The 72,089-nt window shown below is 36.5% G+C and overlaps 1 protein-coding gene across 2 annotated transcripts; it reads right to left on the reverse strand.

Moving 5' to 3' along the window:
- Nucleotides 1–18,227: 18,227 nt before the first annotated feature.
- DCUN1D5 (defective in cullin neddylation 1 domain containing 5) lies at nucleotides 18,228–39,320 on the reverse strand. 2 transcript variants are annotated; one of them, XM_027849563.1, is made up of 8 exons: nucleotides 38,952–39,320; nucleotides 36,317–36,408; nucleotides 29,354–29,424; nucleotides 28,790–28,881; nucleotides 23,530–23,638; nucleotides 23,328–23,432; nucleotides 21,985–22,087; nucleotides 18,228–18,568 (listed from the first exon to the last, which is right to left on the reverse strand). In XM_027849563.1, exons 1-8 carry the CDS (start codon nucleotides 39,035–39,037, stop codon nucleotides 18,513–18,515), a joined length of 714 nt encoding a protein of 237 aa, XP_027705364.1. In that variant the 5' UTR covers nucleotides 39,038–39,320; the 3' UTR covers nucleotides 18,228–18,512. The 2 variants fall into 2 exon arrangements, with proteins under 2 accessions (XP_027705364.1, XP_027705365.1); XM_027849564.1 differs by lacking the exon at nucleotides 38,952–39,320 and adding an exon at nucleotides 38,283–38,365.
- Nucleotides 39,321–72,089: the final 32,769 nt, after the last annotated feature.

Genomic DNA, 72,089 nt, shown 5'->3' on the forward strand with positions numbered 1-72,089 from the left:
TTAAATGCATTTTGAATTTTTTTATCCTGAATAAAAAATAAGATGTATAAGCAATCAACAAAGAAATGCAGGAAAATGTGAAGACAAGCAATTTGATATGAAGGCATCATTCTTGGTAACATGTCTGTAAAAGACAGATTCTGGTGGTTATGTAAATAAGTTCAAACAGAATAAACTATCTAATTAATGGGAAAATGTGTGTCAACTGCAATCCTTCCCTTACAGGAATAACCACAGCCAAAAAAATTAAAACTTCAAAGAAAAGGCAGATTACTACATTCTCTGTTTTAATAATCTCATCATCAACCCTGGGTTCACAACTATCTCTTAGCATATGACTTCTAAATCTCCAGATCCATCTCTTGCTTGTCATGCTTCACCAATTACCTGCTGTACATCTTCCATTTAAATGTTTCTCTGGCACCTTAAACTCAGTAGGTTTAAAACAGGACACATTATCATCTTCCAAAACTCTGCCCTCTTCCTAACTTCCTTATTTCCATCCAGGGCAGCACCACCCTTCCAGGCACCAAAGTTCATAATATTGAACTTAATTTTAACTTTTTATTCCTCCTTAGCTCTTGTATCTAACCAGTTGCGAAATTCTATCAATTCTGCCTCTACATCTTGTCTCACATCTTTGTGTCTTTTTCCCCACTTACATAGCCATTCCTCTGGTTTGGGTCTTCATTACCCCTGACCTGGAAAGGCAGAATCATGTAGAGGATAGAAGACAAGCCTTGAAACCCAGACTAAACTGGGTTCTCACCTTACCCCTGGTACATATTGGCTGGATGACTGGTCAAGTCACATAACTTCTTCAGTGCTCTCAGCAACTCTCCAAGACTGTAATTTGCAGCAAACTGCAGAAGGATTTTTCTTACCTGGGAGTATACCACACCAATGAAATCACAGGTCCAATGCCCATCTCTGCTCTTAATTGGTCTTCTTACTTTCAACCTTTCCCCTCTCCAATTCTTCACTGATAGAGTTGTCAAATCAACCTTCCTAGAGCACAGTTGTGACCATGTCATTCTCTTGCTCAAGAAGCTCATTTTTACCTCTAAAATAAAATAAAATAAAATAAAATACACATTTAATGCCTTTCACAAAGTGCGTCCAACCTATCTTTCCAGGCTGACTTCACTTTACTATCCCCTCACAACCCCACATTCAGCCCAAATGGCCTACTTTCTATAACCTATAACCACATTCCATCTCCCACCTTCACTTAGGTTATCCCTATGTTTGCATTGCTCCCTTGTCTCATTTCCAACTCTTGGATTCCCTAGCTAGGGGAACTCAGTTCTTAGCTCAAATGACAATTCCTACATAAGGAATTCTTTTCTGCCCATTATCACAGTTTTTAGTGCTTTCTACTCTTCCTCTAAAAAATTATTTTGCATTCACTGCGTAGATATTTTGATTTTTATTTTCTGCTTACATGTTAACCACCACCCCCACCCTCACCCCAGTAGAATGTCAACTCCTTGAGTAAAAGAACTGTTCTGTTTTTTCTTTGTATCTCTAGCACTCAGCACCACAGAAATAGCAGGTACTGAGTAAATGCTTATTGATTGAATTTCTACCATCTGAACTCCCTAGCTTCTCAGAAGCATTCAACTGATTCTTAATATTTTTAAGGAGATTGAAGTGCATGAACCCAAACATCTTTATTGGAGGGAACAACCAGATCAGTGAAATCACACATCCACTTCAGTTTTAGAGAACATGCATATGACACTTAGAATTTACAAAGTGCTGTCATAATCATTATTAGCTTCATTTTATAGGAAAGAAAATAGGTTCAGAAACTGACCCAAGACTATATGGCTATAGTAAGTGGCTCTACAACCTTGGCCTTTTGACTTCTGGTTCACTGTTCTCTCTGTTACTATACAGTACCACCATATGCATGGCTGGTTCATGAATGAGAAGAAATGATAACTCACATATAAAAACAACTATTCACATCTATAGAGTGCTTTATAAGCGCTCTCCTCACAACAACCTTATGAGGTAAATATCGTCAATATAGGTTTCTACTGGAACTTTCTGGCAAATAAAAAGTATAATGCAAACCCAATTGTCAAAGGACCAATAATCCAAGAATAAATTATTCAGGCCTTGTGTTCCTCCAACTTTTGGCAGGAGCAGAATTCTTCCACAAAATAAGCTAGGCAAATTTTCAACTTATCACAAAAATGTGAGACAAATCCTTTTCTCAGAAACATATAAGCTTTACATTCACAACAACAAAGACAATGTTCCCAACTTGGATATTTGAGTCAAAGATTTTTGTTTGTTCGTTTTTTGGCTAGGCAATGGGGTTAAGTGACTTGTTCAGGGTCACACAGCTAGTAAGTGTCAAGTGTCTGAGGGCGGATTTGAACTCAGGTCCTCTTGACTCCAGGGCCAGTGCTCTATCCATTGCGCCACTCAGCTGCCCCTAAGGTTTTTTTTTTTTAGGATTTTATCTGCATTCAGAAACAATTGCAAATTATGGATTTTTCTTGACCAATACAGAGCTCATTTTGGTTTGTTTTTTTTTTAACATAAATGATTTTTCAAATGTGTATATAAGTATAGTTTAAAGGTAAAGGTAAGCTATGTCCGCATTTTTATGAGAAGACTTTTCTATTTTTTCATCTTATTTTTTTCCAATGTAATTAATTTTTAAGACCTGAAAAATGCCAATCAACTCAGGTGCCTTATAAAACATCTTTTCTTAATGGATTTTCTACTTTATTTCCCGCCCCGCCCATTTTGTTCCATTATACATCTAAAGAGGTCCAAACAGAGTTCTTGTTTCTCCTTAATTCTGTGCATCTCCTTTCTGGGTAGTTTTCTCAGCCAAAGAACAAGCACAGCACAGAACCAATTGTCGGCATCGCTTTTCCTCTTTCCTTCATTTCCTAATTGCTTTCTTTTCTCTCTTAGTAACAAGCCTGCCAGTGACCCCCAGTGGCATACTTTGGCATTGCTGAAATTTATTAGTAGCACTGAAGGCTAAAAAGTGTTTGACACATATTTAAAATTATATATTATGGAACATTTAATGATAATTCAACAGTAAAGGGAATTTCCTCCAACATGCAGATCAGCAACTCCCCTGGAACTTAGTCTTAGAGAGTTGACTCAAGCACTGGGGAGTTAGTTATAGAACTTACCCATTATCCCAGAGCTAGCATGAAACAGAAGCAGAATTTGAACCTTTCCCACAGCCAAAGTTGGTCCTCAGTCCACTTCACCACCTTGCATTTCACAAAGCTAACAGAGTTTACATTAAACAAATATAAATTATAAATCCACTCTATACAGAATCATAGGATCTAGTTCAATGCCCTCATTTTAGAAATGAGGAAATGCAGACCCAGAAAGGTTAGACGATTTGCCCACAATCTCGCAAGCTGCAAAGTTTAAGAGCAGGGATTTAAAACCAAGTTATCTTACTCTAATCCAACTGGCAGGGAAGAAGAAAGGCCTCCTGCAGAAAGGATTTGAGCTGAGTTTTGAAGGAAATCAGGGAATTCAGGATATAGAGGTAAGAAGGGAAAATATTCTAAGCACGGAAAACAGCCAATGAAAAGAGACACAGAATGCTGATGGAGTATCACGTATGAAGAACAATAAAAAAAGTAAGTGAAAGAAGATTGTAAAGGGAGGAAGGGCTAGGTTGTGAAAAGCTTTAAAAGCCAGAAGATTCTATATTTGATCCTAGAGGCAATAAGGAGCTTCTGGATTTTACTGGGGGCTGGGTGAGATCCCTGGGGGAAAGAGAACTGACATGGTCAGACCTGGCTTTAATGAGATCACTTTGGCAGAGATTTCATTTTAAAATACATTTTAGTTCATTTTAAAATATAATGAAAAATTTATAAATTATGATCTTAAGGAAAATTAATATTTATATCTTTGAAATGCATTACAGAACAATGTTTTCTTAATTAAAAATACATTTATTTGGAACTAAATGGGAACTAATTAGGAACATTTTTAATAATTTTGTAGGGATCACACTCTAACAAATAGGTCATTATAAGGTGGGTTTAGAAGGATTCCCCATCTCACTAACTAATGAGATTCATAATTACTTTGATAGGGCAGATTATGCTTAGTTGTGAGGGAGAAATCAGGTGAGACAATGTCTGGTCTGTGTTAGGATAGTTAGCTGTGTACTATTGCTATTAAATTTATCACCCGTGATCTTGATGTGGAGATTTCTGAGGCACCAATATCTATTTTTCCCACCACTAGTCATATGGTCAGAGTGGTCTAAACATTCTTTAAATTGACAATGAAACAAGTTGGGCAGGGGTATGGGGAAGGGTGAGGTGGAATGGTCTACTGAATTAGATCCAGTTGAAGGTTGATGGAATATAGTTCCTTCTTCTCTGCAAAGAACTAGTACAATTTAGAGAGAAGAGTATTAATAACTATGACTTAGTTTTTCTCTTTTTAATAGTTCAACACTGACACTAACACCAGTTGGGACAATGGAAAAATAAAAAAGAGACTCACTTTATATAAATAGATACTATGAGATTGTTTTTTTTTTAAATAATCAAACCCAAAATTCAGAAATGGAATTTAGCAAACAGAAATAGAAGTCCATGTCAGGCATCTGGTCTATTAATAGAGAATGAAAGGAGGTGTGGAAAAAATATTGATGGAGATTAACACATAGAAAAAAATACTATGTAAGCCAATCACAAATGACTAAGTTAAAGACTTAGCTTGCTATTTTATTCATCCCAAAGTCAAGAGGAATACGATATTCCTTTAATCATACAATGACTAGTTATCTTTTTTCCAACTTCTTCATTGTAATAAAAACTAATTAAGTCTTGTGACCAAACTTTAAATAATTTTACAACCATGATTCACTAAGATTTAAGGCTTCAGGAAGCACATCATCAGATTTATATGAGCTTTCCTTCAAAGTTTACCTTGTGGTTTCCTCTTTTCCAAAAGACAGCAATCCCAAGAACAGAGTAAGAAGAAGAAAAAAACCCATGATGACTTAATTCACTTTTGGCAAAATTTGAGTTCCATTGGATTTTTTAGCTTGTCCTTCCTAGAAATGATTTTTAAGATCACAAGATTCACGTTTCATAAATTTCCTTTTCTTCTGTTTTAATAAAAAAAAGTCATCAGGTTTGTTGATAGATGCTAGAATTGGAATTTCAGGGTCTTGATTCATTTTGTTAATTAACAACATTAGTTCATTTGATAAGTGCTTGGTCATTCTACCTTTCCCTTTGTCTCACTCATTGCAACCCTGTTCTTCATCCTCATTGTGACCTCTTATGCCTATACCCTTCAATTCTTTCTCCAGACATGACTCCTACATTAGCTACTCTCTCCTCTCTTGCCCATCTTGACTCCTTAGTGAAGTAGTTCAACTCCATGTTATCCTTTTCTCTCAAGTCCTTTGATCCTTTATCCTATTCCCAGTCTTGCCCTGCCAAGTCCCAACCTTGGATTACTCCCTCCAACCATTGCTTTCATTCCTATTCATGTGCTGTTGAACAAAGGTGGAGAAAAATCACAAAACTTTGCTGATTCCACTATAAATTTGTGTTACACACTCTCAATTAAGTCCTCCTTATACCAAGGAAATCCTTTTACAACTCCCTAATTGATTCACTATCCCACTGACCACAGCAGGTTTTTCAAATGTACTCATCCCTCCTCAACATCCTATAGCTTCCTATACCCTACCTTCTTAAATGAGAACCTTAGTGTTGGTGCCTTCCCTCTAAGATTGTTTGTAATTTATCCAGTATATATCAATCATGCTTGTACATGTCTCCCTCATTAGATTGTGAGCTCCTTGACAGCAGGGACTATTTTTTTGCCTTTCTTTGTATCCCCAGCATTTAGCAGAGTGCCTGGCAAATATTAGATGCTTAATAAACAGTGGTTGACTTAACTTACTACACACCTTTCTTTGATTCTGAAGGCACTTAAATACTTCGTGCTTTTAGGTCTTCATTTTGAAAATCAGTTAAAATTGTCTTGCCTAAAGGCAAACTAATGGTGAGCTTTAGCTAATAGTATGCCAAATAAACTACATTTCAATATAAACATTAGAGAAGGAACTCAAGTTCTCATTTTTGACCTATCAGACTGTTACCATCACTGAGCATCCAGATGTGTCATGGTTGAGTAATCATCAACTACTTAAGAGGCAATATTCCTCAGTGGGATACAGCCTAGTAGAGCAAAAAAGCCACCTTCCATCAATGTATCATTCACTCCAAGTCCATCCCTGGAGCCTTTCTCTACCGATTACTGAGAATTCACTATATCTAGCAGGCCCCAGACCCACCTTGCTGCATTTCACCTATCTTTCTGCCAAGCTACCTTTGCACTGGTATCCCAAGACCCTTTCTTCCTCTTGCTCTAGGAACATTTAACAAAACAACACTATCATTCTTGGAAAGGACTCATCAATCAATTACCCTACTCTGGCGATTTCCCTGTATGTGTTGTCTTCCCATTTAAAAATATAAGCTGACTGGGGCAGCTAGGTGTGGCAGTGGACAGAACACTAGCCCTAGAGTCAGGAGGACCTGGGTTCAAATCTGGTCTCAGATCAGAAATGTAATACTTACTAGCTGTGTGACCCTGGGGAAGTCACTTAACCCTAACTGCCTCACTCCCCCCCCCCCCAAAATACATACAGATATATATAGATATATATATCTATATCTATATATAGATATAAATATATAGTTTTTTGGGTTTTGTTTTTTTTTTAATTTATATCACCAACACTTAGCACAGCCCTTAATACTTTTTTCATTCATTCCTTCATTCACTCATGCAAAGCATGAAACATATGATTGGGAATTAGGAAGACCACGGTTTGAAATCTGCCTCTGCTATTTATCAACTTGATCTTGAGTCTCTTAACCTTATCTGGGTCTCAGTTTCTTCATCTGTAAAATGAGGGAATTGGACTAAATGATGAATTTTTATCAAAAATTTAATTTTATTGCTTTTATTACCAAACATTTCTATTTTCTCCCCCTCTCTTCACTGAACCATAGAAAAACAAAAAGAAAACCCTCAAAACAAATATACACAAACAAAACAAATTCCCACATTAGCCACATCCAAAAATATCTCATTTTTTTTTTTAGCATTTTGTATTGGACTGTATTTTGTGTTAGTCTAGATGATTTCAAAGGTCCTTTCTTAGTTGTAAAATATAGTCTTATTAACTAATCTTGCTACCCCCATCCCCTTGCTCTTTTAAAATCTTACTAGCAAATCACTACTAGATTTTTCTCTTTTTCTGTAAATTGCAGTTGAGGCAGTGACAGAGGAAAAGTGATTTTGAAATAGTATGCTTAAAAGTGACATGAAGATTAAGAACAGCAAAATCCTGTCTTTTTCTGTCCCTATTTCCCCTCCTCCTTATCACCCAGAAGACTACTTTGCATGGCACACACTATAAAGGCACATACTACACAAGGCACTTAATAATTGTTGATTGATTCCTTCACTTCATCTTTTTCCTGTGTTTAGGAATTGACTTCAAATTCTCTTGTTTTCATATGTAGTGTTCAATATAATTTGGGGTTTAGTAAAATTCATAAAGTCATATACAATTATATAATTTGAGTTAAAAAGTAAAATTTATAATGAAAGCATCCTGTTGGCTTTTTTTCCTCTCAGCAAAAGAGAAGATACTTATTTACTATAATCATATCACTTAAAGTATAATTTGATACCTGGGAATAAATTCAGCAAAAATGCTTCCCAAAATGAGTTTATATATTTTATTATCTTTAGAACCTACATTTAAGATTGCCCTCTAGTGTTCAAAAAAAAAGTTACAGCTATCAACTAGACAGCAAATTTTCCTTTTTTCTACAGAATCCTACCAAAAATGATAATAACCAATACTTTAAGTTAGATCTAATTTATATATGCTATAAAAATATATGTATACCCTACAAACTGACAAATTTTATTTCAGGTCTTTTTTTAAGCAGACCTCTGCTTTCACTGATTTAAGGAACTCCCATTGAGGAAACTTTCTCTAATTCAGGTTGGCATCTGCACTGCAATTTAGTATTGGAAAGTTGCCTGGGACGATGAAAGTTGAATGATTGCTCCCAGGGTGCCTAGAGTCATACTGCCAGTATGTGTCACAGGCCAACTGATTCCGAGGTCTATTCTATACATCATACCATGCCGCTTCTCTTTTTTGAGAAGTGATGGAATATGCTTTCCTCCTCCTTTCTTTATTTAGATTTAGTTTACTATTGGCTTGTAAATGTGGCAACCAGTAACACATCTTACCATAAATTTCAGTATTCTCCTAAGTAACATTTAAACTTTCTTTGTATGTATAAGATATAAATGAATAAATACTTTTCATTGGAGTACTAGAAAAATCAGAAAATAGCATTGAATTTCAGTAAATATATATGCCCTTAATTTCTTTAATAGAAGAGTGAATATAATTACTATTCCCTTGTATCTTCAAAAAAAGAAAATTCAATGGAGCAGAATATTAAATAACTACTGATGTTTCTGGATCATTCACAACTACCTATTCACTATAGGTGTACCCCTGAACTCTGGCATGGCTCTGATCTTATGTCTAATCTCATTGGCTCTCATGGGTTTAATTATTCTCTCCATACTGATGCCTTACAACTCTATCTGACCTTAATCTCTCTCATGAGCTCCAGTCTTGCATTGCCAAATGACTGCTAGACATCTCCAACTAGTCATTCCATAAGTATCTTCAACTCAACAATTGACAAAACAGAATCCTCTCTCCCACTCCTCTCTCCCTCCACCCCCAATTTAAGAAGTTTTCTAAACTTCACTATTTCTGCTAAGGCCACTACAGTCTTCAAGTCATCCAGTTTTGTGAGTTATGTTAAAATTTACCTTAACCCCCTATAGCTAATTGCTACGTCTTTTCAATTCCACCTCCACATCTGTCCCATCTGTCCCCTCTTTGAAATTCACAGGACCACCATCCCAGCTGAAGACCTAATCACAACTCAGCAGGCCTATTACAATAGACTCCTAACTGGTCGTCTTATTACCTGTCTCTTCATTTTCCAAACCATTTTCCACCCGGCTGCCAAAATGATCTTCCTAAAACATAAGTCTCGTAATTAGTCCTCTACTTAGTAATCTTCACCGGCTCCCTCTTGCCTTTAGGATAAAATACATATCTTTATCTGGCCATTTAAAGCTTTTCACAATCTGGCTCCGTCTGGCCTACCTCTCCAAACCTATTTCATATTACCTCTCCTACTCTGTTACAACCAAATTGGCCTACTTGTGGGTCCATGAACGAGGCATTCCAGCTCTCTCCAAGTGTTTAGACTATTCCCATGCCTATAATTCACCACCTTCATCACTGCCTCTTAGAAGTCTTAGTGAGTTCATTCTAAAGTTGTACTCAGGTGCCACTTCATACAACAAGCCTTTCTGATTGTCCTAGTTGTTAGTGCTTTTTCTCTCCTCTTGGCTTTCCTACAATTTCTAGGTGTCTTATCTCTTTCACACACTCACCCATAGTTGATGCAAAATTCAGCTTTGATAGAGTTTAGCTTCTTGGTTAAGAAATGGTATTGTATATAAAAACTGGTCAAAGTACATAAGAATCTCTAACTTCTCACCAGATTTTGTGAATTAAGTGTACGGCATCCAAATACCTTATGTTATTTGGAATTTTATTACTGAAAATTAATCTGTGAGTCAGGTAGAACATTATTTATCCAAAACTTAAAGCTACAGAAATTTAAAAAAAAAAAACCAAGGATAAAAGAATTTACATAATGTAATAGCATTTCAGGAAGCCAGAACTAGAAAAAATTGTTTTGTTGCAAATTAAGAAAACCCATTAGTGATAAATAATGTAAACAACACTGGAGAATGGGACAAATAATCATGACACAGGCTAACTATAATCAAGATATTAGTGAATATTTCTAAATCTGGTTGGGGGCGAAATATTACTTTCTCTATCACTTAGGTCCCATGGAACAATAAACCATAGAACAAAGAGATTCTTCCTATGTTAAAGTATTTATAAAACAGCAACATACAGGTGAAACCAAAGAATCATAGAATCCTAGAATTAGAAAGGACTTCAAAAATTATCTAAGTCGCCCTCTACTGGAAGTATGAATCCTATAATATCCCTAGTAAGTGCGCATCTAGTCTTTACTTCAAGATTTCTAGTAATAAGGAATTCACTACCTCATAAATCAGTTCATTTTGTTCATGAAGAGCTCTAATTACTAGGAAACCTTTCCTTATGTTAACCCCAAATCTACCTTCCTATAATTTACTGCTCTTTGGGGACAAGGAAAAGAAGGTTAATGCCTTTAGTACGTAACAGCCCTTCAAACATTTTTGCCAATTTTTGTACTGAATATGACTGAGTACAGTAAAACTATCACCTCCCTTGTTCTAGACACTACTTTTATTCATGAAATTCAATAGTTTTGGTTGTCACCTCACTACACCAGTCATTCACATTAAGCCTGTAAGCCACCAAAAACCACAGGTGTTTTGGGTTTTGTGTTTTTTTTTTCCATGCTACTTGATTTTATTCTTTCTGTAATTCACCCATACTCCATTATAATGCAAGCTCTAAAGGCCAGGGAGTTATTTTTATCTTTGTACTCACAGAGGCTAGTGCAGTATCTTGTGCATAGTTGATGTTGATTAATATTTATTGGCCTTTGCAGTTGAATTCTGAATCTATGTGCAGGATTTTATATTTTCCTTTTTTAAATTTCATCAAAATAGGAACTGTGAGAGAGCCCTCTAGCACACCACTGGAGATTTCCATCCAGCTGATATCAATCTACTAATCACCACTCTTTGGGTAGGCCAACAAGTTTCAAACCTATTTAAATGAACTATTAATTAGGCTGTGAAATAGACCATATTCCAAAAGGCATTGTGGGGAAGAAGTAAAGTGAAAGGACTCTATCACATTACATTTACAAGTATAGATAAATTGTGAGAGAACAGACACATTGTATTAATCACCACTCAAACCAAGTTTGAGTACAATATGCACAAATAAATTCACAGCATAACATTCATGTATAGCAATAACTAATTAACTTCAAGATTTATGATAAGTCTGAAACAAAATTTATTTTTATGCTATCAATTATGAAGAAAATGTTAACTATAGTTACAGTATACTATATAAATAAGATTGCAGGGCTCAAGTTTCATTTGACAAAATGCATTTTAGGATTTTAGAATGCTATTTGTAGGTAATACATCCTGCTAACCACATATAGGTGTTATTTATCAACTACCTATTACAGAGGAAGTACTATAAGTTAATGAAAATAGAAAAATAAAAAGGATAAGTCCCTACTCTCAAGCTTATGTTCTAGTACAGACACATAAATACAAAATATATACCAAAATATATAAAATAATTTCAAAAGGACGAGAGATTTAAGGGTGAGGGACAAAGAGTTCCTGTGTAGGAAACACTACCTAAGCTGTGCTTTGAAGGCAAGGTAAAAAGTGAGTGAATACATTCCAGGCATAGGGGGACAGCCCTTGCAAAGGCACTGGGGCAGGAGTGGTTATCATCTATAGCTAGCAGGTCAGTCAGATTAAAACTAGTACATGAAGGAGGGCAATATAAAACAAGACTATGGGGGCCACCTTGTGAAGGGCTTTATTTTTCCCTTGAGGAAGCCACCAATTGTTTTTGAGTAGGGGAGTGATATTTCATATCTTTATTTGTAGGAATGTCAATTTGGCTGCTTTGTAGAGTGTTTATTAGAGAGGGGAGAATCAGATTACTCTGATAGCTTGGGCAATAGGTGGTAAGGCCCTGAACTAAAGTAGTAGCTGGGCAAAGGAAGAAAAAGAGATAGGACATTGAGATTTTGAGAAAGTACAGTAAACAAAAGTTAGCAATTGACAAGAAGGGTAACCAAGAGGTGGTTGCTAACAATAATAAAAACTACAGACATGAAGCAGAATGAAGAATGAGAAAAACTCACTAGATTAAACAGTTAAGAGTGCAGTTCTGGTGAGTAGTGAATATGCAAGAGTTCACTAGCAATAGGTCAAGAAATTAGATGAGAAAATGAAGGCAGTGAGTATAGAGAATTCTTTCTAGAAATTTGGCTATAAAAGAAACAGGTGAAATAAAGGTTTTTAAAGGTTGAGTGACACCTGGGTATGCTTGTAATCAACAAGGAACCAGTTAGTAAGAAGCTGAAGTTAAGAGGAAATGATAGAGAAACTCCTGGAAGAGACAGAAGAAATCAAAAGCAGAGAGGGTTTAGCGTTAGCAAAGATTAACCTTTTCATCTGGGCCTCGAGGAAAGGATAATAGAATGGGCAGAAGGGAATAGGGTGATGAGTGTAATGGATAGAATATGAACTTCAGTCAAAAAGAGCTGAATTCAAATCCTACCTAAACCACTTACTAGCTGTGTAACTCTAAGTAAGTTACTTAAACTTTGGTCTTTACAAAATAAGATTAGACTTAATGACCTCTTTGAGGTGTGAAATATGGAAGATAGGACTGGACACAGATAACCTATATTTTCTGAGTAAATAGGTAGGTTCCCCGATGACAGGAAGTACCTAAACAGATAACCTAGGAAGCTCTAAAGGAGGAGGATTTGTTAGAGTTACTAGAGCACATAAGAAACAGAATGTAAGTTTTGCTGTATTCATGGCATTTTTTATAGTAGCAAAGAACTCAAACAAAGAGGGCTTTAAGAAATAATGGACATTTAGAATTCTGAAGTATGGTAATTCTTGTATGACCTGATTGTGAAGTAAACAGAACTAGGAATACACACACATACAATAAAGTGGAAATTTTTTTAGAAGTTGAATGTTGTATAATTATAATGGTCAAGATAAAATTAACCTCTCTTCATTACACAAATGACAATGGGTGTGCAATACTGTATATATAAGCTGTCAGATATGGCTGATATGTTGGCTAGTTTTGTTGTATTTTTTCTTCTTTTAAAATCTTTATCACAAGAAAGAGCTCTAGAGGTGGTCAGGATATACTTGAAAATGGATTCAATGGAAAAACAAAAGGCACCAAATTTTTAAAGGTAGAAAAAAAGTAACAAATCCTTGGAGTAGGATATAAGAATTAATAAAAGAAGCAAGGTAACAGTGTGGAATTAGCAATGTACTGTGAATGAATTCAGGATATTTAAGAGACTAACCTATCTTCAAGAATGCTAGTAACAAAAAAATTTTGCTATACTGCATAGAAAACCCACTTAAGATTAGTTAACAAATTTAGGGAATATGACTTTCTCCTAGAACGTCTGGCAGCATATAACCACTGAGTACACAGATGGTACAAGTAAACCAGGGTAAGATGTTAGTAGTGTTACCAGCAATAGGGCAAAGGAGCAAGAGATTCTTAAGTAGAAAATAGCATACAATTATACTAGTCAGCCATGGGGTTTAAGACTGAAGGCCAAGAATGAGGACAAAGTAGACATAGGATAGACTAGAACGGTGAAGAGTGGAAATGTGGAATTCATAGAAAGGAAAAAAACAAGTTTAGGAGTGAGGCAAGGGGGAAAAAATAAAAGCACAGGAGGTCGCGATGACCAGAGATGACAATTTGAAAGATCAGAGTCACAGAGAGAAGTAATGGGTGATAATTCAAAGATAGGACCATCTATCCATGTGGACGAAGAGAAGTAATCTGTCTTGAGTTGAGGAGATTCATGGACTTTTGAGTCGACTGTTGAAGAGGTCACTGACATGTTATATTGAGGTCCCTGAGTATAAAGGGAGGAGTTGGAAGTGAAGAGGGAAGAGCATAAACCAGATACTCAACTTGAAAAAAAAGAGGTAGAATGGTGCATATTGCAGATCACTCCAACAAAAATTGGTTCTGGATGGTAAATACGGGTGAAATGAACCTCAAGGAGAAGAGGTTACTAAAAGTTGCTAAATGATGATGGCAAAAGGATACTCTAGACATGGGAGGAGGAAAAGATAGATTTACTCCACTTTCTGGCCTGGTGCTACAGAAAGCATAAGATAAATTGGGACTTCATGTCAGGCCTTTTCAAGAAGAGTTGTTTAATTGTTGTCATTATTTTAAAGGGAAAAGGTAGAGAGACATTATTTTAGTTTTACTTGTTTTAAGCCACAGAGTGAACTTCAATATGCATTGACTTTTTTCCCCCTATGTTCCTTAAGGTTTTCCCATTCAGACAGCATTGAAGGTATATACCTTTTCAGCTGATGGGAGTATAGTAAAATAACAACAAAAACGTGCCTACATATTTGTACCACAAAATTGAAGTTACAGGAGTCTTGCAAATAAACACCAGTCCATAAATTGTTATTGTACTGTTTTTAAAATGTCTTAGGAAATACACACACAGTAATACAAATTTAGCTAGCATTCTTACATCTTCCTCATATACTAGACACAGCAAATACTTTATTACATCTTATTTCTTAACATTAACAGTCAACGGGAAAAAATCAACTTATATGCACTTTTATAAGCATACTTCCTGAAGAAATATTATGTTCATAATGAACATAGTTCATAAAGTTTTACATGTAAGCCATTTCCCATAACACACCTTCTGTGTGTTTGTATTCTATATATATTTCTCTTAAAGTAAGTTTTTAGAAACTCATAAACTTGGTATTTGTCAAAGTTCAGAGGGTTCCATCTCTAAGCAATTAAAGAACCATCCACTAAGCACTAGGAATACAAATACAAAGATAAAATAGTTCCTGTCCTTGAGGTCTCATTTTGGCAATTAACTGACAAGTTAACTTTCTTTAGGAACTGCTAGTCTATGTTGATGCTTGTCCTTTTATCCATTTTTTTGTCATCTTGTTTAAATAGATCAAATTGGCGTTGCCCCAACCAATTTTCTACTTGCTTTTACTACTATGTAATACTGATTTTGATCTTTGCTGTAACAAGTCAGTTATCTGACTGTACAGAAAATTCAGAAACGACTCAAACATCACTAACCAGTCATGTCCTGTCAAAATAGAATCAATTTCTCTTGTGATGTCATTTCATGCTCATCCTGTCCACTGCTTACACACTTTTGCCTTGAATAGACACGAGGGTTCTGCAGTATTTGGTTTCTTTTGGGCTTACCTGTTAATTCTGTTTTCCAACTTTTTTTGCTTTAACTTTATTGTGGCCACCTTTCCATTTAAGTCACTGAGCATTAAATTTAATTTGGAAGGTCCTCCTGAGTTCTTTGTAGTATACTCTTTATCCAGTGCAAGAGATGTTAGCAAATATGCTGTGTATTTCGCATATGCTCATCATGAGAACTGCAATATGAGATGACCAAATGGTCCACAAATTGATGTTCTTGACTTGGACAGATAACAATGCCAATTCTGCCAATTTCTTTATTTCTCTAAGGAGAATATGTGAATCATCTTTCTATCTAGCTGTGATTTCCCTTTTTTTTCCATTGATAGAAAAAATGTTAAGATTTAGAGGATTTAGTTTCACCACTGGTACTTCTATTTATTAGTCAGTGAAAAAAGATCATATTTCAAGTACTAACAGCTAATTCAATGTTTCCAGAGCATGTGAAAAATGTCTTTCTTAAAACCTTTTGACCTATTTTCCAACTTTGGTACCATCACAGAAGAAACAAGATCAGATTTTACATTTTTCTTTTTCCCATGACTGTTAAAAACAGTTAAGAAAAACTCCATATTCAACTAGGTTGTTCCTCTGAAATTGACAGCCTGATATCAATTCCATATTGTCTTTGCATCATGGCAGAACCTTCCAGAACTTGTACTCCACTGGCACAGTCTCCAAAAACCCAGGGTCAACAAGACACAATGAGACATCAAAGATGACTTACTTTACATAAAAATATTGTTGTATTCCCCCCACCCAACACACATACAATGTAGCACTTACAATAAAATATCTTCTATCAAACTTTGTCAGCATCCCTGACAATTTCCTTTTGAATTTTTAGATTCTATAAAACTCAAGAATGAACTACTGACTTAGTAGAAAAAGAAAACTGTGTGAGCCTACTGAGATAATCTATAAAATGGAATCACCCTACAGGCATCTCCAATTTAAAATATGTGCAAAGGGCAGGCTCATGCCTTCTCCATTTTCTAGCATTTCATCCCATGCATTAAACATACTCAATAAAAATTAGCTATTATGAATGATTATGAATGAGGCACTTGAAACCACTAGCTCAATATATGTTAGGTGATTCACAGGTGCAAAGAGTGACAGGTATCTTCTTTCTTAGATGTACAAGCACTGCAATGCTTTCTAACAATTACACCCTATATTTTGCCACCTGACCTCTTGATTTAAACTGCTCAACAAGTACTGATTACCACCAAACTGAGGAGGGGAAGGATAAGAGAAAACACAGCCTATATTGTGCCAATAAGATGAACACATGAGGCAAGACTCATAAGAACATCTATTTCTCTTGACTACAAAGTGAAGGAGTATATGTGAATCTAATGACAAAGAAGAAATGGACAGAGGAGCTAGAAGAGAAGAATAAACAAGTTTGTTGTTTTTTAATTGCTGAATTTTCTATTTTAGTATATTCTGTTGACTTCCAACTTTCAAAACTCTTACAGACTTCTTTTGCAAATTAAATATTTTCACATTTCTCAATTTCAAAAGGGATATTTCAAAAATTTTTCTGTCAAACATCTATGGTGTGAAACCCAACCAACAGTTTTCCTTTTTTAAAGATACATTGTAAATACACAAATGTGAACAAGTCCTAAATTATCTTTTAAACAAAATACCTTTAGAATGTTCATTTTAAAATATTTAAATGTTTCTCTTAAAGTGGGGATTTTTGTCTCATTCAAACAAATAACCAATTATGTATAAAACTCTCGAAAGGTCATATAAATAAAAATCTAAACTTTTTCAGACTATTAGGTTTTTGATATCAAAAGAAGTGTATATTTTAAGCTCTAGTCTAGCTCTTACTATAAAATCTGATAGTAATCAAACCTTAATTTCATTATTTAGCTGGGTTATCCTAGAATAAATACTAGATTTAAGTGAAAAATCTTTTATGGGAGTCTGTAATCTACCATTTATGTGATCTTTGGAAGTCACATAACCTCTTTGAACCCCCATTATCTAACCTTTAAAAATTATAATTCCTATAACATTTAACTTACAGAGAAGTATTATAAAGATCAAAAATAATATCTGTAAAGTGCTTTGTAAATCTTGAAATGTCAGCTACTAGAAATGAGACTATTAAAAAATTTAACATTTTCATAAATTATCCCTTTACTCATTACCTCTAAGACACTTAGAATAAAAATTCACTTTCCCAGCCCTGAAGTGATCATTGAAACAAAGTTCTTGGCAGTCAATTACTCCACTTCTATTAGCAGTGGAAATTTCAAAATAGTTCTATTCCTACAACAAAATATCTTCAGTAATGAGAACTCTCCATCCTTCAAATTGCTTGTCAAAAGGATGATTTCTGAGGGGTATTCTGGAGAGAACAGAAGTGTGAGCAGCATAGAGATATCCAAGTTTAGCTAGCCATCAATCTGAATCCTCAATAAAGCAATCCAATTTGTCAAGGAACTGAATATATCCAATCTTGGTTTTTTCAGATGCTAATGGGTCTTTAACTTACAAAAATACTAAGGGTCTTAATATAATGCTCATAGGGAGATGTGTCTTTGTGTAGGTGTGTGTATAGATACACATATGTATGTATATATACATATATATTTGCAATGTTGAGTGCTAATTAGGATGCAAATCAGTGCTCAGAAAACAACTTATCACAGGCTTTTCCAATTCTAAAACTCGAGGTGTGTGAGATTAAGCAGACCTGGACAGGTTTTATAGCCACTCAGACCTAAAAAGTTGTAGGATTCTCCATATGTAGAATAATTTAATAGTTGCAACAGAAAAACAAGCATCAAAGATTCAAAGTCAACAATTATTCATCCTAATTGTGCACAGGGAGGTATAATTAGCCTTATTATTAGAAAACCTTAGTTTTCTAATTATTCTAATACAATTAGAATAATTATAAAATATTGAAATTACTTCTGTTAAGGGGTTGAAAAAAGCTGCAAATTCAAAAATTCATAACAAAGTAGATTTTAGATAATTAGAATGTCAAATTTTTGATTTTTCAAAATAAATACTACGCTTACACTCAAGGGACATCTTCACTTAAAAGCCTTTGTCACAAATCTGAATCTTTATTGTTCTGAAATAAAAGTTATAAACATAACTCAAAACATAAACTTCAATTTTCAGTCTCAGAAGAGGTGTGGTTCAATGCCCATATCACATGTAACAAGAAAACTTCCTTAAAAAAAAGGAAAAAAAAGTACTATAAGAAGTCTTTCATAAGAATGAAAATGCGCCCCTTGGTTTTTTTCCTCATCTCATTTTAGTTTGTATACTTGTGGGCATCAAAAGGTCTGCATTTTCCTCAGTATAGTTCTTGCTATGACACTTGACGGACTTTTTGCCACTCAACAAATTCATCAAGAAGAACAGGCCCTAAAAATATGAGGGGGGAAAAAAACTTTTATTAGTGAAAATTAAATAGTTTTAATATCCTATTTAATTACCCAAATCCTTCCAGGGCCATTCCAAAACCACCCTCATCCATTTTTTCAATAAAACTTTCCACTCCCCTTCCTAAAAACTCACATTATCTGTTGTCTATACTCCATACTTCAGCATTATGAGACTAATAAGACAATCATTAAAAAGAGGCAGAATGTTAGAATCACAGGACATTTGATTTTTTTGTTTTTTGTTTTTGGTTAGGCAATGGGGTTAAGTGACCTGCCCAAGGTCACACAGCTAGTAAGTGCTATGTGTCTGAGGCTGGATTTGAACTCAGGTCCTCCTGAATCCTGGGCCGGTGCTCTGTCCACTGTACCACCTAGCTGCCGCAGGACATTTGATTTTAAAGCAAGTTAAGAATTCTACTATTACAACTTTCTAAACGTAGAAATGCCCTCTATAAAATCCTCAGTAAATGGCTATCCTCTGTGTGAGTACTTCCATTGACAAGGAACTACCTCAAAATGCAGTCTATTCTCATTGTTAGAAAATTATATTTACATAAAAGTCAAAAGAGCCTCTTTATACCTTCCACCCATTGATCTTAATTCTGCTCACTGCAGCTAACCACAGTCTACTAGCTCTTGCAGGTAACAGATCAGAAAGAAGCTGAAAATAACTATCACATTCCCCTTAAGATTTCTCTTCTTCAGACTAAAAATCTTTCAGCTATTCCCCATGAAACCTAGTTCCAAGTTCTAACATGTGACCCCCAGGACTCAACAACACACTAGACCATGGTCTGACCAGAGAAAAAGAAACTAAAACTACTACTTCGCTTGATGTAGACTTGTTTCCATTAATGCAATCTCAGACTGCCCAAGGTTTTTTGGAAGCCATATCCTACAGTCAACTAAAACCCTTTTAAGTTCCCATGTTCCTTCATCTGGTACTTGTGCAGCTGATTTCTTTCTGGTTTAAGTGCAGAAGTTCTATCTCTATTAAATGTTATCTTAAGATGCTCACCCCATCACTCTAGTCCACTTATTTTTTAATTAAATTTTATCACTTCTTGAAGTATATCAAATGAATTTGTGCGCCTTGCCCATTAATCCAAGTCATTTTTTAAAATGGTTAGCATGACCAAGACAAGGACAGAATATTTGAATAACTGGATCTAGCCTTTCTTTCTCAACTTCACCCATAGAGATGACATCCAAGTTGCCAACTGTCTTGCTCAAATACATATATGCTCTTTGAGGCATATACCTGTAGCATTCCTCTGATGTACCAGTATGGACTAAAAAGAGCAATGTAATTATAACTAGAAGAATTAGATTTTAACCCAAGTTCTGAACCTACTGTGACCATGGGCAAGTTACTGAACCTCTCTGAGCTCCAGCTGGCTTATCTATAAAAGGAGAATGACAATACTCTTGCTAAGTACCTAAAAAGGCTATTAAAAGGAAAGCTACAATAAACCTTAAAGTACTATTGAATGTGAAGTATTAAATTGTTAGCAATATATTAATTGAGTTTGGCATAGCTTGTTCTTTGTGAAACCATGTTATCTCCTAGTGAATTGTTTTCCTTTCTTAAAAGTGTATTTAATAATCCATTCTAGAATTTTGCCAAAGTTGAATATAAAGGTCAAAAGCCTATACTTTTCTGAAATGTGCCATACTCCTCTTTTTTAAAAATCAGGATATTTGCCTATCTCTACTTGCGTGGAATCTTTCCAAACGTCCAGAATTATTTTAAAAATCAACAACAATGCTTCTGTCATCACATAATCAAGGTGATGGCATCACCTTGGGATGGCATCAAAGTGTAGTGGAAAAACCACTAGTCAAAAGGTCTGGCTCAAGTCCTGGCTATGCCAATTAACAGCTCAGAGGCCTGAGTTCAATTTCTTTATCTTCATCCTAAAAATGTGACTGATAATATGAATATTGTCTATAATACCAGATTACACAAGGTAGTTTGAGGAAATGTGCTTTATAAACCTTAAAATTCTACGGAAATGAGCTACTGCTCCTGCAGCCCTGGGAAATAACTCAATTTAGACAGATGATCTTGAATAATTTAAAATGTGAGTTCTTCTTTTTACTATCTCTTCGCCTTGTCTTCAATGCTGACTTGGACAATATTTTTTCTACTCTTTTTTAGTCTAAAGATCATATGCTTTAATATGAAAACAGTCTACATATATAATTATTCTAAGGGATGTCATTAAAGTAATTTGTATAGCCTATAGTACCTAAAATACAGGCAAGTTAGGTAACATAGTAGGTACAGCACTAGACCTAGAAATCAGGAAGACCAGAATTCAAATCCTGATTCAGACACTTAACAGTTACCTGTATGACACTGGGCAAGTCACTTAACTGCTATCTGCCTCAGTTTCTTCATTTGTAAAATGGAGGATAATAATAGCACCTGCATCCCCAGACTATTGATAGGATCAAATGAGATAATATTTTTTAAAGCTCATTGCAAACCTTAAAGTACTATGTAAGTATTAGGTAATGTTGTTGTCATCATAGTGTCTAGCACATAGTAGGCCCTACATAAATGTTAATTATCATCATTTTTATTATTATTAAAGTCCTATTTTGATGCATCACTTTACGGGACGTGATTTGTGGCTAAAAGCTCTTCTAGTTAAATGCAAGTTCTGGGAAGGGCTACCAAGCTAATACAAGCCTGACAACAAAAATCATTCAAGAGGCCAGATTACTTTGGAGAAAAAGTTGACCACTAGGTAATGAATTTTTCTGGCCAAAGAAACTCAGTATTTGTAATTGTAAAGGAGTTCCATGAACTGTGCTGGACAGTGTGCCCACAATACTAAAAGACAGCTAAATGAACTAATGTATCTTCCCTAATATAAAGTTGAGCACTCATCAGTTAGTGCAATAAAATCCTTTCACAAAATGTTCTCAATGTAAGCTTCTGTAAGGCTTAAAAAAAAAAAAAGTAAAGTTGTTCATATTCAGCCATTGCTTTTGGGTAGAGGGAATAATGCTCATTAGATGAAAAAAAGTTTTACCTTTCTGATATTTTATTTCCTTCAGTAAGACAGAAAATAGGGCTATCATTTCAGATTATCTTTATAAGAATATTTCCTTTATGCAGAAGCTTTCTGAAAAATAATTAAGTGACTACTCTCTAAAGGAAGGTAAGCACTGAAAATGTAGAATGTAGAAAATAATTGTACATCCAAGGATTTTAAATGAATCACCACAACATCATTCTTTTTAAGTACTGTTAAATTATTTTAAGGGAAAAAAATTACCATTAAACTTAAGTTAGAATTATGTAAATAATAAATTACTATATAGATCACCTTACAATATCAATTCTAAGAACAATCTATTTTCAGATCAAAATTTTATACTTACATGCACCATCTTCATCATAGTTACTAAGATCTGCATGGACAGTTCTGCTGAATTCTAATACATTGTACCACTGATCTTTGTTCATAACTCGGTATTTCGATTGCTAGGAAAAATGGAATATAGATACTTGGAATACTAATGCATTTTTCTTAGGGTCCGCCTAAGCATTTTGTCCTTCCCCCTCCAAATAAATGTCCCTCCCCTCCCCCCAAGAACACTGATACAGATATAGATATGAGTATTTATTTATATTAAGAAATCTGCTTTTAATTGTATTTTAAAGATAAAACATCTGATTAAACATCTTTTAAATTCATTAAAATTTCTTCTTTTCCAAACTAATAATGAGAAGAAGGCAGCTGACTTCCCTACAGGGAAGTTTGTTTCTAGTTCTTAAAAGTTCTGGATCTACAAACCCATACAACATATGAACTTTACATCACTACGTCTCACTACAGCATAATTTAAAGAAAACTATTTTTTTTTAACAAGCTATAATGAATATGTTTTCTGTGCAAAAAAAACAAAAAAAAAATACAGTACATTTTTTGGAAGAAAGCAAGAGAATCAGGAAAAAAGAGCCAACAGAATCACAGGATGGGAGTCAAATGGAGAAAAGACTACAAGCAATTTTTAAAAGGTAGTACCCTACAGATAAAACATGGTAACTGTTAAACTACTATCCAAAGGGCAGCAGATTTATACAGCAACTATAATCCAAACAGGTTTCTGGATATGCCATTCATGGTCAATCCCGAAATATATAAGCATATAATTTTAGAAGGACTGTGTTCTGATTGAGACTAAGTAGCAACTGAAAAACTACATTATCATACAAGTATTTTGTGTATATTCCAACTTTGGACTTCTTAGATGAGAATAAAAGTCTAGTGGTACTTGTCCCTATAGATCATAATTAATAATTTTTAAAAATATAAATGCAAGTCTATGGATACTTTGGAATACCTTAGAAACTACAATAAACCCTAATATTAAGAAGGGTACCAGGAATGAGTGAAAAAAAAACATTCTTACATTTCAAAAATCCCAAGGATTTGTTTTGCCGCAGTAAACACACACAGTTTTTGGCATGGCAAGATATCATATGTAACAATTCAGCAAAGAAGCACAAGCCTGGTTTTAGAAATTAACTGCTGTTCTGTATATTATTAATCAATGATACCTACATGTACTACAAATCAATATACTGTCTATTATATTTAAGTAGACTGGAAGAAAAATGTAAAGCTTGAAATCTCTCCTTAAGTCTTAAAATGGGGCTGGATTCATGAAGTGTTGCGCTAATGGAAAACTGGACATTTTCAAAATAATAAACAAGATACCTCCAAGTACTGGTAGAATACTGAAAACAGTGGCCATGTCCTTCCAAGCAAAAGAGCTAACATAGATTTAGCAGTATCAATATCAAGGCTTCTCTGGTCCTTATCCTAAAATGTGGGGGGAAAAAAATAATTTGAAAAAAAAAATACGGCCTTAGTATATAGGATTTTCTTTAAAACCACTAAACATGAAAATTGCACCTACCCTTGCAAAATCAAAGGCATATCTGTAGATATTCTTAAAAGATGAAATATCATTCAACTGTGAGCGCAAAAAATCAAATTTGCTCTGTAATTTTTCTGTGCAGTCACACCTTAAATAAAAATCAAATTTTATAATCAAGAAAGATAAACAAAACCATAGTCAGGGTACAAGCAGATATGTAATATAGAAGTATTTAAATAATTAAAATGAGGTTGAAAATGCCAGTGTTTACAAATATATAGTAACAAAATATATGTGGTATGCTTTATGCTAAATACTGTGCATGGCATTTTAAAAAATAAGAATCTACTTAATAGATTCTTAAATCAAAGTCCATTCTTTTGATAATTTTCCAGTGGGGAAAAAAAACTATTCTGATACGAGACACCCTTTCTCTACCTCCCTCCGTTCCTCCTTCCCACCAAAAAAAAAAAAGTGGCAAAAAGGGTTCTGTGTTAGCATAGGAAATTCAAAGAGGGAGATGCCTCCACCTAGGCAGAGGGAGATGCCCATGACTAGTTCTGTAAGTCCATGGAGTTGCCTGAGACACACACAGGTGAACTGACTTGCCCAGGGTCACACAGGTGGTAGTGGTAAAAGTGAAATTTAAACACAGGCTTTCCTGACTTTAAGCACAGGACACTAACTACTCCACTACACTGTGCTATCTCACAAATACTTTAAAACATGAACTAATAAAACAGAATTCTGACTGTAACACCACCATTTGAATAGTTACAATTAATGCCAATACAAGGGAACTTAACTAATCTGGTCTCTATGTGCCTATTACTCTGAAAACCCCTTCAGGCAAATAAATATCTGCCATAAGAGATAATCCATAAACTGTTTAAAAAACAAACCAGGAGGTTTAAGATGCTGAGAGGAGAGAAATCATATTAGTTTTCCGCTCTTAACTTCAAACATCTACTTCTGATGAACAAAAGTCAAAGCAAATGATATTACTAATAAAATGATATAAAGTGATCTGCAAACCATAAAACAAGCTATAAATACCCACTGTCATCATTATCCCCCAATACAATGTTGAGCCCTTTGACGGCAAAAACTATTTTCATTCATCTCTCTCCAGAAGTCACATTAATCAATCACTTAATAACCACATGCTATGTGCCAAGCACTAAGGCTAGGGACTAGGGAGACAAGTACAAAGAATGTAACAACACCTACTCACAATGAGCTTATATTCTAATGGGGGAGACAAGTACATATAAAAATATATACAGCATAAATATATAAAGTTAGTAAATACATACACACACACAAAGTAGTGAAACACAAAACAGTGTGGGAAGGACACTAGCACTTGGGAAAAATCAGGAAAGGTTTCATGCAGAAGGCACATTTTTCAGAGCTGAGACTTAAACTCTGGTCCCCTGACTCCGAGTCCAGTGTGAAAAACTGGAAAAAAAAAAACCAAATGACCAAGAGTTGGCAAATGACTGGGCAGACTGATACATTAACACAATACAGTACTAGACCTTCAAGAGAGACAAATGTAAAAACAATACATAAAAATGGAACATTCTGTAGGCAAAGTAAAAAATGCCAGAGAGTAATATTCGGGCCATTACAATCATTTTCAAAATGTTCTAAAGCTCCTAAGTAGTAATAACGATTATAATCTTCAAGGGATTGTACCTTATCTAGTGTTACTACAGACTGGCAACTACCATTATCTTTTCAAAGGACAACTAAAAAAATTACTATTGGAATATACAAATAACTTTCAAAAAAGACAAACAAAAGATCTAGGAAAATCAACCTGACATCCTTTATTTGTAGAAATTATTCCCTGATACATATATTTATATTAAAAGTAGCCTTAACCCAAGACAAACTCATAAGGGTCTATAACTTCATAATCTCAAAGATAGTACATTAAAACAAAAATCTTGCAAACTACACCTAGAAAATAGGCCAACACATTTTTAAAAAATCATACACACACGTAAGTATATGCATAGATATGTATATAAAGAATAGAAGTATAGAAAAGACCAGCTGTTCCTCATATCTTCAATAAGAGAATACGGGCTTAAACTGTGGCATTAAAGATTTAGGAAGAAAAATGTCTTGAAGATTATCAAGAAAAGCTGTATAATCTTTTTTTTCCTCCAAGATCTTAAAAATCAAGAAAGATTTATGTGCCTAAAATGGTTTAAGTAAAGTTCTCCCTAAAAGTCACAGACACTGACAAGATTAGCATTTTCCTGCAAGTATTTTGTAAGGTACAGGTACATCTCAAGTTAAATAAGACTTTAGTCTAAACTTTGATCCCTGATCTTTGTCTATACTCCTGCCTCCTTCTCTGAATCCTCTTCCCCAAAATAAACAAATCCATGTTGCCCCTTCATTCTCCACAAGAACGACCAAATTTTGAGCTTAACTTTGGTACTTAGGCTTCAAGTTCCTAATCTGAACCCTCTTTCTCACCCTAACTCCTGATCGTATCTTAGCTAAGATCTAGCTAAGTTCTAGCTTTTACTTGTCTCTTTTCAGCAACAGAGTCAAGTAAAATCTTTTCAAAGATACTTTCCCACCAACACAACACTCATCCTTTCCCCAGAACTATTTTTTCCTTAGTAAAGGAAGGGAAAATCCTCTCTTCCCCAAAGTTATACCAAAACAAATTTCTTAATTTATAGTTGTAACATAAAATGAAAAACTTGAAAAGCAAATCCCTTCATATCCTATGATTACTGAAAATTATATGATATACAAAAATTACAGTTTGTTGGAGAAGGTAAAAGTAAAGTTAGAATGTTTTCCTATAGTGCCAATCTTAAGAGGAATATAAACAAAAACATTTAACAACATAACTGGTCAAAATTTGAATAAAGAACAAGGCAATTCTGGTTTCTTTAACCTAGAAAAACCAGGTAGCTTAAGCTATATATACGGATTTACCAACTGAAACTGAAACTGCCTATTTACCTATAGGAGTTACTTGAAAACTTTTAAAGTACTATCCTAACATATGGTATATTAACACATACTACATTATTATAGTATACTCTTCTTATATCTGATAGAAGAGACCGTCTAGAGTAGTGGTCAGAGAGTTGTCCTTGGAGACAGGAAGACTTGGATCCAAATCCTGCCTCTAACATATACTATGTAACCATGGGCATATCATTTAACATTTCAGTATCCCAAATAATTTTCTAAAACTAAAATTATAAACAAGTTGCCCAGAGGACATCAGGGAGGGAGCTTCTGTCCTGGGATTTCCCCAAAGTGATGAAATGTTAAGTCTAGACCAACACACACAGAGACACACAGACACACACAGTACCTGCTATTACCTGCCGCATGCTCCTCACTCAGCTGCACTCTATTACAATTTCCTGAGGCATTAAACTTACGAGGCTTCAAATAATCAATATATCTTTCAGAAAATTATTAAAGGAATAACTGAAATTACCTGGACAGGTATGCATTAATTATAATCATTGTGTACTTCACATAGAAAGCACACAACAAAAATTTGGTGAATCAATAAAAAGAATGCTTTGCAAATGTTGAATAATTGATCAACTAAGGCAATGAAATTTTATTCTGTTCTGAATAAATATTGCAGCAAAAATATGATCTAGGATCAAATATTAGTATTATTCAAACATGCCTATTCTCTGGACTATGACAATCTATTTTACTCTGCTTTGTAAGATGTCTAAAAGGGCTGAATAAGCCCTATGCAATGTTTATGGGCTAGTTACTTATTGTTCTTGCTAATAAGAATGTAATATAGCACAAATTGCTAAATATTTAGAAATAAGTACTCAAAAAGCTTTATTTTTTCAAGTTAGCTTTAACAAGATTTTCATATATCCTTGATTTCACCTAATTAAAACAAGGAATTGTCATGACATTTTTGGCTAAAACAAAAACCAATACCTACTGTAAATTAAAAGCACAAAAGCATTACTATAATCAATTAATAATGCTTAAGACATGTAACCATAGTTATAAAATACTGAACTATTCAAAACTGATTTACAGTCGATTTATAGTGACCTATGCTTATTTTCTTTCAAAAATCTTTACTAAGAATGAACACATGAAAGTTTTATATTCCAGCTATTTACATTATATTGATCAGGAAACAAATGTTTATATTTTTCCACATTTTCAAAGACAGGCTGAACCAACCAAACAAACAAAAAAAAATCAGCCCATATGAACACATCCTAACTTAACACATAGAATTTCTTTTACATGTAATAATGTGATTAAGAAATGGCCACTACTTTATAAGAATGGTATCATGTGCAAATTTGGAAACCACAATGTGACTCATACTAGTAAAGACCTTTACAGAAGTAAATGTATACTTACATACATTTACATTTTGGCACTCATGACAAAACTATCATGTAATAGAGGATACTCATATTATCTCAGTGGCATGACAGACAGAAAAAATGTAAGACTAGTGAAGTGAAAAGAATATTAATGATTTAACTACATGAAACTAAAGGTGAAGAAGATCATTGGATTTAAAATCTGGATTCAAATTCCAGTTCTGCTATTTACCATCCAAGGAAATGAGTGGTGTAGTGGAATAGAAGGCTGGACTCAGAGTCAGGAAGACCAAAATTCTAATTCTGCCTCAGACACACAATACCTGTATGACCCTAGGCAAGTCACAACTGAAGATTCAGTTTCTTCATCTGCAAAAAGGAGGGGATTGGACCAGATGATATAGAGCCTTTCAGCTCTAAAATCCTATGATTGCCCTCAAGGATCGAACTGGACTTCAGAAAAAGAAGGCCTGGACATAAAGATACTTAAGAGAATAACCCTCCTACAGACTAGATTCCTATATGCAGAAATAGAATATCTAGATTCCAGAAATAAGTAAACATCCCATTAATCTATGGGTCCATAGTTCCCTAATCAAAACAATCAATTAATTTTAATAGTCATGCATTTAGGTGGGGAGGTTTTTTAATTCTCTCAAGTATAGAGTTAATACATTAGCATATGGGCTAAAATAAAACCACAAATCAAAGCTGGGAAAGAAAAACTTTTACAGATATCCCCTCAAACTGAATACTGTTAATTATAATTAAAGTGAGTTGAATACTTTAATCAAAGATTTACAAATACCCATCAGTGATTCTGAGAAAATTATGGAGCACAAAACATCAGGTAGAATTTTCAAGTAAGTTATTAAATTAGTTGTTTTTGTTGGTTTTTTATTATTGTTTGTTTGTTTTTAAAAGGCTCTTACTGTAATGAAGTCATCCCCTTTAACCATTCTTCCTTGGTAAAAAATCCCATGCTTTCAGCCTCCAATTTCCAGGCTAAAACTAACATAATAATCTGGAAAGAACAGAACATAAAGGATGGGGGGAGGGGGGGAAGACAGTCAGCACAGAGGTAATAATTTCTGTAGTTTATCATTGAGAACATTTTGACATAAATATTTCAAGCTTTAACTATTAACATAGCCTTTGGAATTATCAAAAATTCCAAATTTTAAGGAATTTTAGATGACTAAATTCCTGAGGCTAAAACATTCCATCACCATTAACTGAAGGCATAATCTCTCTCTGTTCATGCGAGTATTTTCTGATGGGAAAGGAAAACATGAAACCAAATTAAATAAGAAATCAGAAAGTAACAAAGTAAATTCATGGTAAAACAGGCAGAGGAAATAACACAATTTTTTTTGGGGGGGGGAAGAGGGTTTAGGAGGTTTACAGATTATCTAGTCCAATCCTCTCACAATAATTCTACTTAAAATAATTCATTTTGAGAAGTTATGCCCACCATACTCAAAAATAAAACATACATTTTCAGGTTCAACACCAATATCTTCACAAAACTTTTCCATTCCTTCTGGCCCTACAACTTCATCAGGACCTTCAAAAACAAAAATGAAAAAAAAATCTATAAATGTCTTTTGTCATATACAAACTTCAATAAAAATTACCAGCAATTATATAAATTTGTGATAAAAACTGAAGAAAATTTTGAACTTATTTACTTTTTTGTATAAAGCTTTCAAAATTCAAGAATAATGAATTCCTTTGTATAGTAAGTAATTTTATTTATTTTTAGTAAATCACTTTATAAAATGAAACTAAAGTAACACAAAAAATAAAGAAGACTTTAAGTTAAATGGCAAGCTCTTATGCTAATTTAACATGTCCACAAAAAGCAATCAAATATTTGCTGAGCATCTACTGTGTATTAAGGCAGTGTGCTATGCATAATGGGAAGTACAAGATATGATACCTGTCCTTAAAGTATGCACTGGTTTAAGAGTCAGTCTATTTACGAGTTAGTCTAGAATTAAGATTTAGAAGGAACCTTAGTTCCAACCCCACTTCTTCCAACTCTGCTTCTTCCAACCCCATAATTTTACAGGTGAAGAAACTGAAGCAAACAGAAATTACATGATTTGCTTTTAAGATCTCACAAATATTAACTACTACGGCCACTGGTAAAATCAAAATTAAAGCCTCTTGGGGCAGCTTGGTGGCGAAGTGGATAGAGCACTGGCCCTGAAGTCAGGAAGACCTGAGTTCAAATCCGGCCTTAGACCAAACACTTGACACTTACTAGCTGTGTGACCCTGGGCAAGTCACTTAACCCCAATTGCCTTTAAAAAAAAAAAAAAAGCAAAAACAAAAAAATTAAAGCCTCTTGCTATGACACCACAATATCAATATCAAGTATGTAATTTATGTGGTTATTTTAAAAAGTTATATTAACTTTTTTAAAAGATAGTGCAGGAACTAGACCTATAATTTTACTGGTATAGGGAGCTCCCACATGAGAAAATTTCCTTTACTGATGAAGGCAGGCATTTTCCCTGCAACTTAAGAGTTACCTGGAGCACAGAGAAATTTAGTGACTTGACTAAGTCATCTGAGGCAGGACTTGAACCCAGGTCTTCCCATCTTCAAGGCCAACTGTCTCTCCACTCTACTTTATTGCCTCTCATTCAATTAATACTAAATTCGACAGGCTTCCTTGTACTTTAACAAATTGATCTTAATTCAGAAAACTACTTCCTGACCTTTAGCTAGTTACAGAAAATATCTTCTTTGTTCTTACAATCTGAAAATATAGCATCAACAAAAATGAATTTCAAAAGTAGACATTAAAATTTCATTATCAACTTGGAAAGCAGTCTCCAGAGGAATACCTCCAGGACTTGCATTTGGTCCTCTGCTGATTACTATTTAGAGATGGTCTGCTTATCAGAATTGCAGAATACAAATTTGGGATGGACACGGAGTACACTGAATGATAAAGAGTCAGGTTTCAAAGACATCCTGACAATCCTAGACAAGATGTCAAATAAAAAAATTTGAAAGCTCTACACTTGGGTTCAAACAATCAACTTCTCAAGTAGGAAATGGGAAACGCATACTTAGAAGTTCTTCTAAAAAAATATAAGTATTTTCATAGGACTGCAAGCTCAATGTGAGTTAAATCTGGTATGACTGAAGAGATGCTTGGGCTATAATAAGAGGTAAACCTTAGAGGAATAAGGATATGCTAATTCTGCTTGTACTGTTTTGGTCGGACAAGATCTGTAACATTATGTTCAGTTCTGGGCACATTCTGAAAGGAAAATGTCTAAAGGACACCAGGATAAAGGGTCTCCAGGACATGACATATAAAGATCAGTTAAATAAATAGGAAGTATTTAGCTTGGAGAAAAGAAGTCCCAGAGATGTCTTCAGAGAAGCCTCAGCTATCTTCAAGTACATGAAAGGGCTAGCATGATGGAGAAGAACTAGTCTTGTTCTATATGGCTCCAAAAGGAGGAACTAAGAATAAAGGCAGAAATTGCAAAGACAAATTTAGACTATGGGGAAAAGTTTCCTAACTACTTCAAAGTGTACATCCAAAATCTTAGGAGGTAATAGGTTCACCAATTTAGAGGTCTTTAAGCAATGGCTGGATAAAATGGCTTGGATACTGTTGTTGAACAGTGGTATCAAACTCAAGCATAAACATATCACCGCAAGCTACATACTGATTTAGAAAAACACAGATTAACATTACCTTATACTGTACTTTATTTATTTTGATAAACATTTCACAATTACACTTTAAACTGGTCCACTCTCTTGGGAGTTTTGCAAAAGTTTGAAGTCAGAGTTCTGAGTTTGACACCTCTGCTGTAAAAGATATGGATTTGGAAAAAATGATCACTGAGGTCCCTTCCAATGCTGTTACTCCAATGAGCTGAATTACCCTACCTTAGTAGAAAAAGTTTGATTCCTAAAGTAGCTAATGTCTATCAATGATCTAATCTACAAATGAACAGACTATGAAACCAATTGAGAATTTTGCTCTCACCATAATAGTCTATTAACTTACCTGAAGGCTAAGCATCTTTGTAGGGCTATTAGCACTAAAAAATAATTTTGACTCTAGTAAATGATGAACATATTCTTATTTGTTCTTTTGTTCACAAAGCTAATTATTGGTTCCTCTGATATTCCTTTGATGGGTTAAGAACAACTAATGACAAGAGGGACTGTAGTTAAATACAAACCATTATATTTCAAATAGAAATATTTATTAAAATAGAATCTATTAATTTACTGATGATATCCACTGATGGACATTAGCCTTGACAGAAAAACAATATAATCTCCTTAAGTTCATATTTGAACTTTACCTAATCAAATGCCAATTTTTTCTTATTCTGTTAGGACAAAGAACAGTTATGATTTTATGTGTAAGATGTATTACTAATAGCCAACACTGATATCAGTAGGAAACTAATCAATACACATGAATAAGAAAGCATAAAATTTTCTAAATTGAGTCTTATGTCTACATAGTTAAACTCCAAAGCAGAGTGAAAAACAAAAGGAATTTCGAGGCTAAAAAAAGTACTATACCCCTGCTATGGAGTTCGTCTTTGGACAAATATGTTCATAAAACTTTGGTGTAAATTTATAAAAAAGCAAATAGGTGAATCATGCCCAGGAATTAATATGGACTCATTAAAGGCAAATCATGTCAGACAACCTTCATTGCCTTTTTTTCGACAGTTACTAGACAAACATAGTTTTACTTCAGCAAAGCATTTAATAAGAGTCTCTCATGCTATCCTTGTGGAACAGAAAAACATAGACTAGATGAGAACACAGTTAAGTAGATTCAAAATTGGTTGACTGAGCCAGTCAAACCCACAGAATGGTGACTATGTGATCAGGAGTCTAGTGGTATGCTTAGAGGGTTCACTCCTTGACGTCTTTATTAATTACTTCATGGAATGCATAGATATCAAATATGCAGATGATAACAAACTCTAAGAGACAGCTAATATATTGAATTACAGACTAAAGATTCAAAAGACTCATTGCATATCAGCCAGTCTAGTAAAATGAAAATAAGTGTAAGTATAAAGTACTTCACTAAAGCAGTGTGCTTAGGTTCAAATAATAAACTGCACAAGTACAAGATGGGAAAGACTTGTCAGAAAGTAGTCCTTGTATAAAAAAAAAGAGCTAGGTCTTTTAGTGGACTGTAAGGTCAATGACTCAGCAGCATTATGTGGAACCCAAGAAATGCTAATACCATCTCATGATGCATTAATAGAAGTATACTGGACAGATTAAGAAAGGCTACTACTGTAGCCTGCCCTTATAGGACATGTGGAATATGGTATTAAATTCTATGCACCATATTTTAAAAGGGTCATTGAAAAGCCAAAGTGTAGTGATCACTAGTTCAAAATAGGATAATCCTATTATTAGTTTGAAGGAGTTGAGGATATAACTTGGTGAAGCAAAGAATGACACACCATCACAACTCTTAAAAAGTAAAATGGGTTGCTTGGGGAAGAGGCATGTAGGATAGTGAGTTCCCCATCATTGCAGGTCTTTAAACTGAGGCTAGATGACCACATGAGGATAACATAGGTAGAACTCATGCTGTTAGTAAGGTTTGTGTTGAATTACCTGAGGTTTCTTCAATCTCTTCAATTCCATGATTCTAATTTTAGAAGGCATCTTGAAATATTGGTATTAGTGTGTATTTTGTCAATATTCTATAACAGATCAATTACTCCTATGGGTTTGTTTTTTTTTTTTTTTAAATAAACTGTTCGGTCCAGCAGTTCCAGTGGTAACATTAGGATAGTATTACAAAAATGTACTTGGAAACAGTCTGGAATGTATTCATCACAATTCTGCTTTATTATCAAAATATCCCTGTTGGATTCCCTACCCCTCTAACCTTTACTCTCTTTAAAGTACTACATGGATCTGGTCAGAAAGCCACCAATCTTATAAAAAAAAAATTAATTATGCCATGTCTCTTGTGAACAAGGAAGGCAGAAATGTGTTCAAGTTCACTTATTCATAATTCTTCCTTCCTTTTCAAAATGACTGAAGTTTTTTCTAGTTTAAATGTTATACTGCAAATAGCAAAAAGAGTTCTCCTAAATAAAGCACGCCTTTCCTAAATACTGAAAGTATTATTTTATAAATCATAAACTAATATCAAGGTCATTCACATGGCAGGGCTTAGTGCTACCAAGCACTACAAGTAAAATAAGATTCCAACTTCCTGTAATTTTTAAAAGGAACAGTATGGTCAAAACACTTTCTGATTATCTTGTCTAGAATGAAGCTCACTATTTGGGTGACATCAATTTTGTAAAGATCTACATACAAATCTAAAATACAATCTAATCATAACTGGCACATGTTAATTATACCCTGTGGTTCCTCTTTTTGTATACAAAATGGTAAATAATACTAATTTTAAATAATATATTAATATTTAAGTTCTCTTTCATTAACCACTTATGGGAAAGAATCCTTTTTGTAGACCACGAAGACTAAATGAAAATCAATTAAAAATCAGTTCAGTACTGTAACATTTTGTATTAGAGATCTTATTACACTCAAAAAGGAAATATAGGGAATTAACAAATATAAGTTACCATTTGATTAAGTTTCCCAGAAATTAAGTGTATTCATTTTAGTGGGTGTGGGTATTTTTGTTGTTATTGAGCTATATCCTTCTAGTAAAGCTACTCTATGAAAGCAGTCTGATCTGATCACCTTTGGAGACAAAATTAATTCTTCTAGCCAACTCAGCTATCACTCATTAAATAAATACACCAATGCACTAAAAGTTAACCTAAGCCAGAAAAAAATGAACTCAATCTTCAATTTACCCCTAAGGGTATACTTCAAGAACTAGGAGAATCACACTAATTTAGCTTGCTCTACTAGATACTTCTATATTAGGACACTAGAATTCTATTCTTATTCTCAACTTTTCTAAATGACCTCCAAAAGTAACCCTTTAAGAAAGATACATCAAAGGATCAAATATCTAAAGGTGGACAAGAGCTCAGAAGCTATCTTGTCCAACATCCTCATTCTACAGATAAGAACATTGAGGCCCAGGGAAATGAAGTGACTTGCCCAAATTGTGTGCTCTTATTTACTCTTGTGCAAAATAAAATATACTAGCTAATTTAAGTGTTATTTGTTTTCTTGATAAAAAACACAAGAATATATCTCAATAAAGGTTAGTGATAAAATAATTACAACTCTTTTTAAAGAACAATGTTAGAGCTGGGGCAGCTAGGTGGTGCAGTAGATAGAGCACCAGTCCTGAAGTTAGGAGGAACTGAGTTCAAATCCAGCCTCAGACACATAACACTCACTAGCTGTGTAACTCTAGGAAAGTCACTTAACCCCAATTGCCTCACCCCCCCCCAAAAAAAAGAATTAGAGCTGCTTATTGGAACATAATCTAGACTTTGGATGTTTTCATTCAGTAGGAAAATGAGCATCTTAATCTTAAAATTGATTTTCTTCTTAAAAACATCAGATTTGTTCCATATTCTCTAAGAATAAGCTAAATGAACCCACAATTTTATATCTTAGGAAATATGAGATTATAATTATATAGTAAGGTAAAAAATTCAAAACAGCCATGAAAGCACAATCATCAATACTAACATTATAAAAGTACTGCTTTTCAGGAGGAAAGGTTATATTAATTAAATGTTTACACTTACTACTCTAGAAAGTAACTTATGAAGTACAAAAGCATTAAAAAAGGTATTTAATAAAAGTACTCTTGCAGTATCTGGTGGCCTTCATAAGTAAATTAAGATAAAGGATGATTTTTACTCTTCTCTAACAAGTGATATGTCAATATAACCAATATTTTACACAGCAGGTCAATAATCTGTCGAGTATAAATAACTGAAGTTCATTCCCTTCAATTGGGAGTTTTTGGTTTTCCAGAAATGCTACATGCTAATATTGTTTCTTTAGCCTAAAATAAAATTTTCATGTTACTATATAACTTTCAAGTTCCATTCTGATACTCTTGGGTGCATCAGCTCAAAAAAAAAAAGGCGCTTTTTAGACAAATTTATGTTGAATTTACAACTTTATATATACACATACAATGCTACTTCAGGTAGCCCTTATGTATGTCTTATATCAGCACAGTATATAAGCAAAGATTCTAATTTGTCTTATTTTAAACAACGCTGTTTGAATGATTCAGTTTTACAAGTGCTAAGGAGGCAAGCGGCAGAAGAAGGAGTTAGGGAAAAGTGGGATTTGATCTTCAAGAAATAATGTATCTCTAATAGAAAAAAATGTTTTTTTTAAATATTTAATAACCTAATAGGAAAAAATGTTAATATTAAAAAAGAATGAAAGCATGTTAATTCTCCTGTTTGTCACATTGGCTCAAATATTAAAAAGTCATGTGATAGAAACAGTTACAATTGTTTCATTACCTGCATATTCATAAAACCAAGCCAGGCACTTCTTGCTTGAAAAATGCTCCTCTCCACTTATTAGTTTAGCAGGGACTTGTGATCTGCAATAGCTTTAAAAAATACACAAAGAAGCCTAAAATGTTATTTTTTCTGAACCCTTAAAAAAATGTATAATTTCCACTCAAATTCAACTAATTCAATTTAAACTAATTGTTGTAAAAATCAATAGAATTTATTCTAGTAGAGAAAAACTGAATGTTACTACTAGAAACTTGAAATAAGGTAAATCAAATAATTTTTGGCTAACAAAAATCAAAATCCTCTTTATGGAAAATACTACTTATTATCAAATTTCAACTCATTTGCCCAGATTTCAAAATACCACAGGTGAGAAGCAGGATACTCTAGGAGTCTGAATATAAGATTGGTCACTGGGAATTTCTGAACCCCAGTATTCATGCACCACACTTATTATTATTACTCTTACTTACAAGGACAATTGTATTTACCAAGCTATTTCATGTAAAAATTAATAAATGTTCCACACACATTCAGGAAGCAAAATTCTATATACTTATAGATATAATGCACCAAGGTGTCTTCCTAATCCCACCCCACGTCCCTCAAAAAAATTATAGGATTATCTATAATTTACTTAGGTTCAAAAAAAGAAAAGTAAAAACATAATCTAGACTCACAGTTTGGAGTCAAAAGCTTTGTGATCTAATTATCTAATTTTTAAAATGTGTTTTGTTCATACAAATAGCCTCAATAATAACAGACACTGCTTCTTCCCAGATCCTGTCTTAATAGTTCAAATAACTTCTGTATCTCAAAATACTATGAAAATAATAAAACTGAAAAATGATGACTTAAGATCTAGTTATAGAACTTTCAAACAAGGGATTCAGTTTTTAATAGACACATAGTCATCTTGGCTTATCACTGAGGCTTCAAATCAAGACTTGCTCAACTAGTGAAAAAGGTTAGTTTAAAGAACTGAAACTTGCTCAGCTTTCTATGCAAACTTATCCTGAATTCAGGATAAGTTTAAGTATTGATAAAGCACAGAAAAAACACAGAAAAAGTAAAAATGTAGAAAAAACAAATGATCAATACTGATGTGATTCAAATATTCAGCTCTCTGGATAAATAGCTAAATTAATGTTAATACAGTATAATGGTACTAAAAGAAATGTGTTCTTGTTAGGAGGCATTTAAAAATACAAGTTCTTAAAAATACAGGTTCCTAAATATTTTTGATGGCAGATAAGTTACCTTAATGTCAGTCCATGCCAGACTAAGTAAAGCACAGGAAGCAGTTTTTAACATGAGACCATTAAACATGGAGTAGAGGAATGGCATTCAGTCAAATTCCAGAATGAGGTAGCAATAATCACCTCATTAAGACAGCATGTAGAAACTAAAGTGTCACTGATCACCTTAATGAGCAAAGAAATACTCTTCTTTTAGTTTCTTTTACTAAGTGCCAGAAGAAAGAAATGTGGCCTGTCAAGAAAGAAGGCCTAAATAACAGTGGTTCTCACATCTGCCAGTATTGCTACTAAAGGACTTGGATCTAGTGCTTAATAAGAGAACTCGACCTAAAACCTCCCATTCACTGGGCACATGCAAGCTCATCTAATGAAAGGGGAAAAAAAAATCAGTTCCCCATACCTAAACTGCTATGCCTACCATGCCATGTCGTAGCGGTGTGGTCTCAAGGAGCTGAGCTAAGCCCCCACCCCCACCCCCACCCCCACCCCAGGATACAACACAATAGCATCAACTAGCCCTCCTTTGGCTAAGCTTTGTCCTTTCCTTTTCCAAGAAGATACACAAGATATCTCTCAAGTAAACTGATAATATTTTTTATAAGGAATTCTAACACCATGCTGAATAAATGTTCATGAAACGGTGGGAGGCAGGGCTTTTCGTACTCGGTATTGATGAGGGGTTTTAGCACAGGTGAGACGTCGGTCACCTTAAAGCAAAGCCGTGAAAGCCCCTGGCATCGAGGCCCCTTAACTTAAAAACCCTCCTCCAGAGATCTCCTAGGTTAAAACATATCCTTCACAGAGATGTCAAGCTGGGAGGTCGAGGATGGCAGGGGCAGTTTTCTTTTCCTTTGTACCACACCCAAGGCAGTTGTCAAGTCAAGACTCCTCAAGCTCTGCTCCTCCCTTCACACTCTGTAAAGAAATTCCAGGAGGTGACCCGTGCATATCTGCACCCCTTCCCCGGGATCATCTCGGGAGCGCAGAGCGGGGAGGGAGGGGAGGCCCGAGGCGGCCGGAAAGAATCCCCCGCATCCCCCCTCGGGCGCTATTCCCCGACCCCGCCCCCCACGGCAGGCGGACCCCAGGGCGGGGAGGCTGTTCCGCCCCCCCCATAAGAAGGGAGGCCTCGGGCTGGGACTCGGCGAGCTCTGCGCGCGCGCGCGTATTCACACTCACGCTTCCCTCCGTGGGTCTAAGGCCGAGGGCCTTCCTTCCCCTCCAAGCCCAGGCCCCCCTCAGACAGCGAGCGAGGCCCGGGCAGGGCTGCGCCTCCGCCGCCGCCGCCGCCGCCGCCTCCCCCCAGCTCCCGCCCTTAGGGGACGAGGCTACGCAGGGCAGGGGTAGAGGCTGGGGCCGGGGCGGGGAGGCGCTACCTGGAGATTTTACACTTCTTGAGGCCTCCGTCTTCCGCTACCGCCGTGGCCGCCCCGGAGGATTTTCTCTTCTTCTTTACCGGCATCTTCCGCCCTCCCCCGCGGGGCGGGCAGGGGAGCGGAGCCGGCGTAGAGAGGGGAAGCCGTGCGCGGGCGGCCCCTCAGCCCTGGCTCCTGGTCCCCCAAGAGAGGAGGAAAAGGAGGAGGCGCGGAGACGCCAGCCCGGCCCGATGCCGCCGCTGCCTCCCTTCCTCAGTCTTCTCCGCTCCCTTCTCTTGGCACAGCGGCAGCCCCTGCGGCTCAGCCTCGGCGGCGGCTGCTCTAGCCACAGACTCCAGGAGCAGGAGGCTCAGCACGACCCGGACACTATTCTACGGAGCAGGAAGTGACAGCAGCAGCGGAACGGGTCATTCTGAGGGGGCGGGGTCATTGCGCTGGGCTCCGCCTCCAGAGGGCGTGGTCTGATCCGTGATGCGCAAGGGGTGGGCGGGGCTTACGTGCACGTGTTCTTTGTCAGTTCAACACGAGGGGTAAAGTTGACTTTTAGACCCCTGAGTTTCATTCCCTATGCTCTCCTCAATCTGGGATCCCAGAAGGGCAATGTCACTATCATAACCCAGGATTGGCCCTAGTTGCCACACAATGATGGTATGGGGAGTCTCTGGCACCAGGGCAAAATTAGTAAACTGGCAAGGTTTGTCTCAGACAAGTCAGTCAACATTCACCAAGAGCTTACTGTGTGCCAGGCACTGTGGTAAGAAGCACTTTCATCCCTCCTTTCTGGGGTACTTTACCTCACTTTAAGAAGCTCTTATCTCCATCTTCCCACTTAAGGCCTACAAACTGTCTCTGACCAAGCTTCCACCTCAGAAAGTCCAGAGGGTGAATACTCCATTCTCACATCCTTTATTAGACATTTCCTACCTCATTAAAATTTATCTACTGTTTAATCTATCTCTTTGGCAAAAGACAATGAGTGACAATGGATCTACTAATCAGATAAATTAATTTGTATTATTTCTTAAGATCTGATGCTAATCATTGGAATTTCAAGCATTTGGGAATACAGGGGAGAAAATATTTGAGTCAGGTCTTTAAATTAGGCTTGTAATCACAATCTTGATACCCCAAATGTATAAAGCTGGATCTGTTTGGTGCTATTTTTTGTCTGTCCATCTCTGTTTTTCTAGCCTCTGTTTCCACTTACTATCCTATACAATAGTATGTACACAGCTAAAGATTTCTATAGTGTTGGTCTTGTGAACTATATATAAAGGTGTCAGTGAGAAAAACATTGTATTTGGAATCAGACTTGAGTTTCTCTTGCGTAAATTACTATGCCTGGGTTTCCTCATTTATAAAACAAGGTGCTTAGATTATTTCTAAGGTGCATTTCAGTTTTAAGTGCCATAATTTTTTGTGACTATCTGCCTCAGTGTTTCTCTTGAGCATAATAAATGGTCTTTGATTCATTAATTCATTAGTTGCTTTGTACTCTGCCAAATGAATCTCAAAAGACAGTTCCTGTTCCCAAAGGGGTTACTCTTGAGAAAATGTTGCTGAGGATACTCTGCAGCATTTCCTTATAATGTAGATAGGCAGTATCAGGAGTTAGTGAATTGTGTATGGGATGTATGGGAAAAAATGACGCAGAATAATTTCTATTGGCATTCAGGTCATTGTTTATATCCCTATTCCTGTGGCTTTCAACAGATACTACCTACCATGACCCTACCACTTTCATACCTCAGGGTGCTATCACTTCTTCAGCCCCATTCAAAAATGAGTAGATTATATAATTATAAAGCATAAATGCTTAATGTTATTTCATTGCTCTTTTTGCATATTCCATTCTGTATGTTGTTCTGTAGCAAATTATAAAAGAAAATAAAGAATTTGAAAAAAAAAACCCTAAACAAAAAGCTTTGTTTAAGGCAATGGATATCCAAGATACAGGACAGAGTGGTGGGCAAAGAGACTAGGCCTGAGTCTCCCTCTAGCACCCACTTGGCATATGATTATTGACAGAACTTGTAGCCTTTGGTGGGAGGGGGAGACTATCTGCAGGAGTAAATATCTTTTAAAATAGCTTTGTATCAGTCCTGGGGCAACCAAAAATAGTAGCTTAAAATGTGTTAATTTAAATATCTTTATTTAGTTTTTCTTCTTTACACCTCTAAGAGATAGAGCAGCTTCACTGAAAAGAAAAGAAACAAATGTCAAGTGATTAAAAAGCCTGATATAATTAGTCTATTGTAAAATAGAGTCCAGAGCATATGAGTCTCAGTCCCAATCAAATGTTCTTTTCAGCATGCAGGTTCTGCAGGAAAGTTAATGTTTAAAAACATCTATAAAATCCTGTCATAAAATGTTGATAAAACATACATATAAACACAGAGTATAGAACACTATAACAGAATCCTAAAACAAACCATTTTCTTTAAATTTTATATGAAATATATTACTTAAGCAAATTTATTTAGTTAAAAAACAAAAGGGGAGGAAAAAAGGTTTCATTCTACATTTAATTATGAACCTAGCTCCCATGATAATTATAATTTTGCAAAGTGGCCTTAGAAGGTACATAGAAAATATATGTTGTTTAACCAACAGGGGATGTTTCTAGACACTTAACCCGAACCTATTGCACAAGAAAGCTCAGGCACTAGAAGTAGCAGGCTCATCTGACAGATATGGCACTTTATCCCATTGCCCCAAATGCTGGGAAAGTGCCAAACTTTCTATAGTCCTTAGAGAGAGAATGACCTATCTTTTAGCTCTTCTCTCTGATACTTTTATTCATCCAAGAGGTGTGGTTACTGTGGATTTATCCAATTGGAATCTGCTCTCAAGCACCCACTTCACCTGAAAACCCTACCTCCCCCCACCTCCTTGCTAAATTTTCACTGAGTCCTACTTACGATGACCTTAGCATAAACATGCTTGGTATTGTGTACACTACTTTGGTTTGTATTGAAATAATAAAAGTAATTTTTTAAAAATACATCTACCACAAAACTGCATATTTGAATCATATTCCAGAGCCTGGCAGCTCCAAACAGTATATACACCATTCCGAATCCAGGAATCCTTAGGAATATATAACTTAGCTTGTTTAGTTCTGCAAGGTTGCTCCTCCTACAAATAAACATAGAAGTGTAGGAATCAAAACAGCCTCCAATTGATGTTTGATTTATGTCTCTATTAGGGTTGGTCATTAGATGAAGACTGAGGACCTTTAGACAAAGGACTTCAGGCTGTGAAGCTTGAAGCATGGACCTGAGATCTAGTATAGACAGGAGCTCCTAATGACTGGTTCTTTATCCGTTCAGTACCCTATTGCTGGCAAGGAATGCTTTTCACTTTAGCTATCTTACTTATCCCTTTTGGTACAGGGATATAGGCAAAAGAAGGCCAGATATGGAGAGAAATTCCCTCAGTTTCACTTGCTATTTTGCTTCCTCTGTCCACCTTGAGGCTTTAGTTGAACTTAGTTAAAGTTTCGGGTGTCTGAGTGCTATATCCCATCCCATTTTGGGCTCCAAGTACTTGACTTTGTGCATCACACCTCTCTCATTTGCTGCCCTATCTCATCACTTCTGCTTTTCATACTTTTTCTCTTATCCCTCACTAACAGCTAAAGGCTTGCCACTTCCTACAGCAGGAGAGGGACAGAAAGAGTGAGGGGACACTCAAAATGAATTAATGCATTGCCCTTCATTGCTTCCTGTTAAGTCTTTACTGAAAGGAATATTAACATGGATTATTACTCAAGGACTGTTTGAAGTAATACAAACTAAGAATGAGGATGATAATATCAAATATCCCTAAAGACATTGTCAAAATAATTCAAGAAGTTGGAGATGTACAATTGAGTACTATATGGGACTGTCACTTATCCTGTACATGGTACCAAAAAGCAATCAGTACTATTCAGAACATATTACTGTATAGACATAGAGGTTTACATGATGAATTTAGATAATGGCTTAAGAAAGAACCCTAGAGCCAGTAAGAAACAGACTTCACTAGTCCATGATGATCACAGATATCACCAAGATATATGTGCAAAGAAAAATACTTCCAAAGTATACTATATACTGGGAGAATGTAAGCATCATTTAGAACTTCTTTTCATAGACTTATCTCTGGAAAGAGATAGCAAAGCCATGTCATATATTGATTGTAACAGACCACTTCACAAGTAGGCAGAAGTATACTCAACCAAAAACTAGAGAGCTTCTACAGTTGCTAAAATATTTTGAGACAAGTATGTCTAAGTACAGTATATGGACCTCTTTCCAGGATCCTTTCAGAACAGACCAAATCAGAGGCTTTGAAAGTACACTTCCCAAAGAAATGTTTTACTGACATTAAGAAATCTAGAACATAGTGTTTCTGGGGCATATAACTAACAAGATGGAGGATTTTGTATATTCTCCAGTCCTCATGAACTCTCAAACACTTCCTGAAATAGGAATTATTTACAAAAGGTAAAACAATTGCAACTATCACCATAGGCCCAAACACTAAGAATCCTAGCAAGAAAATAGCCTGATGAATTAACAACAGAGAAGAGAGAATAGATAATACACTCCCTTTGTATCCTCTTCCCTACCAGCCCTCACGATGTGGAAGACTGGCATAACCCAACCCACTTATGTTCTCTGGGAACCATTCAGCAACTTCCTTGCTATTGCCGCATTCTCTGTAATCATGCTCAGCCCTGGACCTTACCCCAGTATTGTGTGACAACAAGCAGCAGACCTCAATTCTGCTCCACCCCTTTGTGAAAGAAGTGGAGTCATAGGAAGCAGAGAGAATTTTGTCTTGGGGGTGGAGGGGCACAAAGCCCTGACAGCTCTGAAGTGAAGCCCCCAGGGGATCAAACGAAAAGTATTTTTCTTTGCACATATATCTTGGTGATATCTGTGATCATCATGGACTAGTGAAATCTGTTTCTTACTGGCTCTAGGGTTCTTTCTTAAGCTATTGTCTAAATTCATTATGTAAAGCTCTCATGTCTATACAGTAATATGTTCTGAATAGTACTGACTGCTTTTTGGTACCATGTATAGGATAAGTGACAGTCCCATATAGTACTCAATTGTACATCTCCAACTTCTTGAATTGTCTTGACAATGTCTTAAGGGAGTGGCATTTGTCCTCTTTGATATTATCATCCTCATTCTTAATTTGTATTACTTCAAACAGTTCTTGAGTAGTAATCTATGTTAATATTCCTTTCAGTAAAGACTTAACAGGAAGCAATGAAGGGCAATGCATTAATTCATTTTGAGTGTCCCCTCACTCTTTCTGTCCCTCTCCTGCTGTAGGAAGTGGCAAGCCTTTAGCTGCTAGCAAGGAATAAGAGAGAAAGTATGCTGTAGCAGCACTCAGGCAGAGAACTATGTATGGAATAGGGAACTAGACAGGGCATGAGCATAAATGTGTGTGGGGAGGTGGAGCAGGGGGAGGTGGTTACCAGGCCTAAACAAAAGGTGACTGACATCAAGATGGGGCCTGTTCTATACTTCCCTGGTCCTGTCACTTGAGAGAGGAACTGAGAAAGCCTATACAGCTCTGAAGTGAAGCCCCCAGGGGATCAAACAAAAAGGAGTCAGGAAATGAAAGAGAATATAAGAAAAAAAAATAAGATTACCAAAGATCTCAGAAGGACTGAAATTTAGTTAAAAACTTAGAGCATACACAGATAAATTAACAGGGAAGATATAAAAACAGAAGAGAAGATGGCCACCAAAACATCTACATGAGTACAAAAGTCTTTTTGCAAGACAAAGGAAGTTGAAGCAATACCTGACAAGATAGGGGACCACAGAGAACATGAAACTTAAGAAATGGCAGGTTTATCGTCTGCACAGCAGAAATAATTAGAATAGAAAAAATTTTTAATCCATGGTAGGGTCTCTCCAGAGAAATGAAAGATACAACAACTGATTGGGAATACAAATGTGTAGAAGTGAAGAACAATATGGAAGAAAAGAAGCAAAATGAAATAATATAAAAAGAATACATGATCTTTTTATAGGCAAAACACATTGATCTCAGAGGCAGGATATGTAGAAACAACTTAGGGATAACAGGCATCTGATAAGAATATGGCAAGTCAAAAAACTTGAACACCCTAATTCAAGAATTAATGCAAGAAAACTCTCCAGAACTTCTGTATTCAGAAAACAAAATGCCAACCTAAAGAATCCGCAGGTGACCTCCAGAGAGGGAAATAAAAAATTAAACCCTATGCTGCCAACTTGAATATACAGAAATAAAGTTAACAGTTCTAATGACAAACAACACATTCTACAAGTGATGAGAAACACCTTCAAATATAAAGGAAAGGAAATTCAAATAACATTAGACAATTCTGCACCCACCAGAAACCAGAGCTCAGTGTACAATCCAAAATGCTATGCCATACAAACCTGAGCTGAATCATTAGTGAAAAAAAATGGGTGTTCAATAAAAGAAAGGCATTTGAAACATTCCTACAAAAAAAAAAGAGACATGAGCAGATAATTCCATATTCAAATGCCCCAGAAAATGGAAACACAAAAAAAGATAAATATAGCTAAACAGGAAAGTACATGCAATCAAATAACTGCATTACCAGAGACTATTAAAAGGGAAAAAAAAAACAAAAAAAGAAAGACACAGAGTTTTTAACAACAACAAACTTTTATTTCTAAAAGGATGTAAGAGAATTAATATGAAAGCAGAATTTAGAGAAATAGGACAACTGATGATTGAAGAACAGAACTGTAACACCATGGACTAAAACCTCATAACTTTGCTCTCACCTACCCAACTTACAGGAAAATTAATGTTTCTTGTAAAACTGACCTCTAAAATAAGAGGATACATGTAAGAGGAGGGGGGAGGTAGAAAATAGCAGGGAATAGTTGAAGTAACCTAATCAAGTCAATGATAAACAATAAAAGGAAAATAACTCCTACAGTCTCTCAGTATGAAGAGGGGCTACAGAAGAATGGGTAAGATGGCAAAGGTAGGGAGTGAAACCAGGGGAAATTTCAATTCAGAGGTGGAAGGGATCCATTCCCATGGTGTGTGTGTGTGGGGGGGTTAATATATACACACATGCACACACACATGAAATGAGGACCTGACAGTAGGTATAATTTGCAGGTGCTCAGAATACTGAGACCAATAAGTGGCCAATAGGTATCAAGAAAAGTAGGACTCAATGGACCCAGAAAGGAGATTTCATGGCAAATGAGAAAGAAAATGGTCATGGGGAGAGTGGGGGAGATGGACTGCACATTGAAGAACACAGGAAAATTTCTACCACGAGGCAATACTTCTATCTTCTCTATGTCAGCTCCTTGAGCCTCCTCATCCTGGAACAAACTACCACCTCCATGGCCCACTTACCATGTAATATTCTTCCACAAAGCCTGTCCCTCTTCTTCCAATGCTGAGTTCCTCCTGGGGCTTCCATTTTGTGCCCAGGTCCACACGCCTTCATTCTCCTCTTAGCTCTGTTTCTGGCCCTCTCTGGACTTCAAAATCATGCCTCAACACCAGGTACTTTAATTCCTTCCTCTTCCCCTTTTCAGGTTCATTTTATGTGTCATCTTACCCCATTAGAATGTAAACTCCTTCAGAGCCAGAACTGTAGATGGAAGGCTCTACTTATACTTACACATTAGTCATGATGTAAAGAACAATTAGAACTAATGGGAGGAACCACAAGAATGAAGTAGTAAAACAAAACAACAAAGGAAAAGGAGAGCAAATAGTATGCTTCCATCTACATTCAGACTCCATATGCCTTTTTTTAAGGACCCTATGGACCACTCTGTCCATGGGTTTTAAGAAGCACTTTTTTTTCTCATTTATTTATTTTTAGTTTTCAACATTCACATCCACAAGATTTTGAGTTACACATTTTCTCCCCATCTCATCCCTCCCCCCAACCCCAAGACAGTGTGCATTCTGAATACCCTTTCCCCTAATTCCCACCCCCCCTTTTCTTATCTACTTCCTCTTCTATTTTCCTGTAGGGCAGGATAGATTTCTATAGTCCATTGCCTGTATATCTTATTTCCCAATTGCATGTGAAAACAATTTTTTTTAACATTTGTTTTAAAACTTTGGGTTCCAAATTTTCTCCCTTCCTCCCTCCCTACCCACCCTCATTGAGAAGGCAAGCAGCTCGATACAGCTTATACTTGTGTAGTCATACAACACATTTCCATAGTAGTCTTGCTGTGGAAAACTATATTTCCCTTCATCCTATCCCCCCCCCCCCCCCCATTTATTCTATGCTCTCTTTTGACCCTGTCCTTCCTCAGAAGTGTTTGCTTCTAATTACCCTCTCCCCGAATCTGCCCTCCCCTCTATCATATCCCCCTTATCCTCTTCCCCCCTATTTTCCTGTAGGGTAAGATAACTTTCTATATCCCAATTGAGTGTGTATGTTATTCCCTATTAAGCCAAATCCAATGAGAATAAAATTCACTCATTCCCTCTCACCTTCCCCGACTTCCCCTCCAGTGTAAAAGCTGTTTTTTGTCTGTTTTATGTGAGATAATTTACCCCATTCTACCTCTCCCTTTCTCCTTCTCCCAGTGTAATCCTCTCTCACCCCTTAATTTTATTCTCCAGATGTGACCCATTCATCTTCAATTCATCCTGTGCCCTCTATCTATCAATCTCTCTATACATATAATTTTTTTTCCTCCAACTACCCTAATACTGACAAAGGTCTCATGAGTTACAAATATCATATTTCCATGTAGGAATGTAAACAGTTCAACCTTAATAAGTCTCTTATGATTTCTCTTTCCTGTTTACCTCTTCATGCTTCTCTTGAGTCTTGTATTTGAAAGTTGAATTTTCTATTCAGCTCTGGTCTTTTCATCAAGAATGCTTGAAAGTCCTCTATTTCACTGAATTTCCATTTTTTCCCCTAAAGTATTATACTCAGTTTTGCTGGGTAGGTGATTCTTGGTTGTAATCCTATCTCCTTTGTCTTCTGGAATATCATATTCCAAGCCCTGCGGTCCCTTAGTGTAGAAGCTGCTAAATCCTGTGTTATCCTGATTGTATTTCCACAATACTTGAATTGTTTCTTTCTGGCTGCTTGCAATATTTTCTCCTTGACCTGGGAACTCTGGAATTTGGCTACAATATTCCTAGCAGTTTTCCTTTGGGAAGGTGGTGATCAGTGGATTCTTTCAACTTCTATTTTACCCTCTGCTTCTAGAATATCAGGGCAGTTTTCCTTGATAACTTCTTGAAAGATGATGTCTAGGCTCTTTTTTTGATCATGGCTTTCAGATAGTCCAATAATTTTTAAATAATCTCTCCTGGATCTATTTTCCAGGTCAGTTGGTTTTCCAATGAGATATTTCACATTATCTTCTATTTTTTCACTCTTCTGGTTTTGTTTTACAATGTCTTGATTTTTCATAAAGTCACTAGCTTCCAGTTGTTCCATTCTAATTTTTAAGGAAGTATTTTCTTCAGTGAGCTTTTGGACTTCCTTTTCCATTTGGCCAATTCTGGTTTTGAAGGCACTCTTCTCCTCATTGGCTTTTTGAACCTCTTTCGCCATTTGGGTTAAACTAATTTTTTTTTTTTTTGGCTAGGCAATGGGGTTAAGTGACTTGCCCAGCTTCACACAGGTAGTAAGTATTATGTGTCTCAGGCTGAATTTGAACTCAGGTCCTCCTGAATCCAGGGCTGGTGTTCTATCCACTGTACCACCTAACTGCCCCTAGGCTATTTTTTAAGGTGTTATTTTCTTCAATATTTTTTCGGGTCTCCTTTAGCAAGCTGTTGACTAGTTTTTCATGATTTTCTTGCATCGCTCTCATTTCTCTTCCCAGTTTTTCCTCTACTTCTCTTACTTGCTTCTCAAAATCCCTTTTGAGCTCTCCCAAGGCCTGGGACTGATTCATATTCTTCTCGGAGGCTTTGGATGTAGGAGCTTTGACTTTGTTGTCTTCTTCTGGTTGTATGTTTTGATCTTCTTCATCACCAAAGAAAGATTCTATGGTCTGACTTTTTTTTTGCACAGTTTGCTCATGATCCCAGTCAATTACTTGAATTTTAAATTCTTTGTTAAAGTAGGGGTTTGCTTCCAGTGTAGAGAATGTACTGTCCCAAACTTTGGGGGTTTTGTGCAGCTATTTTCAGAGATACTCCTAGGGACCTGTAAGTTTTCAGTTCTTCCAAGGTGGTACGATCAAGGGTGAGGTGTTTACTCCTTTTCTGGCCTGTGTTCTGGTCTATGAGTGACCACAAGCACTCTTTTCTGCCTTGGAATTGTGAGGAGGATTCTCTCTCCACCATCACCACAAGCTCCACCATGCCAGTACTCCTTTTTGCTCCAGGATCGCCACCCAGAACTGTGACCCAGAATCCAAGCACAGGCAAAGCAAGAGAATCCTCCCTCAGCACCAGCAAAAAGATCCCTGCAATCCTCCTCTGATCAGCCACTCAATTCACCCTCAGTCTATGGGCTAGAAGCTCCAGAAGTAGCCCCCACCCTGGGGCCACACAGGGAGACTGGGGCTAGAACTGAGGTTCTCTGTCACCCAAGTGTGATAGACTTTTCCTACTGACCTTCTAAGTTGTCTTTGGCCTTTGTAGTTTGAGAAGTCTGGAAACCACCATAGCTCCCTGTAAGTCAGTCCTCTGAGGCCTGCTCCAGGTTCACTGAGGCCTGGTCTTTGTGGGTGCACCCATGCTGAACTGCGTTTCTCTCCCAGCGTGGCATGATAGACCTTTCTAATCAACCATCCAGGTTGTCTTGGGCTGGAAATTTGTTTCACTCTGTCTTTTTGTGGGTTCTGCTGCTCTAGAATTTGTTTAGAGCCATTTTTTTTACAATTATTTGAAAGCATAATAGATCCTGCTCCAGCCCCTTACCTTTCCTCTGTATATGTCTCTCTCCTTCAAGCGTGTTTCTTGTAAACAAAATATTGTAGGATTCTGTTTTTTGATCCACTCTGCTATCTGCTTCTATTTTATGGGAGAGTTCATCCCATTTACATTCACACTTATGATTACTATGTATTTCCCTCCATCCTATTTTTACTTCTCTTTGTTCTCTCTCATTTTACCCTTTCCCTCCTCAACAATGTTTTGCTTCTGTTTACCACTTCCTCTGATCTGCCCTCCTTTTTGTCAGTCCCCCCCAACTTAATTTCCTCCCTGTCTATTTCCCTGTTAGCTAAAATAGATTTCTATACTCAACTGACTATGTATATTATTCCCTCTTTGAGCCAATACTGATGAAAGTAAAGTTCAAGCAATGCCTATCATCCACCCTCCCATGTTTCCCTCCACTGTAATAGGTTTTTTGCACCTCTTCATGTGAAATAATTTACCCCATTCTACCTCTCCCTTCCTTCTGCACCCAGTGTACTCCTCTTTCTCATCCCTTAATTATTTTAATGTCATTCCTTCAGAATCACCTTATACCTGTATCCTCTATCTATGTATATTCTTTCTAGCTGTGCTGTTAGTGATACAATTTTTAAGAATTACAAGTATCATCTTCTCATGTAGGGATATAAACAATTTAGCTCTTTTGAATTCCTGATGTTTTCTTTTCCTTTTTTACCTCTTTGTGCTTCCCTTTAGTCTTGATATTAGAGATCAGATTTTTGGTTTAATTCTTGTCTTCTCCTTATGAAAGCATAAAATCCTTCTATTTCATTCACCATTTTTTTTTTCTCTTGATGTATTATGCTTAATTTCGCTGGGTAAGTGATTTTTGTTGTAATTCTAGCTCCTTTGCCTTCTGGAATAGCATGTTCAGTGACCTCCAGTCTTTTAATGTTGCAGCTAGTAAGTGCTGTGTAATCCTGCTTGTAGCTCCCTGATATGTGAATTGTTTCTTTCTGGCCACTTGCAGTATTTTTTCTTTGACCTGATAGTTCTGAAATTTGTCTTTAATGTTCCTTGGAGTTTTTATTTTGGGATCTCTTTCCTGAGGTGATTGGTTGATTCTTTCAATGTCTATTTTGCCCTCTGATTCTAGGATATCAGGACAGTTTTCCTAATTTCCTGAAAGTTGCTACACAGGTCCTCTTTTTGATTATGGCTTTCAGGTAGTCCAATGATTCTGATAGTGTCTCTCCTGGATTTGTTTTCCAGGTCAGCTGTTTTTCCCATGAGGTATTTTACATTTACTTCTATTTTTTCATTCTTTTTAATTTGTTTGTCTTATAGAGTCATTAGCTCACCCAATTCTAACTTTTAAGGAGTTGTTTTCCTCAATTAGCTTTTGTGCTTTCTTTTCTCTTTGACCCATTGTACTTTTTAAGGTGTTGTTTTCTTCAGTGGATTTTTGTATGTCCTTTTCCATTTGGCCAATTCTACTTTCTAAACAGTTGTTTTCTTTTTACAAGCTGTTGATTCTTTTTTCGTAATTCTCTTGCATCACTCTCATTTCTTTTCCCAATTTTCTTCTACCTCTCTTATGTGATTTTAAGCTCCTTTTTGAGCTCTTCCATGATTTCTTTCTGGGCTTGAGACCACTTCCTGTTTTTCTTTGGGGTTTTGCCCATAGGTGTTTTGACATTGTTGTCCTCTTCTGAGTTTGTATCTTTGTGTTTCCTGTCACCATAATAATTTTCTATGGTCAGACTCCTTTTTGCTCATCTCCTTGTGGCCCTTTTCCTTTCTTTTAAATTTGATCTCTGCTCCCAGGGTGAAAGAAGCACTGTCTCAGGCTCTGACTGTTTATGTGGTACTGCACTGATATTGCCCTGCGGCCCACAGGAAGCCCTCCTGTCTGGTGCTGTGCTGAAGGGGGTTGGATGAGGGGGTGGCTGGCACTGCTGGAGGCCATAGGGGTCTGGCAGCTTACTTGGTGCTGAGCTGGGGTCCTAGTGCTGGTGTCTGGTGTGTGCTGAGGCCAGTGGTGTGTTTCTATGTTTCTCTAGGCTACACTGAAGCACCTGTCAGTCTGGTTGCTGGTGGCTGCCTTTTTGCCAGGGGCTACTCTGAAGCACATGTGGGTTTCAGAGCTGGAGTCCACCTGGTCCCCTGGCTATTCTGAGGTACTAGGGGATCCAAGTGTAGGCGTTAGCCTGCTCCACTGAATAGGGGCTCAGGATTTCCCTCTGGTTTGCTCAGGCTTACCTTACGGCTAGCTTGCTGAAATGCTTCCTGTCCTGGACTGCCCTCCCCTTTTACCCAAGTGAGACAGACCTTTCCTGTCAATCTTCCAAGTTTCTTGGGCTCAAAGATTGTTTTACTCTGTCTTTTTGCTGATTCTGCTGTTCCAGGATTTGTTTTGGGGTGCTATTTTATGGTCTGTTGCACCAGAGAGAGAAAGAGGAGTGTAGGCCACACCAGCACAGCCCTGGCCCCAGCAAACCTGAAGCAGGCCTTGGTAGTGACTCAATCAGCAGAGACAGCAGCTGCTTCCAGAGCTCTCAGCCCACAGACAGTAAGGGGGTTGAACTACTGGTCAGAAGGAGATTGCAGGGGTCTTTTTGCTAGCACTGAGGCAGGACTCTGTTGCTTTGCCCATACAGTTTGGCAGTCCCAGGGTGAGTAGGAACACTAGCACACCTCTCAAATGTTTAGAGAACTGTGTCAAATTTATAAAAATAAGAACCATTCCCCAATCGATAAATGATCAAAAGATATGATCAGTTTTCAGATGAAGTAATCAAAGCTATCTATAGCCATATGAAAAAATATTCTAACTCACTATTGATTGGAGAAATGCAAATTAAAACAATTCTGAGGTACTACCTCATACTTAGTAGATTGGTTAATAGGACAGAAAAAGTAAATGACAAATGTTAGAGGGGATGTGGGAAAAATAAGCCTTTAATGCATTGTTAGTGGAGCTGTGAACTGATTCAACTACTCTGTAGAACAGTTTGTAACTATGCCCAAAGGGCTATAAAACCATGTATACCCTTTGACCTAGCAATACCACTACTAGGTCTGTATCCCAAAAGAGATTAAAAAAAAAAAAAAAAAGGAAAAGGACCTATATGTACAAAACTATTTCTAGCAGCTCTTTTCTGTGGGTAAAGGATTAAAAGTTGAGGGGAAACCCACCAATTGGAGAATGGCTGAACAAGCTGTGGTATATGATTATGATGGAATACTTTTGTATTATAAGAAATGATGAGCAGGAAGCTCTCAGAAAAACCTAGATAGATTTGCATGGCTGATACAAAGTGAAATTTACTGTGTTCAAAGTAATAGCAATATTGCAGGCTGTGAATGACTTAGCTATTATTAGCAATACAAAGATCCAAGACATATCTGATCTCTAAGTGACTTATGATGAAAAAACTCTATCCATCCCCAGAGAAAGAATTGATGGTTTCTGAATACAGATTGAAGCATAGTTTTTTTAAACTTTCTTTATTTTTCTTGAGTTTTTTTTTGTCTATATATTCTTTCACAACATGACTATTATGGATATGTTTTGCATGACTACACATACATAAACTATATCGAATTATTTGCCTTCTCAATGAGGGGGTTGAGGAAGGAGGAAGGGAAAGAATTTGGAACTTAAAGTTTTAAAAACAAATGTTAAAAATTGTTTTTACAGGTAAATGGGAAAAAATAAAATACTAAATAAAAGCTAAAAAATCCCTCAAAAATAAATTACATAGGAAAGAAATACATAATTGATAAGACCTCCTGAAAAAAAACAACTAGAAAGCAGTCCTACAGAAATTGAGCTTAGACCAAGGTCTTACACTATATTCCACAATAATTTCAAAATGGATATGTAATAATATTAAAGAATACACTACAAAAAATTAGAAAGGAAGCAGATCATATGCCTTTAACAGTCAGAGATTTAGAGAATTACTCTTCATCAAACAAGGGATAGAAGAAATTATAAAAAGATAAAATATATAATTTTGATTACATGAAATTAAAACACTTCTGCATAAACAATATTAATGCTTTTAGGACAAAAGGGAAATAGTTGAATGGGAAAAAAAAATCTGAATCTCTGATAAGTCTTTCGTACCCAAGACATATAGACAACTCATGGATATATAAAAAACCAAGAGCTTTTTCAATTTTCAAATGGTCAAAGGATATGAATGAACACTTCTCAAAAGAAGAATTGTAGTTATTAATAGCCATATGAGAGAATGCTCCAAATCATTAATGATAAGAAAAATGAAAATCAAAACAACCCTGTAGTTCCACATGACATTAAACATATTATTAATTTGTTGTTCACAAGTTAATTTGGTTATTTTGCCCAGCCTGTCAATGTTTTTGTTTATTTGAATGTAACAGTCATTCTAGCAAGCTGGGGACTGGCTGCCTTGAAAGGAGAGGGCCTACCTTGCTAAAGACCCTTGTGATCATGTTCCTTCCCATTTCTTCCCAGCTAAGAAAGAAAACCATTTCTGAATCAAAGCTGGAGGATGGATTTTTTTTTAATTAAAGCATAGATCTAGACACAGAAGAATATTAAATTAAAGGATTTGATTATGAACTGTGCCACATACTTTTCCTGAAATACTTTAGTATAAGGCACTGGGGAGGAAAGGCATTCAAAACAAAAAAAAGCAGAACCTTTTCAAGTGATTAAAGAGCTATCCAGGATTTGACATTTGCCAAAATTCCAATAGATTTGCTGATAACAGCAAATGTTCAAACTGGGGAAGGAAAGCATAAAGGTGGGGTTGAAACCGTTCTACTCCATTTTAGCTCTGATACCTTAAGTGGAAACATGTCTTAATCAATCAGTCAATCAAAAGACCTTAGACTAAGTGTAAAAAATCTTTGAAAGCCATTGAAAGAAGTGAAATGATGCCAAACAGGAAATCTGTTCCAGTAGGCTTGGCCTTCAGGTGTTGTCTATAAATCATTAAGAGAGTTGAAAAAGGGAAGGAATTCCAGAAAATGGAGTGTGTCCTTTTCCAGCACAACTCTAAGGAGCAAAGGTAGGTCTGAGCTGTGTTAGAAAAGGGAGATAAAGAGGAGAATCATTGGATCTGTAGATATCATGGAGCAGAAGACCCAAATTGCAGGAGGTTGCAAGAAATTGTCACCTCTTTCCCAGTTTACCTTCCCAATGCCTATCTAGGCACAGATACTATAACATAATCTGATGTTTCAATACCCAAATGTTTCCAAGAAACTGAATTTTGCCTTATCTGCTAAGAATCCACGGGTAACTATATAAATATAAAGTTAGGCAGAGAGCTCAATTTCTCTAAATATTAGTAATTTTCCTAAATGGAGGCTCAAAGCAATTATGACTGAACTTAAAACTTTTTGTCCCAAATAAACTCTCTAAAGCTGAAGATAAAGAAACTAGGTGGTTTTTTAGGGGCCATTATATTGCTTCTTAGCCTGAAAAAAATTACCTAATTATTATAATAGAGTATTGAATGTAGTATCATCTTTGCAGGTCTGTGTGGGCAGTTGGTATCCCGTTCCAACCCCCCTTATGCTCCATTTTCTATTTAAAAGCCTCTTGACCAGATTTATAAGAATCTGTCTAAGTAAGTTTTTCCTAACCAATTTCAGGTAATATTCTATTCCTAGGATTTAGCCTATACTCTAAACCATGGTCCAAATCCTGAATCTGTTCTTAGACACTATCTTAGACACTGGCTGTTTACTTCCTAAATCTGATTTTCTTTTCTAAGGCCTTAACCTTTAATCATAAGTAGTGGTAAAAATACTACCTTTGCTTTTGAAATCTTTAGTTTTTACTGAAGACTTCATAATCCTTAGAACTGCTTCATGAGTAATGATCATCATGTTTGAAAAATCCTTTGAGGCTTCAAGTCCCAGATATATGCCTCAGGAATAGTAGCCCTCTCTATTATTTATATAACAGCTATCTTTGTAGTCCTTATGAGAAAGTTACTAATCCCCTTTACTCTTCTTACTCTAGAGTTTTCCAAACTTTAGGGAATTCCCTAAATTTCTCTTCCCACAAGACTCTCTGGGAGAAGGAGCACATGGTAATGGCCAACATTATTGGATATTTTCTACTACAACTCCTGAATAAATACATACACTTTCTCCCCATTAAAAACAAAGTTCAGACCAAAGTAAAAAACAGCAAGATTAATACCATGGCAAGTTTGTTTTAACTGAGAACAAATGCAACACAGTGATTATTTAAGATGGCATACACAGAAGTCAAATTTGAGTTAGTGGGTATCAATAATCCCTTTGTAATTAATAAGTACACCCCAATTTAAAGGAAACAAATCTCCTCTAGCAGCCGAATAAGCTACTTAGTACAAGCTAAGACAAGGGAGACAAAATGGAAAAAAATACAGAAATACAAAATTAAAAAAATATATACTGTAGTAATAATTGGGAATCACAGGTATTATTATTATTTTTTTATTTTTTTGGTGAGGCAATTGGGGTTAAGAGACTTGCCTAGAGTCACAGAGCTAGTGAGTATTATGTGTCTGAAGCCACATTTGAACTCAGGTCTTCCTGACTCCAGGGCCAGTGCTCTATCCACTGTTCCTCCTAGCTGCCCCCACAAGTATTATTATTGATGAAAAGGAAAGACTTGTGTTTTCTTTGTATGCATATATAAGGTGAAAATATAATGAAACCCAGCAAATTAAACTCTTTAAAGTATACTTGCAGGATATAATTAGAAGACAAGAGGATTTTTACAAAGAAAATTATATTCCTGCTGAGCACGGTAGTGTAGCAAAATTCATGTGTAGCAAGACTTACATGTTGTGAGGACTGTCTGCCACATGTAGCATGAAGGTGTTATTGAGGTTTAGGTGTTAGGGGTGCTTGGACTCCAAAATCACAACACACAGGTCCTGCCCGAAAGAATTTGACCCAAGCTTTCTTTTAGCCAAAAACAAGATTTATTAGAACATCCATCATATTGGGAAGACTCTTAAGTAATCTGAGCAAGTGGCTAGATTGTAAGAATCTGAGCATCTTAATGGAGACAAGATGGACCTTATATTCAGAAAGACTATGGGAGGGATCTAGGAGTGGCCAAGTACTCTATGAGGTAATAGAACTCATGGGACCTGGACCACTGTGGCCAAAGGAGAATGGAGCCTAGCTAGGATTAAGGGTAGGAAATGGCCAAGGGCCATAGGGAGGTAGGACACTGGGGAGCCAGGCTAGGTTAAGGGTAACAAAGATTGGGCATAGCCACAATGAAAGGCCAATTGATGGGATTATAGCCTCGTGGAAAAGTCCAGGGTTTTTCCTTTTTGGGGTTCAGATCCCAACCCCATCAGTGTCACTGTGTGACTGGAAGGGAGGCAAAATAGAGACATCTCTAGCTTTTCCTCCCCCCCAACCTCTAGCCCTTCTTTTCTTCTCAGAGACAGGGAGTACTAGACTAGAATGATATCTATTTCCTTAAATATTATTAATTTAGGGAATGTGATCAGGTTCAATCTAACTTTCGATCACTGTTTCGATATGGCGATGATGGCGGAAGGGGGGCCTCAAGCTTTCTATCCAAGGCTTGACTCTTTTCCCACTAAATACCAGTTCCTTAATAAGCACACAGCAATTAGCCAAGAAACCCATTTATCCAAATCTTAGCTTGGACTCTCCTTGAACTCACTTGGTCAAGGAAGTCTCTAGGATTTGCCTGAGGCATCATCCCAGTAATCCTCTCAACTGGCCTTTCTTTATAGCCTACACCCAGTCTCCCAATTCTCTGTTACCCTCAACCTAGTTTAGCCCTCTATTGTCTGTTATTTCCTGATCACCCCAGGCCACTTCCCACCCTTAATTCCACTGAGACCCCATCTCTGTTCCCACCTTCTTCTATATATAATGTCCATCTTGTCTCCATTAAGGTGCTCAGATTCCTTAAGAAACTAGCCAATGGAAAAAAAAAAGGCAGCTAGGTGGTGCAGTGGATAGAGCACCGGCCCTGGAGTCAGGAAGACCTGAGTTCAGATATGATCTCAGACACTTGATACTTACTCACTTAACCCCATTGCCTCACCAAAGAAAAACAAACAAACAAACTAGCCAATGTTTAGATTCTTATAATCTAGCCAATGCTCAGATTCCTTAAGAGTCTAGCCAAATGCTCAGATTTTTAAAAATCTGGCCCACTTGCATTAGAGAAACAAATGCTTAGATTCCGTAAGAGTCTGGCCAATATGGCAGATCTTTAGTAAACTTTGTCTTAGGCTGAAGGAAGGCTTGGGTCAATTCATTCGGGTAGCACCGGCGTATCGTGATTTTGGGGTCTCAGCACCCCTAAACGTCTAAACTTCAACAGTAATTCCACAGCAAAAGAAATTTTCACTTTTACAAAAATGAAATTTATATAATACAGCAGAATTGCATTATGCTATGCTGGAGGAGTTCAATGGCAGGATGAAATGCAGATCTATAAGCTGGTTAAAAATATGACTCCTCAAGCAAGTCAGATCCATTGTATGTTTCGAAGACAATTCTTATACTGAGAATACAAAAAATGAGTTTCATACATTTTTTCAAGTTATTCTAGTGGCAATCAACTTCACCCAAAAAAAAAGTTCACTAAAGGAAGATTTTTACAAAATTCAGACAAAATGGGGGTAAAACGTACAACATCTCTGTCTTAATTTAAAAACATGCTGGCTTTCCCATTCCAAAATACTATGAAGGGTAGTTGAGCTAAGCAAAGAAATTGACATTTTTCTTAATAGTGAAAATGAAAATGAAACAAATTGAGTTTATACATTTTCAATCAAAAGTTGATTACTTGGTAGATATTTGAAAAACCTGAACACTATAAATAAATCAGGGCAAGATCTTCATATTTGTACTGTGATTTAGAAAACTAAAGTGACATGTCCCTCTATGTTCTAATGCCTCCTTGAACAAAAATCCTTGCTATGTTATTCCTTGAAAGTAGTCAGTCAGTTTCTGCTTGAAGAGGTCCTGTTACAGGACACTTACTTCTACTGAAGTAGCACATTCCACTTTGAGACAACTTCTAAGTTTTTAGGGAAAAATATCATCAAACTAAAACCTGATTTTTTTTTTAAATTTCCACAAATTACCACTATTTCTTCTCTTTACGGCCAAGCAGAAACAAATTTGTTCCCTCCCCATTCCATGAAGCTATTCAAATGCTACAATCTTTTGTCTTTTCTTTCTTAGGCTAAATAGCCTCAGCTCCTTCACGCAACTCATCCTTTCACCATCCTGGTGTAGTTACAAGATACTCTGGGCAGTGTTAGTTTCTTTTTGTTAATATCCCCTCTAACTTAAAAGTTCTTTAAAGCAGTTTATTTTTCCTAATTTTCCTTCTGCCATTCTGGCTTTCTCGAAAGAAAGAAAGAAAGAAAGAAAGGAAGGAAGAAAGAAAGAAAGAAAGAAAGAAAGAAAGAAAGAAAGAAAGAAAGAAAGAAAAGAACCTTTTTCAGTGAGAAGGCAATCACCCCCAGCTCCACCTCCTTATCTCTTTGTATTTTGAAGCTTGAGTGTTTGTTTTTACTAATTTATATCAAAGGGTCCCTTAGCAACTATCAAGTGTGGGGCTAATTAATCAACAAGTAAATCAACAAATATTTATTGATAAAGTGCAATAAATATAAATTAATATTTATCAAGTATTAATAAAAGTTATTGACAAAATACAAACATATCTAGTAGCTTGGAGTTGAAAAACCAAACTGATCAAACTATTTTGTAAATTACAAATTTAGAACACAATTTCAGATTTTAAAATAGACATTCCAGTGGTCTTACCTTACACATCCATGAAATTTGTTAATGCATTGGTGTATCAAACACAAGTTAATGAATACTGGTTTCCAGTGAGCTAGAGAAAGTGCTTTGATGGAGGTGGAGTAGAAATGATTCATCGCCAGCCATTAAGCAGGCTTTTGTCCCTGAAGCTGCTAAGAATGACTCATTGGCAGCCATTATTAAGAAAACTTCCTTCAATGTAGCAGAAACAAATGTGTTAAATAAAAATGGAAATAAAGGTAAAGCAGAGTTTCTTTGGTCTCTGTAGTAGGATGTGACCACCCACAGGCATATGTCCCAGTTTACTCACTGCTAAAATCTGTGTTTGCTGTTCAGTAGACATAGCTGTCATGGTATCACTAAGATCTTTTTGAATGGTAACTTTAGCCACAATAAAGAAACAAAACAAAAAAAAAGCTTTCAATTAAATAGTTGGGATATAAAGTGAGAGAAAAATAAGTAACTTTGAGGCAGAGTTGTGTAATGGATAGAGGCTGATTTTGGAACCATGAAGACCTGCATTCAAATCCTCCCGAGGACACAACTAGATATAGAATGTTGTATAAGTCATCTAATTTTTTATTTTCCAAGTCCAGTGATTTCCAAACTTTTTGGGTGTATACACACCTTTCATTAAAAATTTTAGAGCACATCACTCCCAATATGTCTATTTACTTATTTACTAATTACATATATGCATATATATACATACTTTTGAATTAATAATACATTATAAAACTTACACCAAAAATAGAATTTTAAAAAGGATGAAATAATATAGGATGCTAGAGTCAATAAGGAGCCACTAGAGTTTGTTGAGTAGGAAAGTGAAGTGGTTAAACCAGAGCTTTAGTAAAATCACTTTGGCAGTGGTGTGGATTGGTATAGAGAAGACTTAAGCAAGGACCAATTAGGAGGCTATTGAAGTAGTCCAAGGGAAAGGTGATGAGGGACTGCTTTAGGGTGGTAGCTGTGTTAATATATATGTGGGGTCTTTTTGAGGAAAGCTGTGGAGATAGGACAAGATATGGCAGCTGACTGAAAATGTAGAGTGAGTAAAAGTGAGGAATTGTAGATGACCCTGAGCAATTGGAAATGGTGGTACCCTTAATATTAATTGGAGTTTGGAAGAGGAGTGGGTTTGAACAAAAGGAAAATGTAATGAGATATTCGACTTGTCCCAGTGGATCCATGCCTGCTCTATCCCACTCAAAATGAAAAGGGGAAAGGAACTCACCCTTTAATGGGCACTTGCTCCAGCCACAAGGTGATTTGGGAGTCCAGGGGGTAGGTATGCTGGGTATTAAAGTTTTCCCGTTGGTGCCTATACCAGTGCTGCTGTTGGTACTAGGATTGGAATTTTGTTCTAACTGCTGTGAGATAGATTCAGAAGGGATGATCCTGGAAGACTACACAGGCTAGGGGAAGAACAAAGTGGAGAGTGTTGGGACATAAGGGTAAGCTGGTTTTTCTAGACATAACTAGATTTGCTCTCAGGAAGAGTGAGATGACCATTGGGGTCAGGCCATGACCTGTTACAGGCCTCAACCTTCATTTCAGAGACCACGGCTCTTAGTAACTCCCTAATCTATAAGTTATATATGAGTTGCTGATCTGTATCAGTGGAGTAAATTTCCATACCAGAGAGTTAGCTACACCCATGCTCTGTACAGAAAACAAACAAGCAAAAAAACTGTACTCACCCTCCACCCCTAGTTGTCTTCTGTCCCTCTCCTGGAAATCCTTGATTCTAGGGGTTCTCCATAATTCTATTCTTCCACTCCTGCTTCCAAGCTGCTGTATGCACTGGAAAAAGTCATGAAATCAAGTTACTTTTATTTACTATGAATTTATTAGACATAAAATCAGCTAGATATTCCATATTGCAATATTTTTACCCTATTCTTATTGACTATCTCTTTTCTTATAGCAATTATTCAAAGCCTTTTTTTTCTCTCTTTCAAATCCCTAACCATACTCCTACTCTCAGTACTTACAGTCAACAATTTGGAGCATTATCCCAGAGTCCCCATAGTGACAGTTCTCCATCTTCTTTGGTAAGCAACACCTTAAATGCTTCTCCACACTGTAATAAAAACACCAACAACTTCCCTCATTCCACCTCTATGGAGTGGACCACAGGTTCTTCCCCATTACTCTGTAACAGCAAAGACAAGTTTCTAAATGGAAAGAACTGGCTTCTAGTCTCATCTGGTTGTAGGCCAAGGAAAAAAGGGATTGGCTCTAGTTATAACTGGAATGAGTTTCCCAGCCTTTGACCAACTGGATCTGATCTCCAGAAAGATTTTCTGGCTGAACCGTGGAGTTGTCTGGTTTCCTGACCCAGATAAAATTTTCTCAAACTCTGGGCCCACATTACAATGGATTACTCCATTTCTGACTAAAAAGAGCGCCTTGCTGGATGACTTAGAAAAATTCATTTCAAATCAGACAAACCTCTGAAGACTTGGTTCAATCAGAAACTACCAATGCATGCAACCAGATTCACTGTCAAGGACACAACACAGTGTTTGACTATTCTGATGCCCTCCCAACTGTGATTTAGATCCCTTCTTTGAGCAAGTTACACTAATAGTTCAATCTGTTAAAAGACTAATGGACTGGATAATCTTGTGAAGGGAGAGTCAGCTGCCTCTCTGCCTGTTCTGATTGAAAGCAATCTTCAGGTCTACCCTGACAGAAGCAGTACTGCACCACCTCCCCTACCCCGGAGTATAGCAGGTCACAAGTGGGTAGGAACAGACAGAGATCATCATGACAGGATTGTCTCCCTCTGTCCCCCATCCACTCCAGAAGCTGAGCTAATTAAGCCTGTGTTCTCACCAATGGAATTCAAGCTCCATAGTTATCTATCCTCTCCATGTAGACATCAGTGAACTCAGCAACGTCTTGAGGATTTTTGGAGCTTGGAGGACCCACAGGAGAAGGGTTTCCAAAAAATCTCCATCGTACTTTCCAGCCCTCTGTGTAAATTGAACTCCTCCCTTCAGACAGTCATCTAGGAGACTTGTCTACTACAGGTATAGATAGGCAACCATTGGTAAATTCTCATCTTGTTTCTGATTAGTTCTCTTTCTCTCCTGGTGGAGGGATGCTAGGGGAAATATAAAAAACATTCATTAACTCTGCATGACCCACAAATTAAATTCAGTTTGGATTATTGTGCTCAGATCTACAGAATATAGTCTAAGCCTTAGATCCCAAGGGGGCACCATCAATTCAACCTAGTCACAATGAGGATTTTGCCAGTGTGTTCAGTGGTCATAGTACCATCTATCTAAAGTAGGAAAGAACCTCAAAGACTTCCATAATTTTTACAGAAAACTGAAACATTTCCCTGACACATTTTACTTATGACTGTCTTTTTTTTTTACTTTTAATACTTATACAATTTAATTTGCAAACAGAATTGATATAACAAGTTGCTTTTAGCCAAATTATGCTTGGTCAGCTGTTTATATATATATATATATATATATATATATATATATATATATACAGGAGGTGGAAGATTCAATTCAATTCAACTAGCATTTGAAAGTATTTACTATGTATCATGCATTTTGCTCAGCTCTGAGGATACAAAGTCAAAATCAAAATACTTTCTGCACAAAGATAATTGCAAAGATTAATTCAACATTAGATTGAAATCAAATTAGTTCCTGTAGCTACTTAAAATCATTATATACAAAACAAATCCCAGTACCTTCAGGAGCCTTTGAAAACAGATCATATAAATTAGCCATAAAGGCCCTTATATATCAGATTTGATCAAGGGAAATAAAAAGATGTCAAAATCAGATTACTGTTGGAAGAAACCTAGGAGGTCATTTGGTAAATCTCTATGCTTAAATTGGAATCCCTTCTACAATTTTATTTATCCCTGACAAGTGGTCAACCAGCCAATACTTGGGCACTTTCAATGATGGGGAACCTTTTACCTCCTGAGGAAGGAATTCTATTTTTATACAGCTATAAATATTAGGAAGTTTTTGCTCTCTTACATGAAACTAATCTGTCTGTTAGCCCTAATTCTGCCCTCCAGAGCTAAACCAAACAACTATACTCTTTCAACAGAATATTTTTAAGCACTCACTAGGTTCAAGACACTATACCACATATAAAGACAAAAGAAGAATCTTTCCCATCAAGTGGCTTACATTCTACTGGGGGATATAATATACAAATACTAAGTAAATATAAGTCTATAATTTGTAAAATAGTGGCCAACTGCATTCTTAAAGGGAAGTTTTCTTACTGAGAATTCCCTAAATCTATGAAATCACAGATCTAGGCCAATCAGAAGAATGCTATAGACATGAGTCAGTCAGTCAGTCAGTCAACAAGCATTTATTAAACATTTAGTGTTTTCTATGTGCCAGGAATTGTGCTAAGCACTGAGAATATAAATAAAAACAATAAAGATAATACCTGCCCTCAAGGAGTTTACATTCTAAAGGGGAATGATAATACATAAGAAGAAGCTGAAAATAGGAAGGCACTCTTCATTGGGGCATGATGGAGTATTGCAGCCTAAGGAGAAATGAAGTGATATCTAGACCCTGTATAATCCTTACATGGAGGTACTTGGAAAAACATCCCATCAGAAGGAAGAGTCACAGGGGCCAAGAGTGCTCAAGGTGTGAATCTCAGGATTGAAGAGATTTTCCAGGAAAAGTTTTCTGAGTCAAGATGGAGGAATCCAGATTGCAGCCTGATATCTGATGTAATACAGACACATTGGTTATTGTCAATAATGGTTGGCTATCTGATTTTATTGCTCATAATACCTGAGACAAGGGAGACAGGGACTCCACAAATGTCCCTGGGGCCCCTTCATTGGGGGAAGGCCTAGGAGATTAGAAAGAATCACATGAGCCCTGTGTCTGGATTTAGGGCTTGCATCAGAAAGTGCAAATTTAGTGGAACAGGAAAGGAGCAGTGGGGAGGGGCACAATGGTGGCAGCATAATTTTAATCACAGAAAGCATTCTGAGAAGGAAGAAAGCCAAAGAAAGTCTTTGACTGAAATAAGGATAAGGAAGAGATTCTGTGTGAGTAAATATGGAATGGCATCCCTGAACCCCTGGCAGAATCCTAACTACCTTGGAGCCAGTGAGGTGAATGATTGCACCAAATAACCATAGATCTCAATGTCACCTACTCAGACCAAACTAAGAAGGGAAATAATTGGATGTATTATCACTCTCTATGCCTCGTTCATCCTAGCATCCCTACTTGAATTTCCCCAGTACTTCTTGATTCCATTGGTATTTGTAGGTAATTACAGCCATTTTTTGTACTGTTGAAAGGGATTAAAAATCCCTGTTTATTTTCCTGTGAGTTACCTTGCTATTCTCTCTTAATTAAATGCTTCTCTACTTGATTTTTTGTTGCTGTACAGTATGTGAATACAACGTGCCCCAGAAGGGGCTTGAGTCATACTTTCATACTTTCATCGCAAACATCCTATCGAACACAAAGAAACTAGGAGGACCAGTGACATTTGTGGGCCATCAGGTTGTGTTCATAGGACTCATTTAGGTTATAAAAGAAAGTATACGGGTTGTCTGTGGATGCTTAAGGACAAATGATTATAAAGTTTCAGATTAAACTAACGTTTTCTGCATTAACAGTATTTTAGCTAAATATCATTCAAATAAACATCTTACCATTGTGTATTAAAGTGTTATTGAATTTTTCTTGTTTGTTGTTGAAATGGCATTACATCCTTTGTTGAAGAGTCATTTTATACTCTAACGATATGATTTTAGTGAAGCATGACTAGGCTGAAGTATAATGCATAATTGCATGTTGAAATGGTTTTGTTGAGTTTTGAATAGCCACCACATCTATTCAGGTAGAACTGTTTTCTCTGGTGGGACTAGATGTTCATCTAGGACTACTGCTTTGGGGGACTTCCACTAAACGTAAGTATGAGGCTAGTGTAGGGATTTTATGATATGCATTGTTTCCTTGATGAGAGTGGTAGAGGTGGTGGTAAAGTACTGGACAAATCAAATGGGAAGGAAGATGAGGCAGTCACACCATACCGTGAATTGCTATAGGACTCAAATATCCAATGCATATGTAATCTCATGAGGCTGATGCTCTTACCAGTACTAGAGAATGGAGCCCATTCTATGGGATTCTTGTCCATGGCCTCCCATAAAGCCATGAAAGTTACCCAACATGTTGGGCATGTTTCTCAATTTCTCCAGATATTTAAAGAATACCAGTAGAACACACTGCCATCCAGCAATTATTCCTTGATTTCACTGTGTAACCAGTCTACCTCTAATGACATCCTTTACTCTGATTCTTCTTTTAGATTGCTTATTTATTATGTGCTGTAACCTGTTCATACCCACCATATTCTTCTCAATTGAACTCTCTATGATGATGTCTTTTAGTTCATTGAATACTGTAGGGTTTAATGACTCCTAGACATACAACACCACCTATAGAAAATTATTATTAAGCAAATGGGCCTTTGTTTTTGGGAGAAGTTTGGGATCCTTAAAGGAGCTTAGCCATTTCCTGAGAGGGAACACTTGAAATTACTAAATGATGTCCCCCCTCCCTTCTCACAATTCCCTCTACTGTTGAACAGGTTTGAGACCCTCCTGGGGAGTTTAGGATAGATTGAGGATGATTTAAAGAGCCCTTAAGGACAGAATGTTCTCCTTGGTAGTTAGTGACTGGTGCCAATATTAGCCGAGCTATTCCTGGGGGTAGTGGAGGGGAGTTAACCAGTGCTTTTACAAAGGACTCAATATTGAAAGCTCTGATATTTTTCAGTGGGATGCTCCTACTTAGTAGGAGTGGAACCTGTTTAGGACACACAATATAGATGATGCACACTGATTTGGAGAAACATAGGCCTCTGACTAGCCATAATAATAAAAGGGACTGCTTTAGGGATTAGTTATCAAAGGGGTAGGGCCTGTGGAGAACATGGACTGTATAAACTGACTGAAGTAACTGCTTAATGCAGTACCTGGCACAGAGTAGGTTCTTAATATATGCTAGTTGACTGACTAACCAAGGTACTGGTACAAAATGAAATGGTATCTTTATGTATACCAAGCACAATCTCTCAGTACCCTCGTGGGTATAGAGTTAATACATTAAGTGAAGGAAATAAAGATAAGAAAGAGAGAGAGAGAGAGAGAGAGAGAGAGAGAGAGAGAGAGAGAGATAGAGAGAGACATTGGCCCCATATGTCTCCAAGATAACACTTCACAAAATAGGTCAGAACTTAGAGCTACAACATGCTATTCTCAAGGTCTCTGAGACCTGAACAGAAAGCCCAGTGGAGTTAGCATGTGGCTTTTCTAGTGCTCATAGAATGATATTAGAAATGATACATCCTTATCAGCCAATTTTTGGATCAGAGCCAGGTTTACCTAATGATCTGTGCTTAGTAAATTTGGAAGATGCAGATGATGTGGAGAATTAAAAACAGGACTTTGCTCCACTGAGAGACTGGTTGCAGAGTGCCTGTTGCCTAACTATGGATTCAGCTCAGAAGGGCCATTAGAGAAACAAGAAATGGTATCATGATCAATTTTCTTGTCAGGAACACTAACCAGAGAAAAGTCTTGCTACAAAGTTTTGGTGTCTAATGAAAGCATGTAATAGGAAGCTGATGGCAAACCATTATATAAAAAAAAAATGTAAAGATTAAGTAATCTGCCAGGCTACAATATAATCCCAGAGAATGGTCAGGGACTTGCAGAGGATACCTTGTGAAATACTTGCTATCTAGCTCTTCTTTTCTCTATCATGAACTCTATGATGAACGGCCACTTAGCCCTAAATTTTTTTATTGTTGGTCAAAGTCTAGTCAAGAAAAGCAGTTCCCCTTACCATTTCCTTCATGTGAAGGATGAAATGATCAAGTCAAATCACAAATATATCAGTTTCTTTGCTTTTGACAGAGAGGAACCTCCAGTAGATGTCTCAATGGTTGAAGTCTCACATCACTAAAATATCACATATCCATTTCAAGTTTGTTACATATTTTCCAAACTCTTCATCTAATTCTTTTTTTCACAGTGCCTAGCACATAGTAAGTGCTGAATAAATGCTTGCTGCTTTATCACCTTCTGCCTCAGTTGTTTGTAGTATGTCCTTATACAAATATTTCTATTTCTCTGTCTAATGATAGAGAATCTCCACTATCATTTTTCAGTTTGGATTCCTGAATTTCCCCACCTGAAAATGTTTTCTTGATATGCAATACCACTTCATCACCACTTTTATCTATTATTTTTGTTTTGCACTAAATAAACCTTTCTAGAGCTATATTCTAGTTGTTCGTTTTTGAAGAGAACCAAAATGACATCACTATGCTATAACCAGGTTTCAGTGTGTCTGACTGGCTGATCAGACCAATACAAGCTTGAAATGTTCTGCCACAGGTTGGGCACAAATAGTCTGTGTGAACATTTGGGCTGGATTGTCTAAGTCTGTGCATCTTGCATTTCTCTTGAGCTATTTCAATTCTTCTTTGCTTATAGAGTACGGCACCTTTTCTGATGTAGGCACTCCATGCTGAGCGGTCCTGTGCCCGTGTGTCTCATGTCACACAACCTAATCCAAAGTTCCTAAGAGAGACCTTGAGAGTGTCCTGGTATAGCTTCTTCTGACCACCATGTGAATGCTTACCCTGTGTGAGTTCTCCATAAAACAGTCTTTTTGGCAAACATACATTTTGCATTCGAATAATATGGCCAGCCTATCGGAGTTGTGCTCTCTGAAGCAGAATTTGAATGCTTTGCAGTTTAGTTCAAGAAAGACCTCAGTGTCTGGTCCAATCATAGCAAGTGCCAAAAGGACCCACAATTTTTGTGTTAAATTAGGATCTCTTCTTCATTCTGTTTATTATTCATACATTACAATGTACATAAAACGTTTCAATCCATAGGTTTCATCATTCTTTCTTCTTGAATATTGTCTCCTTTGGGTCAAGTCAATAAAAGCAGTTCCTTTTACCATTTCCTTCATGTGAAGGATGAAATGATCAAGTCAAATCGCAAATATATCAGTTTCTTTGCCTTTGACAGAAAGAAATCTCCAGTAGATGTCTCAGTGGTTGAAGTCCCACATCATTAAAATATCACATATCAATTTTGTTTGTTATATATTTCCCAAACTCTTCATCTAATTCTTCCTTTTTCACAGTGCCTAGCACATAGTAAGTGTCGTGTTTGGAAGAGACCTTAGTGGCTATCTTGTCTATTCCATAACATACCTGACAAATGGTAATTTGTTGTTTTTGTTGAGTTGTTTCAGTCATTTCTGACTCCTTTTGGGGTTTTCTTGGCAAAGATACCAGAGTGGTTTGCCATTTTCTTCTCCAGCTCTTTTTATAGATGAGGAAACTAAGGCAATCAGGGTTAATTGACTTGCCCAGGGTCACACAGCTGGTAAGCATCTGAGGCTGGATTTGAACTCACGTCCTCCTGACTCCAGGGCCTATTTTGCTTAAAGATTGCTGAAGTGGGGAAACCTAATACTTCCTGGGGGAGCCAATCCACTTTTGGACAGCTCTGACTGTTTTTCATCTCAAGTTTGCCTCTTTTTAAGCTTCCACTTATTGCTCCTAGTTCTTCTAACTATAGGCTCCTCTTACTCTGGAGTTTCCAAAGTAGTTTTCTCTCTCCAGGTGTCACTTCCCCAAGGAACCCTCACCACCAACTCTTTCCCTCAGCAGGCTCCAAGTGTCACAGTGTACTTAGCATTCTCTCCACCAATCCAGAGTCACATCTCCTTCAGCAATAAGCCCAAGCCTAGGCAAAAACACAATTTAAAAATACATTTAATATAAGATATGCTTTGCTTAACCCTAAAAAAATGTGGATTCTTTTTTTAATTATGAAGACTCATACCTGAACCCATAAAAAGTTAAACTAATTCCTTTTGATGCTGGTGGGTCCCATATCCTCCAAAGTCCTGTATAGTCCTCCAGACATATAGTATTACTCTGGGTTGGTCACCCACCCCTAACCCACAAGGGAAATGTACCTTAAGGTTATTAGATGGTGAAAGAAACCAGCTATCTGATGAAACATGTCCCTCAGGAACTACCATATTTAAAGTGCTAAGCTAGGCTAGTTCCTTCCTCGATAAGGGGAAGGCACTTGATTGTTAGAGTTGATGCCTTTCCTCTGGACCTAAACAGTTCACAAAATTAACATTACCAGTGAAAGGCAAAGTCTGGAAATGCTGCACCACGTTGTGGTTTTCTCCCTTGCTGCTCTTCAGCTATGGCTTCCACTTAGTCTAGAAACATGTTTGGCTGGAATGCGTTGTTCATTGGAGGAAAATGAGGTCAATAAGGACCCAGGAGAACATCTGAGCACACTGATGGCTGTGAAGGATGCTAAAAATATTTATTATACTTTAAAACTTCCCCAAATTTCCTTTTTGTTTACTGGTAAATGCTTTTCCTATAATTTTAATTTCTTATATTTTAAAATGTCAAGAAATTACACAGTAAATTCAAATAATGCTAGAGTTAGCAGAGACTTTAGAGATAATTTTATTCAACTATCATTTTACAGATAGGATGACTGAATCGCAAAGAGCTGACTTGTCCAAGGTCACACATAAATTAAGTGGCATACCAAGGACTAAACCCAGGCTTACTGATGCCCTTCCATTTCTCATTTTTTTCCTCTATGCTATATCATTAAATTTGGAAAGAATAGAAGATGTATAATAGATTATTTCCTCTAATTTCTGTTAACATAATTTCATTAATGGCAATAAAGTAACTTCATAATTAATTATAATCTACAGAAATTAAAACTGTTAAGTAAGTGGATGGGGCAAGGAACTGCCCCTAAAATAGGAATTAACCTCTTGACTATCTATGCTTTAGATTTTTATCAGGCAACTCTGTTGGGGAGGTAGATGTTGCCAATTTTCTGATGTTCTATTAATTTCCATAGCAACAGGCTGGGATGTCAAAGTATTATCATTTTACCACTGAATCCAGCCAAAGAAGATGCTAGGCTGTGAAGAAGAAAGCTGTTGTTTAAACACTTGCACTCAGCCATTTCTGTATATAAATAAAAATAGGAAAGCAAGCAGAAAAAATGACTCACTGAGTCATAATTGCTTATAGGAACATTCTTTATATTGACATTTACTGTGATGTGAAAAGATTTCCCTTCTGTATTTAACATCACTGAAGATGTATTTTTAAAAGCACAATGAAAGAACATTCATTTTAAAGTGTAGGCAAGATTGTTTCCAGAAAACAAAAAGGTAAAGCAGATTATGCTCAGTAAAGAGTGCAGCTTCAGAGCATCCAAAAGAATTCTCAGTGTCCAACTGAGAAAAACACTGGCTGGGCATATGCACTGACTTAGTTTTAAACAAATAATAACCTTTGTGATGTCTTGACAGCATTTCGTGTGTGTGTGTGTGTGTGTGTGTGTGGCAATTGGGGTTAAGTGACTTGCCCAGGGTCACACAACTAGTAAATGTCAAGTGTCTGGTCTGAGACCGGATTTGAACTCAGGTCCTTCTGACTTCAGGGCCGGTGCTCTACCTTGCAGCATTTTGTTAAACCTAACCTCTAAAGGAATCTTCCCCAAGAAGTATTCAAATAATGATGCAATCACTGTCATTTGTACTAATCTTTTTGAGAGGTACTAATTATAAAATTTTACATATTATTGTATAACTAAAAGTGTTACTTTTTCAAGGTTGTATGAGAGGGATCTTATAGATGTGGGGAGAAGAGTGTCTCAGAGCAGCACCTCCAGACATGAGTCTTGTTGGATTCCCATTCCTATCAGGAACTACCACTCTCCAGTACCTGACAAAAATGGCTCAGTCCCCACCACTCCTTCCTACCAACCACAGAACTGTGTAGACTAACAGGATTGATAGCCATTCCTCCTCCTTAGGATCAGAAAAGACAGGATTTCTCTGTTGTTTGTTGCTTAGTTGTCTTCAGTCTTCTCACTCTTTGTGACCTCTTTTGGGGTTTTCTTGGCAAAGATAACGCAGTGGTTCTGCCATTTCCTTCTCCAAGTCATTTTGCAGATGAGGACACTGGGGCAAATAGGGTTAAATGAATTGCTCAGGGTCACACAACTAGCAAGTGTCTGAGGTTACACTTGAACTCAGGTCTTCCTGACTCCCGGTCCTGCCCTCTATCCTTTGTGCCACCTTCAATTATTGTCTAAGACTTTGAAATAGGAAGAGATACGCTGAGCCAAAGCAGGACTAGTTGAGTGAAGCACCAGTTACTTCAGGGTTGCCGTTTCTAGGGATACCAAGTCCTGTATAATCAATAATTGCAGAGAGTTCTCACTCTGCAATAACTTTCCAGATAATCTGGATGATATTGTTAAATTTGCTTTCATCCAGATGCCAATTG

This window comes from Vombatus ursinus, unplaced genomic scaffold (assembly GCF_900497805.2).
Source record: "Vombatus ursinus unplaced genomic scaffold, bare-nosed wombat genome assembly UNPS02007612.1, whole genome shotgun sequence".
In the NCBI taxonomy this organism is placed as follows: domain Eukaryota; kingdom Metazoa; phylum Chordata; class Mammalia; order Diprotodontia; family Vombatidae; genus Vombatus; species Vombatus ursinus.

What these genes read in the sequence shown, in the direction of transcription:
- DCUN1D5 (XM_027849563.1), bottom strand. Translation starts at nt 39,037, where the DNA reads ATGCCGGTAAAGAAGAAGAGAAAATCCTCCGGGGCGGCCACGGCGGTA. An exon ending in AAGAAGTGTAAAATCTCCAG is followed by an intron (nt 36,409 to 38,951) that starts GTAGCGCCTCCC and finishes TATTTTTTAAAG; the next exon opens with CTATTGCAGATCACAAGTCC. An exon ending in TATTCTACCAGTACTTGGAG is followed by an intron (nt 22,088 to 23,327) that starts GTATCTTGTTTA and finishes CATTTTTCCTAG; the next exon opens with CAATCGAAATACCGAGTTAT.